Here is a 71,358-nt window from a genome sequence, read left to right on the forward strand (position 1 = left end):
ATATTTTATTGATTTTTTACAGAGAGGAAGGGAGAGGGATAGAGAGTTAGAAACATCAATGAGAGAGAAACATCGATCAGCTGCCTCCTGCATACCCCCCACTGGGGATTTGCCTGCAACCAAGGTACATGCCCTTGACTGGAATCGAACCCAGGACCCTTGAGTCCGCAGGCTGACGCTCTATCCACTGAGCCAAACCAGTCAGGTCAAGACTTCCCTCTTTTTTATAGCTGTGTAGTATACCTGTATAAATGTACCACAGCTTTTTTATCCACTCATCTACTGATGGGCACTTGGGTTATTTCCAGATCTTAGCTATTGTAAAAAACACTGCTATGAACATAGGGGTGCATATATTCTTTCTGATTGGTGTTTCACAATTCTTAGGATCACTGGGTCAAAAGGCAGTTCCTTTTTTTTTTTTTTTGAGGACACTCCATACTGTTTTCCACAGTGGCTGCAGCAGTCTGCATTCCCACTAGCAGTGCACAAAGGTTCCCTTTTCTCCATGTCATTGCCAGTACTTGTTGTTTGCCATTTCCCACTTTAATCAATAAACATTATTCCTCTTAAGAGGAAGTGAAAAATTTTACCTATATTAAAATACTGAAAATAAACATCCTATATAATAAAAGGGTAATATGTAAATTGTCCCCTTGACTGTGAGTTTGACTGGAAGTTTGACCAGGGGGTGGGGCCGGCCGGCCAACCTCCCACATTCCCTCCTCTCGGCCAGGATTGGGGCAGGCTGGCTGACCCCCACCTGTGCATGAATTTGTGCACCGGGCCTCTAGTTGTTAATAAACACCATTAAATGATGAATAATTCAACATCTCTCTAATCTATTTGTTTCATTAGCATTCCAGAGTAAAAATAGTTAAGGCTTCATATTTCTTTGAAACATTAACTAAAATAGGTTTCCCAAATTGGAAACCTACAACTAATGCCATTTGTTTTTGTTTTAATGCTATTTGGTTTTAAACAGAATTGTATCTTAATCAGAAAGCTGAAACATAACAAGAAAATCATGACATTGTCACTTGAAGGTCGTCTCAGTCTACTGTTCATCATGTAATCGGACACCCTTAAATGAACTCCAGCATAAAATCCAAGGAATTCATAGCTCGATCTCCTAAGCACATCCAGGAAAGTGCTAATACCCTGGACATTTAAAAGGCAACGGCAGTAGAACAGCTTATCTAATCGTTTGGTAATAAAACAATATACAAGTGGAAACTCTGGTGAAAAGTTTGTTTTTCCTCTCATTTTGGTAACAAGATCATTAATATGTTATAGTTGTGTGACACCATAAAGTTTAAAAAGTAGAAAGAAGCAAGAGAGCTCCATGATACACTTGGAATGTGAAAACTGTACTATATGTAACATTTACAGGCACAGGGTTCCTTAAATTCTAAGCAAATCTAGTCAACCCGCATTATTCATTTGCACAATTTCAAGTAACTGAAATTGGCCAGCTTACAAATAAGCAATCCACTACAAATAGCTCTTACTACTACCTAGTTCTTAGGATAAACACGGTTATACTTCAGACAGTCACCTGGGTACTATAAACGTGGCAACTGCGTATCACTACTGGGTGAAATTTCTTGCCTTCCTTCATGATTTCTTCAGTCGTTATTCCCCCCAGTGGGCAAAAGACTTTCTAAAAAGTCTGAATCTTGTAAGTACAGCCTATCCGCTGAGCAGTTAATGTGATTGACAGCCACCCATCTTTCCACCCCTTCTAATGCATGAGCCAAACTAAATTTGTGCAAGTCAGAGAGAGGCAACGTTTTCGAGTGTTCTTATTTCATAGAGCTCTGGGGATTCCAACCAAATTTTCTTTGATAAGAAACTTCGGTCCCTTCTGTCGGAGAAGAGCAGGCAGCCCCACCACCAGACGGGCAGCCAGCCCAGGAAGCAGGCCATGTGGAAGCCCCGGCCGCCTGGTGCTGGAGCCAGGCTCCCGGGTGGTGCAGCGCCCACATGTGGGGCGAGGGCTGTCCAGGGCTCACAGGCGCAGGAAGTGGCGCGGGGGCGCAGTGAATGCAGACTTGCCAGGCCATCAGGCCCCGCGGTGGCAGGACAGGGTGGGAGTGGGTGAGGGGCGGGGCCCAGCTCAGTCATGGCGGGCCAGCAGCAGCAGCAGCTCCGGTGCCAAACAACCTGTTTAGAACCTTTTTGCTAAGCGAACTTGGATGAGGTTGCAGAAAGACCTAGGGATGCGAGGGCGAGGGAGGGGAGCAGAGGCCCTATGAAGAGCTGGGACGAACCAGTGTCTTCTCTCTGCTTGGCCTTCCGCAGGCCAGGCTAGAACGCACAGGAACTCAGAAGTCCTGCTGTGGTTGCTGAGATGCTGAATATCCTCCCAACAAACCCCATGATTTAAGGCTTCCCGTGCTCTCTCCCTTTCATCTCCAAGAGCCCTCCAATAGCACTGAGTATGAAAAAATGCAATAATTTCAGAGATAAAGCATTATTTTGAAGTATTTTAGGGTTGCCCATAGAAACAGAAACTGTACTCTTACATTAACCTTTATTAGAGGTCCTCACCCCACCCTTGCCCCCTCCATAATGAACTTTTTTTTTTTTTTTTGCTTAAAGACCTACATCTTCATAAGTGCTTAGGGGTGGAAGGGAGATAAGAATTCCCCAAGTCCCCATCAGTGCAAGAATTGGCATAACCCCATCTCCAGCCTCTCCTGGGGGGAACACTACTCCTGGAGAGCATCTTCTCCATTGGCGATCCCTGCTTTTAAGGAGTTTTCTTTGTGTTCAGTCAAAATTTGTTTTTCTGTGGGTTCCACCCATCAGTTCTTACTGTGACCTCTGAGATAACATATGCCCCTGGTATAGCCCTTAAGCCCTTTAGATACTTGAAAACAAAGATCACTGTGTTGTTGCTCCCTCTCCCCCAACCCCAGGTTAGAATTCTCAGGTCCTTCACTCTCCTCTTGGGGTGACATGATTGTAGGCCCCTCCCCAATAAGGTCTGTCCCCTGCAGGTGTCTGGTTGGCACTTTCCTTTTTAAGGAGTGGCCCCAGATTGGAGCATCATACCGCCCTCCGGCTCAACCACTGCATCTGTGACTCTGGATGGAGCCCAGGCAGCCTCACTTAACTTTGTGGTAAGCTACATTTCCATGTCTTTTTTCAAGGGAAATTGTTTCTCCATCTCCTGCATTTTATCAGTTCTTCCAAGCAACTCATAATGATGTTCCAGTTTGTTCCTGTTAAATTTCCTCTTACGATATTAATCCTGGGAGGCAGCCTGGTTGAAACTGGAGAAAGACAAACCTGGATTCAAGTTTGTATCCAGTATATGAGTTGTATGATGTTGGGACAAATGTTTTTCTCCGAACCTCAAGTTCTCGAACAGTAAAATGAAAGAAAACATTCACAACTGACCTGTCCCTTTCCTACCTTCACTGTAGATTGGAAAAACTAGATGTGTTCTCAGCCTCCCCTATCGTTCTGAGTGCCCATGTGACAGACTGGGGCCAATGTTCCACAAATGGAAGTTGGCTTTTGTTGGAGGAAGCTTTTGCATTTTAGCTAAAAGGGGCAGGAGCCTTAGTGAGCATTTGTCCTTCTCCCTCACTTCCTGCTGTGAAGTAGAGATGGTTGGAGCTGCAGCAGCTGCTTTGTAACCATGGGGGACAAGCTAAGAGAATCAGAGATGCATCTTTGACAGTAACTAGCTGCCAAGTCAATACCAGTGGTTGTCTTCAGACTTAATATGGGGGAAAAATCCCATTATCTAAACAGCCAAATCTAGCCTAGCTATAAGGATCAGAGACTGTAGATTGCTTGATTTCATTTACTTATTATTTATTCCTATTAAGATACATTATTTGGGTATCATAATCCATCATTCCAGACCCTGAAATCTCTCTTTGAACCATAATTCTGTTACCCAAATTACTGGATATTCCTCAGAGCTTTGTGAAATCTACAATATTTGTTAATATTTCAAGTTACCATTTAAAACATTGACCAGCCCTAGCTGGTTTGGCTCACTGGATAGAGCATCGGCCTGGGGACTGAAGGATCACAGGTTCGATTCTGGTCAAGGGCATGTACCTTGGTTGCAGGCACATCCCCAATGGGGGGTGTGCAGGAGGCAGCTGATTGATGCTTCTCTCTCATCGATGTTTCTAACTCTCTATCCCTCTCCCTTCCTCTCTGTAAAAAAAAAAAAAAAATCAATAAAATATATTTAAAAAAAATATATAAAACATTGACCAGGATAAGGCAAAGGACCCCCTTAGCCCATCAATAGAGACCTTTCCCCTTGTATGGGGGGTCTGCCTCATTATGCTATAAGTCCTCCCATACTTTTCCATCTTTGCCCATGAAGCTCATGAGATGCCCTCACCTAACTTTTAGTGAAACAAAAATTGCCTGAACTCCTGGAGTGTCTTAATGCACTAGTCCAGTGGTCGGCAAACTGCGGCTCGCGAGCCACATGCGGCTCTTTGGCCCCTTGAGTGTGTCTCTTCCACAAAATACCGACTTCTGTGCATGGGCCACGAAGTTTCAATCGCACTGTACATGCGCACCCGCACGTGGTATTTTGGGGAAGAGCTACACTCAAGGGGCCAAAGAGCCGCATGTGGTTCGTGAGCCGCAATTTGCCGACCACGGCACTAGTCAAACCCCCTTCCCAAGGAAGCGCCAGCAAGCAGCACCAGTGCTGGGATGCGTGGGGTCTTGGATCCACCCTTGCGCCATTCTGCTGTAGGACGTGGGATGTGGAGATGGGCCCTTGTGAGGAGACTGCCAGTTTAGAGATTTTAAAGCACTTTCAGTTCTGAAGGGCACAGGGTGAAGTCATAACCTCTTACTATCCAGCTGTGTTTATTCAAATGTGTTGCCCTGGGCTGCTTTTAACAGTTGAACCAGAGGCCAACATACTCAGCGGTGCATTCCTCTTTTGCTTAAAGTGATTCTTTCTGGGCCCAAAGCTCTTGTTGTTATTGGCAGAGTCTATTGCCTTTTTGTGACCTAAAGCTTCCTAAAGGCCTTTGCTCTGTAAGACCTTTGGGTCCTGAGGGCTATGTAGCAGCTTCGTTTTGCCTTAACTCTAGACCAGCGGTTCTCAACCTGTGGGTCGCGACCCCTTTGGCGGTCGAACGACCCCTTCACAGCGGGTGCCTAAGACCATCCTGCATATCACATATTTACATTACGATTCATAACAGTAGCAACATGATAGTTACAAAGTAGCAACGAAATAATTTTATGGTTGGGTCACAATATGAGGAACTGCATTTAAAGGGCCAGAAGGTTGAGAACCACTGCTCTAGAGCATCACCTGGACCTGTGGGCCAGGAGTCAGGCAAAACTTGTTTCACTGGATCGATGGCAGGGTGGAGGGTCCTGGGTCCCGTCTACAGGTCAGAGCATGGCCCTGTCTTTACTACATGCACCCCTCCCCCCTCACTGCCAGCTGACCAGACAGGGATAGATATTTGACTAAAACTGGCTCAGATGTTTTCTCCTAAAGCTTCAAATGGGGCTAATGGAGGTTTTCTCTGTAAGCTTGGGAGTTGAGGCCCAGCCCTTTCCCACCTGATGTGGACAGAGTAGCAGAAACAATTAGTCTCTTTGGAGAGCACACAGCACACAAGCGGAGAGCTGCAGTTCCTCGTCCACGGGTCCAGGATCTTCCTATGGCTCAACTGTTTCTATTCTTAGGTTCCATAAGACACCACCTGTGCTCTTAATACATTGTTTGCTTTTGCTTAAGCTAGCCCATTGGTCTGCTATTTCCAACAAACTAAAAATACAGGGGGTATAACACCGAGGTAGCCCTCAATTTAAATAGTGGCAATCTGTTATACTGACTCCAGCCACCTGCAGCAAAGAGGCAGGATGGAAGTGTGTATATGGGACTTGCTTTTCCTAGAGGGAGCTGGCAAACAGTGGGTATTGGAATTAAGCAGGGTACGTGATGCCATATGTCAACGTAGTCTCATTCACTCGTACATAAAACCAATGGTTAACTTACTATTTCCACAAATAGTAGTAAGACTTCAAATGCTTAAATAAGGGACCTGGGGCCATAGAACAGCAATGAAACCCAGGATGCCAACCCAGCCGATTTTTTTTTTTTTAATGTGGCAAATATAACATAAAATTTACCGTTTTAACCATTTTTAAGTGTACACTTCAGTGGCACTGAGTACATTCACAATGTAACCATACCACTATTTCCAGAAAAATTTCATCATCCTAAACAGAAACTCTGTGCTCATTAAAGTAATAGCTCCCTATTCTCCCCACCCCTAGGCCCTGGTTATCCTTAATCTACTTTCTATCTCTATGAATTTATTTATTCTAGGCACCTCATATAATTGGAATCATATAGCATTTTTTTCTTTTGTTTCTGGCTTATTTCACTTAACATAATATCTTCAGGCTTCATCTGTGTTGTATGTAGAATGTGTATTAATGCATCATTTCTTTTTAGTATGAAATAATATTCCATTGTATGGATATACCACGTTTTGTTTATCCATTCATTTGTTGATGGATAGTTGGGTTGTTGCCACCTTTTGGTTATTGTGAATAATGCTGCTAGGAACATTGGTGTGCTGGTTTTTTTTTTTTTTTAAACACTAAGAAAGAACCCAAACTGAATCAAGGGGTGGAGAATAAAAACAGGTTTCGTATGCCTCTGTACTTATCCTCTCACAGTGTTTATCTCCCTCTGTAGTAATTGCCTGCCTAACTTTGAATTGCCCGCTGGATTGCAGACATTCTGAGTAGAGCCACGTCTCCCACACTGGTGGCTCAGTGAATGTTCAACCTAGTTAAGCTGAACTACACTTCCCAGCATGCCCCTCCTGAATGGTTCTGGTTAGAGTGGAGCAGGAGGAGACCCAGAAGATCCTTGTGGGAGGTCTGGAGGAGGGAAATAAAGCAGCAGCCATTTTGTAGCTCAAATTGTTGCTTTTTTGCTGGCTCACTTCAGCTTGTCCAACTCCTGGCCAATGTCTCTGTAGGACCCATACCACCAACATCAGAGGAACAAGAGCCCATACAGATTTGTCTGTCTCTGTGGGCTTATGCTTGCGAGTTCTAGCTTGTTCTTGCCTTCCCATCCCCAATTCACGTCCTTCCTGTCTGCCCCGTGGGCTTCAGGCTCCAGCATCAGATGCAAAGATGTCTTACAGAGACTGCTTAGCCAGCTCCAAAGTCTCTTTCTCTCTCCATAATATTTAATATCCTGCTTCTTGGATCAAACCCTAATGGGTACGTACTCATTTATCAACCAACAAATGTTAACGGATAATAAATACTGAGCAGCTACTACGTACCAGACACTAGGTTCTAAGTGCTGGGGGCACAGCAGTGAATAAAACAAAGTCCCTGCCACCAGGGATCTCACATTTACTGCGGTACCCCCAAGACACAACACACTGCAAGAGAGGGGTTCTAGTGTTGACCTGTTAGCAGTTGTGTGACCTTGGGTCAGAATCCCTTCATCTCTTCACACTTTGATTTTTTTTTCATTAGTAAAGTAGGAAGACCAACCTTCCAACCTACTTTTCATGTAAATGCAGTTAAAGCAGATAGAAGTTGAAAGACATCTGAGAAATACATAGCTCTAAAAAAAGATAAAGGAAGCCATGAAACCCCAAAACCAATCCAGGATATTGTCATAATCTTTTATTATGTATCAAATTGTCTTCAACATAAGTTACAATCTGATTAAATTTGATAGACATTTTTTAAAATCTATTTAAAGAAAAAAAAATCTCTTTATGTACAATATCTTTTGTCTAGAGTCTAGCAAATATAGTACCTTTCATTGCAGGATTTCTGCCTAACATAATAAGCAAAAACAAACCAAAAATTATAAACCAAAGCAGAATAAGTCCCTCAATCTCTCAACTATCCATATGAATAAAGCATTAAAAAAGATAAACATAGAACAACTTTTTTCCTTGTTTATAAATGCAGAATGAATACTAAAAGTTAGTGGCAAAAAAGAAAAAAAAAAAGAAAAAAAAAAAAAAGAAACAACAACAACAAAACTATAACAACAAAAATAAAACCCCAGGAAAATAACCAACGATCTTCAGGGGTAAACTTTCCTGCTCAGGAGTGCACGCTGACTCTAGACCATCTCTCGGCTTCTGCGGATAGCACAGCACAGGATCATACTGAAGATCATGCCAAAGATCTGGAAGACAGGGAGGAATAGGAGGAACAAAGTGGCTTTGCTGAGGGAAAGACATGAGTCATTCAGGCCAAGACAAAGGACTATGAGAATCAGAGGCCAAATGAATTAAATATCAAAGCAGGGGCGTGTAGGCTAGATAATGGGAGGGATCACTGACAGGTGGGATTCTGAGAGTCTGCAGCCACTTGCTAATGCAAGTAACTTCCCTGGAGAACTTTCAGGGTGAGACAAATACACTCAGAGCTAAATTAAATGCTCAAATTCAGATGTTTCCATAGTCCACACAGGCTGGAACTTTCACTTCCACCTTTATGTTTTTGTGAGTTTTATATTCTACTTTAAAAAGTATGGGTATCTCTTTTACTGAAAGCTGTGCCAAGGTCTTCTAGATGCAGATGAGTGGTACAAATAACCACTTAGGAAGCAATTCTCTCTTCTGGGGTAGTCTTGTGAGGGGCAGACGAGGGCTGTGCCCCTTGAAGAGTTCTCATAACCCCCTCCTGGGGGAAGAAGGGGAAACCCTAGGGAACCTCGTCAACCCTTGATGGTTCCTGGGAGCTGATTACTAGAGAGTAGATTATATGACGCTTTGGGCTGTCCACTCTGGATGCCTTTCAGACTATAGAGGGAGATGAAACAATTCACATCCATGTAGCTTTCATTGAACTATTTTTTTTGGGGAAAAAGAAGAGCAGGTGCATGATGAAAACATGTTTCGAAGATCATTCCAGGATAACTAACAGGTCTGGGGTGATCCAGACCCTTGCATGGTCTGTGGACCAGCAGCAGTGGCTTCACCTTACACTTACCCCTGAACCTTAATGGTTAAGAGAATGGATTTGAACACTGAGTTCAAATCCCAGAAGCTTCACTCATGAGCTCAGAGACTTTGATCAACTTACTCAACCTCTCTGTCTCTCCGTTCCCTAGTCTCTAAAATGGGAATGCTAAGAGTTCCACCTCATAGGTATGGTGAGGATTCAATCAGCTGATAAATGTGTAGCACTTAAGATAGTGCCTGGCCAGAGCATACCCTTAATCAATGTTAACTACTAAGAGGACCCCCTCCTACCCCCCACGCCGCTGTCCAGGACACTCACCATCACCACGGCGATCCCGATGCCCACGGCGCCAATGATGTGGAACTTGTTGTGGAAGACCTCTTTGATGGCCTCAGGGCAGGGCTTAGAGGGGCAAACCAAGACCCTGGTCACACACGATCCCTGCTCATACCTCCTTCCTCCCACAATACCCGTTTCACACCCAGAGCATTGGTGGTTCCAGGGAAAGGGAAGGGGACAGGAGGATTCAGGTGTCTTGCTTGGTGCATAGAAAGGAGAACCAAGAGAGGAAGAGGAGGTGGGTCCCACATATTTGGATAAGAAATCATAGAAGAAAGAGGGGTAAGCCCCTGCTTTGGGTCTATTTCTTATCTGGGTTACATCTTATCATTCTGCAGTTTGGACATTAGCTCTAGTTTACAATCTTGAGCCATTTACAAGTCTACAAAGCCAATGTCCTTGACTCAGAGCACACCTGTCCCTGATGCCTTGAGTGCTGGGGGAGGCAGAACATGGGGCAGCACTGGGCAGTTCCAGCTGCCAAATCATTGCAGGCAGCTAGAAGCGCTTTGCTATTTCCCTGGTCTGGTCTTTGTTTTGCTGCCTTTGGGGACACAGAAGGCGCCAAGGCAGTGGAGAAATGAGGTGGCCACCCTGGGATGTTGCAGGTGGAAGACCTATTTGTGAAGCACTTAGATGCCTGTCCTCCCAGAACGAGAGGGCAAACTTCACTTCTACCCTTATGGGATTTGCCCAGAGCAAGTGGGCAGGGGCACTTGCGCTTCAGGTTTACCTTCACTGTGATGCTTGTGAGTATATCCTTTTTGGGGCAGATGTCCGAGATGAATTGTTCCACTCCCCCTACTATACCACAGCAATCCAACTGCAGAGAGAAGAGCAGGGACGGGGTGAGAGAAACAAACACAAAAGTGACTGAAATAGAGACGCACTGGTCTGGGCAGCAAGTGCCGTGTGCACATGCTCTGAGGATGCAAAGGCGACATACCGCATAGTGGATGGCTTTCAGCGTTTCCCGCTGGGGCTCGTCCTTGTTTTTCAGCTTGAGGTAGGTGTCCGTGTAAAATTCCTGGAGTTCCTTAATCACCTGTGATGGACCAACAGATGAGAGAGCAGCAGAACAAATGAACAAATGTCACCTGTTCCGTCTTCTTCACACTCAGCCAACAAATTCCCGTGCTCGGGAAATGTTACCGAGCAGACTGCCCCCGTCCCCACGCCCCCACTTCCCCTCAGCCATCTCTGGGACCCCTCGCTCTCCTCCCACATCCTCTAGGAACTCTGCCCCCGTCATTCCCCCTTCTCCTGCACCTATGGTTGGTCCCTTCGGTCCCACGTGGCTCCTTCCCTTCTATCTATGAACAAAATGTTATCTCCTCAACTTAAATTAAAAACAAAACAGAACTCCTGATCTGGCTAGCTCCTCGGGCTTCCGTCTTCCTGTTTTCTTCACTCAGAGGCTGTGTGACTTTTGGCAAATTAACCAAGCCCCTCAGAACCTCACTTTCTGCATCTTTGGGATGGAAAGTATATTAATCCCTACCCGAGAGATTACTGTGAAAATTTCAATGTGACATTACATGTTAAGCTCTTAGCACAGTGTCTGGTACAAAGTAAATTTGGGGAATAAGTATTACCTATTATGAAAGAAAGGAGATGTTACCATCCTCCCGTAATTGGGTTTGTTCCAACTTAATGGATGCCTGTCTCTTGGTCCCCCAACACCCACAATATCAATAAGCTGACCAACGTCCAGCCTTCCTCCTTCAGTATTTTTCATCGTTATCCCTTCCTATTTCCATGACTGTGGCTTCTATCATCTGAATAATGAAATCATTTTTTTTTTTTTAAAACAGGGTTCCCGCATCTAGTGTCTCTCTGCTTTCTTCCCTCCTGCTCAACATGACAACACAGTCCTTCCTAAAAAATTGTTCTGACGTGGCCATCCTGGCCCATAATGCATTGGTCTCCCCATGGAGCCCAAGCTCAGCTGTTTTCAGGCCCTTTCTTTGCGGGAAAGTACCCTATCTCCCACCAACGTTCCTCCTGAAATCTCTCTCACTCAAGGTTTAGGCCAATGCTCTCTTCTCCAGGAAGCCAGAGAGTCCCCTTTCCTACCCCACGGGGCTTCTGGATATTACTGACTTCTGTGACACTTACCAAATGCATGTCTGTCTGCCACACTAGGTGGCAAAGGTCCTTAAGATGAGAGCAACAGTTTGTGCATCACTTGGCTCATATTTATAGACTGGGTAAAGGAGCAAGGGCGTCCATCCCAGAAGGCGTGGTTCCCTAGGCCAGTGGTTCTCAACCTTCTGGCCCTTTAAATACAATTCCTCATGTTGTGACCCAACCATAAAATTATTTTCGTTGCTACTTCATAACTGTAATGTTGCTACTGTTATGAATGGTAATGTAAATATCTGATATGCAGGATGGTCTTAGGCAACCCCTGTGAAAGGGTCTTTTGACCGCCAAAGGGGTCGCGACCCACAGGTTGAGAACCGCTGCCCTAAGCTGTCTTTTCCAGAAGAACGGGGGAAAGGCTGCCGAGGTGTGAGACACATGCGCAGATACGCTAGCCCAATGACTATTTCCTGAACATCTACTCTGTGCCAACACCGTTTGGGGAACTGGAAGCAGTGGTTGGCACAGTACCACCCAGGGTAGTATAACACTCACATTCCCTGCCCTGGGGAAGCTCACGTTCTGAGGGCATGTGGGAACGTGGTGGAATAAGAGGCGTGATGAACGCTGACCAAGCTGGGCAGCCAGGACACCCGCCCGCATCACCCCTCATCTGCAAACTCCCAAACCCAAATCACCGGAGGCCCCGAGATCTTACAGAAAGCACCTACCTCATCTTTGTGCGAATATCCCCAGACGGCCGCAGCTATTTCAAGGGCAAATATCACCAAGAGGAACATAAAGAACTAGAAGGTAAAAAGGGGGGTGGGGTGAGGAACAATCTTAGCCAACCAGAAAAGTAAAGGGTATCCTGGCAAACAAGGAGGAATAGCAATTCCCTGGGACCGGGCACCTGGGGACACAAATGGAGCCGTTCCCAGAAGTGGGGGAGCTGAGAGAGCTAAGCCCGGCGAGGAGCGAAAGCCGCAGCAGGGAAGGCCTGGGTACAGGGGCCCCCAGCATTGGTATTTCTAAGGAGTTAATTAGGAGCCAGTCAATAATAAAATACCACTGCTCACTCACAAAACCACAGAGATTTGAGGAAATAAAGTGAGAACCCTCTGGAGTTTGAGGAAAACTGAAACAAGTTTTTGAAAAAAGAGAAGGCACAGGTACCTGTGGATTCAGGGAAAGAAAGCAAACGTGGCCCTCGAAAAAAGGAAAAACAAAGTCCTGGCATTTAGTCACCTGAGGGAAAGTGATAAGATAGAGACCCCAGAGAGGAAGAGAGGGAGGCATCACCACAGGGGAGAGGACAAGACAGCTGCCTGGCCAGGAGGCTGGGGTAGGGCCCTGAGTGGAGGGACCCTGGGGGTGCCAAGGACAGCTCATGCCCTTGGGGTATCCTATTCACCCTCCCCTCTCTCACCCCCTCTACCCCCCTTCCCCAGCACCACCCTGCCCCGCCCCGCCCCGCCCCACCCCACCCCACCCCATCTGTTCTATGGGATCTCGGGGGCAGGGGGTGGGGTGGGTGTGGGGAACACAGAAAGGATACTCACCAATCCCAGCATGCACTGGGACTCTTGCACAGCCCCACAGCAGCCCAGGAAACCCACCAGCATCATGAGGGCGCCGGCTCCAATCAGAATATAAACTCCTGAGGAGAGAGGATAGAGGACAGGACATGGAGGTATTAGCGTGGAGGCCCAGCTGTTTCCTGCAATTCCGTTTTCCCTTGATATGACTGTGCTCCCTCCATCTCTCTGTCTCCCTCCACCTTTGCTCCCAAGCCTCCTTCCCACCAGTCTCTCTTCTAGGATCCCATGGCATCAAGTCCTCACTCCTATCTTACCCTTAGTCTTCCTGGAGGATGCCTATTCCCCTTAACTGGGACAAAGAATATCCCTGGGAGCCCCAGATTCTACGAAGGACACAAACTGGCCTAGTCTGTCACCTGTTTCCAGGTAGGTGAATCCACTTACGCTAATGAAAACAGACCCCCCAAACTCAGGGTAAATTCCTGGGACTCTGATGAGCCCCCTGCCAGCCTCTACCTGGCAGAAGAAGCTGTCAGGGCAAGCTTCCAGCAGCAAGGGGCTGTGCACACTGGGGCAGCCTGCCCTGCCATGGGTGGCAGCGAGGCACGCAGTTAGTGACACCCAAGGGCACATGTTGGCAAAGGTAGAGCAGCTTGCTCTAGTGCAGAGAAGATAGGCCTGGTGTCAGGAGACCCTTGACTGGGTCCTAACTCTGCTACTAAGTTCTGTGTAATCATGGGTAAGACATGTTCCCTTTCTTGGTCTCAACTTCCTTATCAGTAACATGAGAGGTTGGCTGCTAGAAAATTTAAAAAAGATCCTGCCCTTAGAGCACACTACAGAGACCTTGCGGTTGCAATTCGGTCACTCTATGTCAAGGGTGAAAAGGCTCTATCCTCTTGTTAAAGGGGGGTGTGAGTGACACGTTCTAAGCCTTCAATTTTAGTGACCAATGGAGAGGGGGTGATGAGAAGGGCAGTGCCTTTTACAATTTCTGACTATGCCCAACAAAAGGCATAGTCCTGGGATGGGGACCCGGTGGAGCATACTAGCCCTAGTCACCCCCCGGGAATGCCCAGAGGGGCCCAGGTTGCAGTTATATTCTGGAGAAGTCACAGCGGTTCTTCAGGGACTACCCTACCCCCCTCACGCAGGCCCCATGGGGCATTTCTACCCCGGAAGACTGGGTTTGAAATCCAGCTCTGTGACCCTGGGAATGCCACCTAATCTCTCTGAGCATCACTTCTCTATCTGCAAAGCGGGGATGGTAATGTCCACCACGAGGTGGTTATGAAGATTAAGTGACATGTCATCAAGATGTGCACAACAAATTCAAGCTACTGTGAATCTTAAGAATACAAAGGATGGGTGACAATTATGAATCATAATGATGAATTTTTATATACTTGCTGATCCCTCCCTGCTAACTGGGACCAGGTCAACTTTCTTGAAATAGGGGCTGAAAGGGAGAGAATCTATGATACTTCCACACAATACACAACAGGACACTGAAGTGATAACCCTGGGCAGGTGTCTGTGACTTCACTGGTCCACATCTGGACCCCTAGTACGGGGCTGAGGCTTTGCAGGCCACAAACCGTGCAGTCTGCCTGCAGCTGAAGCTCACGGGCAGCACCGAGCAGAATGCACACAAGGGAGCGTTTGTGTCTTTGCCCCCTTTGCCCCACATCTGTCGTGATGTCAAGTCACGTGGGTTTACTGGCAAACTTCTATGCTGTATGAATATGGGTATTGTTCCTGTGCATGCCTGGCTCAGACTGGGCAAGGGGACAAATGCAGCTTGTCCTTGAGTCAAGTCCCATCCTCCCGGGCAGTTCCATACTGCGGGGCCCAAGCCCCAGGAGCTGCGGAGGAGGGCTCTGACATGAGGACACCCGTGCGTGCGTCCGTCCATCCGTAGAGGCAGTGACACGGCCTCAGCTTCTCCCCCTCTTATCGGGAAGACAATGAGGATGAGTCACTCCTCTGAGCTCCATAGCAGGGACTGAGTAAATAGGGGTTATTAAGAGATCTAAAGGATTTACAAACACACGAAATCCGTTGAGTGGGAATGAACAAACAGGCATGTTTTCTCTAAGTCCAGATCCCAGTTAGTAGGCCTGGAGACCCTGGCAGAAGTCATGGAGTTGGGTGAGTAGCATTAGGGATCTGTGATAGGGAAAAGCATTTCCAGTGCAGATAGATAGATAGCTAGCTAGAGAGAAAGAAAGAAAGAATAGTCTCCTAATGGGCCTCCGTTAATAAGAAATATTCATTCTTGGGCTTAGCGGACGAAGACTTTAGGACAAAGGCTGCTGTTGGCTTTAAATCTTGCTCAAGCAGCTGCAGATCTGGGGTGTCTTGGCTTCACCCTCTCCAGTTCCCTGGCAGCTGTTTATGGGGATTTTTAGCAGCAGCTGTAAGATGGCTCATCTGCAAGCGCCCCCCTTGCAAGTCAGGGGAGTGGGCTGCTGTTAAAAGGGCCATCCCTGCAGGGATCCTCCTTGCTAAGCTCCTCTTAGCTTTCACCCCAGCTCGTTAGCAAGGGCTGGCCATCCAGATAACAAAGCGTTCTCCTTTATAAAACAAGTGAATGTGGGCTTTCCATCTGACTCATGGAAAAAGTTATTTGTCACAGAGCCTTCTCTAGGATTACTGTGTAGTTTGCTCAAGGGTTGTTTATTCTGCTTTTTTTTTTCAGGCTGACATTATAGCTGCTAGTGTTTAAAAAAGCCCTTGGTGTAGCAGTGGCAGATGCTAGGGTGTCCTTTCACCTGTTTATCAGGGCTCGGCGCTGGCTGGACAGAGGACACACCAGCCTCCTGTCACCACCTCAACGCCATCTTGCAAAAAGCACTCACCATACCTGTTTGTGTGGAGAACAAAACCCAGCAGAGCTCCTGGCCTCCACTTGCTTAGAACAGTTGATTATCTCCAATTAACATAATCAGGGTTCCCAGGAACCCCAACAGCTCTCTCCGTCCCTCTCCATCCCACTGTTTTCATTAATGAGCACCACTGCGAACCCCCTTTGCCAAGCACAGAGTTCTCTGCCTCCCAGAGGTGTGGGTGTGTACACTCTGCCAGTTTTAGGACAGGAAGACACAGAGCAACAAAACAAGCTGCCCCAAGTCATAAGCTGGGAACAGGGAAGTCAGCTGACGCAGGCGATGCGTCAGGTACCCTGTCACAAAAGGGGAACGTTCCTTGAGAGTGTGGATGCCCATGGTCTCTGGTTCACCAACCGCCCCCCCCCCCCCCACCACCATGCCCTCATTCAGTGGCTATGCTCTGGGAGGACACCAAGGAGTTAAGAAGGGCTGCTGGCCCGAGACCAAGAAAATGAAGTTCCCCAGCATGTTTGCAGCCTGGGATCACGAATACTGCTGACGGGCTGACTCTCCCAGGGCCTGAACAGCAGACAAGGCCCTTATAAGGCCGTCTGTCAGCTGTTCTGCTTCACTACAGCCTGTTTTGAATGTTGGAACATTTCTTTTTCACTTGCTTCTCTGCCTGGCTATCCATTCTTTCTCTACTTTCAAAGCTGTGGTCCTTCAGGTTTCCTGATGGGCCAGCTATATGGTCAGGCTGGCCTGTGGATTGCCCTGCAGATGGTCAGTGCCCCTGGGCAAGGGATGGTCACCTCCTGATGCTGGGAATAGCAGCTGGGGTAGAGCTGGCACGCTGCTGGAAGAGGGCAATGGGTCAATACCAAGGCTGGTGTCACAGTCCAAGTGGAAGGGGACACAGTGTATGAAGCCTCCTTAGCTCTTTGCCCATGGACCATAATGATTGAATTTCAGAAAGCATTCAGGGAAGGGCACGGCCAGGTTAGACCCAAGTGGCCATCCCAGCTGACTGATGCTCTGGTGTCACTTGCATCACCCTTTGCTCCCTGAGCTTCTGCAAGCTGAGCTCTTTCCCAGGCAGGGGGTCCAGCTGCAAAGGGTCCATTTCCTCTGTTAGAGCTTAAGGCTGTGTTAATGCAAAAATAACCCCCACATGCATTGTGTCTCTTTGGGATTGTGCCTTCCAATCCCTATCCTAGTCACTGAAGGTAGGACCAGTGGCCATGGGGGGGGTGGGAGGTGGGGAGGGCCTTCAATGACCTGTGAGGTTCCCAGAAGCAGGTCCTGGCTCCCTCAGACAGTGTGCTCATCACTCTCCTGACACTCTACACGACTTTCCCACCTGTCATCTGCTGGCTGGGGCCACCGATACTGCGGTTTCCCCCCTCCAACTACAATTCGGGCGAAATCAAAGGCCCAAAGAGCCCCCATTCTGCCCCCACCCCTGGGTAACATCCGGTCAGCATAGATATTTTCCATTCCTACATAGGGGAGTCCTCCCCACAATCCAGTACAGGTCATACAAGAAGCAACTTTCACAGGACGGGGTTCAAATCCTAGCCCTGCCTTTTGAGGGTATGGCGCTCGGACAGGTTATTAACTCCCGGGGCCTCGGTTTCTTCATCAGTGAGATGGGGATCACTCCATGTACGGTAAAGAGTTCCCGTGATTCACTACATAACCACACGTGAGACAGTGAAGGGCACGCAGAGAAGGGTTAGTGGGAGAGCGTGGGAGCTAGGCCCCTGCAGAGAGCTATGGGAGGCGCCTGGGGGCTCTCCTCAGGAGGACCTGCTGGAATGGCTGCTCCCGCCTCCCCATTCCTCCAGCAAATCTGCTCTCCCCTCTCCCTGCAGAGGGTTCCCAGCAGCCTGGTGTGACATGACATGACATGACAGGAAATGGAGTGCTCCTGGTCCCCGCCCCCCCCAGCACCCCGCCCCCGCCCCTCTAGTTCTGTAGGCGGCATTCCAGGGCTGCCACAAACTCACAGAAAGCAAGCTGTTGCTAAAACAAGTCGGGGCACTATGGAGACCTGCTCCCTGAAAACTGCGCAGTTTAAAAACGCACACATGCATTTTGCTTTTCTCCCCCTCACTTTTTTCTCACAGTAGGGAGGCACACCCTAAAAAACCCAACTAACGACAACAACAAGAAAGAATAAGAGCCTGGAAACCATCCCCAGAGCCCGGGGCCCTGGAACCATGTGGCTGGCCTCTGGGAGGCGGGAAGGAGGTCTGCAGGCTGGCAGCCAACCACGCTCTTCCTGAAGGCCTGGGCGATAAGTTTCTTCAGACTGTTTTCTTCATCCTTTTTTTTTTTTTTTTTCTTAAATAACTTCTTTTGTGGGTGGGAAGCAAGTGACCAAACTTATACTTTGAGCCTGATGATGTGACAACACCATCCTAAAAATAGGGGAAGTGGGGGCTGCTTTTGTTTCTCGCAAATGAAATGTTTCCTATTCTGAAACTGGGCAGAAAGTAGAGTAGCAGAGCCTGTGTCGTCCCAGAAACTGGGCAATTGTGTCTGACAGGCTCCCTCCATGCTCCCACTCATTTTAGAGAGGCGTTTACGCGGCGATACGGCTGTGAAAAGCGACAGAATGATGCTAGGAAAAATGCCACGGAGCCTGTGGGTACAAAGAAACCCGTTAAGTCAATTCTTTTTTTTTTTTTTTTAATATATTTTTATTGATTTCAGAGAGGAAGGGAGAGGGAGAGAGAAACAGAAACATCAACGATGAGAGAGAATCATTGATTGCTGCCTCCCATACGTCCCCCACTGGGGATCGAGCCCACAACCGGGGCATGTGCCCCTGCCTGGAATTGAACCTGGGACCCTTCAGTCCGCAGGCTGACGCACCGTCCACTGAGCCAAACCAGCCAGGGCATGTTAAATCAATTCTTGCTTAAGTTGGAAACCTTTTCCCTAAAGCAGGAGTGCTTGGCCTTTACTCCAGCACCAGGGGTCCAGAGGGCTAGCGTCTCTGCTAGTCTCTCTTACTAATTTTGACTGTTATTATCCAGGAGGCAGGTCTTTGGGGTCTCAGAGCCCCTATCTGAACAATTGGGGAGGAGTCACCTCTCCTTTGCCTGGCACTGTGGATGCCGCAGGACAAAGCTTTTTGAATTGAGGAGATGATTAAGCCAGAGAAGACATGAAACGAAGAGGGGATCAGGATCCAGGACAGAGGTTCTTTCTTTTTTTGTGTGTGTTAATCCTCACTTGAGGACATTTTTTCCATTGATTTTCAGAGAGAGTGGAAGGGAGTCGGGGAGAGAAACATCAATGTGAGAGAGACACATTGATTGTTTGCCTCCCACACATGCCCTGACCTGAAAATCAAAACCACAATCCTACAGTGCTCAGGTCGATGCTCTAACCAGTTAGCCACACTGGCAAGGGCAGGACAGAGGTTTTTAAATCCCCAAGAGTGGCAGCAACTTTGGTGGAGCCAACTTCACATCAGAGAATAGTCGAAACTCCAGACTGAGTCAGCATGAAAAAAGAAACCACATCAGTCAAATGCAAATTCATGGGCATAACTACACAAAAGCAAAGCTTGAAAGGAACATGACTGACCAACGTGGCCAGAGCAAACGTCTTTCCCAAGGCCAAGTCCCGGGATCAACAAGGCATCTCCGCATGCTCACCTGTGTAGAAGCTGGAATGACTATTTTCTTGCTCGAAGATGCTCTTCGTCTGAGAGTCGAATCGGAGCCATAGTCCAATGGCAAGGACTGCAATCCCAGCAAGCTGCAAGAAATACACGGTGTTGGCATTAATTCTGGCTGCCAGGGAGAGCACGGTCTCTGAGTGCTGAAGGTGAGACCACACTTGGTTTCTGCCCCTCACCCATGTACCTGTAGTAGCAGCAGCCCGTGTAGGATTGGGAGTAGGGGATCAATCCATTTGCTAAAAATATCAGTGAGCTGGGAATACTTGTAAATAATTACCTACTAGCAGTACAGCAAAATGGTTACTTTATGAACAAGGGAATACTATACAGCCGAGAAAATGAACAACGATAGCAATATGCAATCCTATAGTGCATCTCACCATGTTAAACAAATGAAGAACCCCAAGAATACATTCAATATATTCCATATAGTTAAATATTACTCTACTGTTTAGGGGTATGTAGATGACAAAGGGAAGAAAGTGAAGTGATTATTATAAAGTCGAGTGGTGCCCTGGGTGGTTTGGCTCAGTGGATAGAGCATCAGCCTGTGGACTGAAAGGCCCCGGGTTCGATTCCAGTCAAGGGCACATGCCCGGGTTGTGGGCTTGATCCCAGGATGGGGGTGTGCAAGAGGCAGCCGATCAATGATTCTCTCTCATTGTTGATGTTTCTATCTCCCTCTCCCTCTCTGAAATCAATATATATTTATATTAAAAAATAAATAAATAAAATAAAGTCGAGTGGTGGTGACCTGTAGTAGGAGGGAGGAGTTCTCATCAGGGAAGAGCACTTGGGGGCAGGGTCTGGGGCACTGGCAATATTCCAGCTTTTGACTTGGGTGGTGGTGACATGGACATTCACTTCATAGTTATTCCTTAAGCCATTCATGTTTTATGCTCTGCTCTGTGTATATACCATACAATAAAACAAGAAATAAGCTGGCCAAAGGGCACACCCATGTGCCAATGAGGGCAGTTGTGATTCCTATCAGACCTCAGAGTCCCCCCCAGGGCGTCCACATTTGCTCCTTTCTCTTTCCACACAGGGAAAACTTACAAGCTGACCTGCCCAGTTCCAGGTTAGGTACTTGCTTTCTTACCAGTGACCCTTACAAACATCAGATGAGAAACCTCCAAGTGATCTTCCAATCTTATGGAAATCCCATTTCATAGGTGGGCAAGTGGAGATACTGGACTGTAATGGGCAGACTTTCCCAATAAAGAACCAAACTAAGGTGCCAAATCCTGGCCTGGCATTATTGAACTAGATGCCTGTGGAGGTGGCCTCCTGCCAAGCCCTCTCCCCACCCTCAGGGCCAGCTGAGTTCCGTCTCTCATGCTCGTACCAGGACTTGCTGGGGAGTGACTCAGGCTGCAGTGTAGTGGCCAGCTGGATGCCTGAGGGGGTGGGCTCCGGGCCAACGCCCAGGCACCAGGTTTCACTGGCCCACCCTTCTCAACAGAGATGCCCTATGCCAGAGCCCTGCTCTTCAGGAACCTTGGTTCTCTGCCCCCGGAGAGCTGAGACAGCCCAGGGGTGTGGACAGGCCTCTCTTTCCTTCCTTTTTGGCTCCCCTCCTTTTCCCCATGACTTGGCAGTTCGGTGGAAGAGGAGAGACAGCAACAGTGGGAAGGGTGACCCAAGACCTCCGAGTGCAGTAGTGAAAACCTTGCTGAGACCCCAGTGGTGTACACTGCCCTGGGTGTGTTCCCCAGGGACGGGCTGGAATTCCCGCTCAGAGTTCTACTCTTCAGTCTCTCACCTGTAAAACAGGAAGGTGGCCCTTTCTTGCCTTTTAAGTATGTCTACAAATAAAGGAGACTATATATTACAAGTGATTGTGAGAACAACTTTGTCAGCATCTAGGTCACCACAACGACACTCCTACCCCCTTGGACAGTCACTCAGCATCTTCCCAAACCTCCCAGTCCCCACCTTAGGGAAGGCAACACCAAACAGCAGTAAAAATGGCACACCACCGATGGTCCATGGTCGGGCAGTACAGAGAAGAAAAACTCATGGGTGCCAGACTTGAAAGAGCAGGACTTTTAGAGTTAAAACCAACCAGAAAGCTTTAGGTTCAAGCAAATGTGGCAGGTCTTCCATCTTATTAAGACAAGACATGCAGGTGAGCGAGGATCTCCTGGCTTAGGCCAAAGACAATGGACATGGCTCTGTGAGTCTCTCTCCCATTCCCAGTCTGGACACTCTGGTTCAGACTGAGTTGTCCTGATCCATTAGAGCAGGGACATGCCGTTAGGTGGGGCCCAGCTAGGACTCCCCATATACGGGGTACTGGATAAGCATGCACTTGACTTCATGGTGGGCAGGCCCTGGCCTAGCTCCCCCTGGGTCCCAGAGAGTTAAAAAGAAAGAAGGCGCCGAAACCGGTTTGGCTCAGTGGATAGAGCGTCGGCCTGCGGACTGAAGGGTCCTAGGTTCGATTCCGGTCAAGGGCATGTACCTGGGTTGCGGGCACATCCCCAGTAGGGGATGTGCAGGAGGCAGCTGATCGATGTTTCTCTCTGATCGATGTTTCTAACTATCTATCTCTCTCCCTTCCTCTCTGTGAAAAATCAATAAAATATATTAAAAAAAAAAAAGAAAGAAAAAAAAGAAAGAAGGCGATGCTTTTCCCACTCCCCCACCCGAACACGCGGAGGCCCAATCAGACCCTTGGAAAATGGGAGACAGGCTGCTGGCCTTGCAGACACACAAGCATCAACCTGAGAACCCTGTAGGCTGGAGCTTCACACACAGCCGGAGGCTGCTCCAGGTTTTGGTTAGCGCTTAGCCACAGACCTTCTCCTCAGTCCTCCCTCTCGCCCTCATCTCGGTGCTGCTGTTGCTGAGAGGCAGTGTCCTTTCTGGTCCTTTCTGTTCTAGGCTTGTGCTTATCAAAGAATTATCTTCAAGTCATCTCATTCTTCCAGTGGGTAACGTTACTCAACCGCCCCACCCCTTCCTCTGCCTGCAAAGTTCTTAAGTCAGTCACCATGAAAAGAGTAAAAACAATCCCACCCAAAGGAACGAAGCTACAAAAGGTGATGGAAGGCTGCACTGTGCACAGAAGCTTCTCATGGGCAGGAGCTGGGTCTCTTTGGGAGCAATGCATGCTTGATAACGATGGGGCTCGCTCCAAAACCTCCACCGGTTAAGCCTCTCCCATTTCATAATTTCAAGGATCCCAAGTCAATCTGTAGAAGGCCGGTCAGTTCTCCGGTCTACACGCACAGGTGGCAATAAGGACATTTCCCAGAGGACTGAAACGAGCAGGGGGAAGACTTCAGTTCTCACCCAGTGAAAGACAAGGCCAGATACAGGAACACAGCTCCTGCATGTCTGGACCCCATCCCGAACACTTTGCGGAATGGGGGAAGAAGCAGCTGGTTCTGGAGAAACGGAAGAAGCGGCAATAGGTGGCAGTCTCATACCTAAAGCCTCACCGTAAGAGACGGGGAAGGGAGGTCAGGGGCAGGACCGGGAGCACTTGGTTCACCAGAGGAATGGGCCCTGCTGATTTTTTTGGTTGGATCACTGAGCTCATTGGCCTGAGGAGATGCTGTGTAAGCCATTAGCGGCCCCATTTTCTGTAATGCTACTGGAGAAACTGCTTCATTTGGCTGGGTCACAAGGCCATGAAATGAGTATAATTGTCGCCACCTAGTAATGGCGTAAATGGTTGTGGGGGCAGCACTATCTAAGGGGTGCAGAGTATTCTGGGGAGCACTCACTTCAATGATTCTCTCTTATCATTGATGTTTCTATCTCTCCTTCTCTCTTCCTCTCTGGAATCAATAAAGAAATATATTTAAAAAAAATTCTTTTTCTTCACAGAGGATGGGCCATGAGAAAAACAAGACACACACCCAACTGAGGGCATTCTACAAAAGACTTGACCAGAACTTCTCAACACAGTCAAGGTCATGAAAAACAAGGAAAGACAGAAACTGGCTTAGACTAGAGTAGATGAGAGGCGATGGAGACGGACAACTGTCCCGTGCATTGTGGAGGGGATCCTGGGACTACACGTGCGTGTATCTAATATAAAGAAGATGGGCCTCTCTCAAGGCGTCCCATCTCCTTCAAGAACCTGTTCCATTAGTCCACCTCTTTCCTGCCTCTGCACTCTGTCTCTGCCACTGTCTCATCCTTTGCCAACACACATGGGCAGGTGTATCTATCCTGAAACACCAAACAGAAAACAAAACCTCTCTTCCTTCGATCTCACTCCGAAAGGCTGCAGACAGCTTAGGTCGGTCACCAACTTTTAAGGCTTTTTGTTCTGTCTTCACATTGTTTGATCTCCCAGAAGCATGACAGCGCTCACCTCCACCTCCTCCTCACCTGCTCCGTGCATGGGAGCACTCAACGTTTCCCAAACACGTCTCGTATGCTCCTGCCTCTGCTCCTGCAAGTCCCACCTCCTGGAATGTGGTCCTGGCCACCTAGGCCTGCTGTTTCCCCACCAAGATGCCCTCAATCCCTTGAGCTCCACGTTGGCTCTGCAGCACCCTCACACCCTCCCTTCCTCTCATGAGTGTGCTTGTCTGTGTCTCTAACCAGAGCTTAGCTCCTTGAGGGCAGGGCCACTTCTTACTCATCTCCATGGCTCCCCTGCCCCATTCACACTTAGGACAAAACGGTCATTAGTAAATAATTATTCCGCAAATGAAGGATTACTTCAATGAAAGAGAATCTCTGAAACTCACCAGAATTTCCTCCCTGGCCCTCTCCCCTTGGCAAGCCTCCTTTCCCATCTGAGTTTTCATCCAGACCCCACCTTCGAATATCTCACAAGAAAAGTCAGAAATTACAAAGAACAATTACTTGCCCTGAGAAAAACCCACGAGGGTACATCGTGAATGTCACAGTGAGATTTAGGAGCAAGTCCACGTAAAGTCTTTTGAAAATGAGAGTTTATAAAAAGTCCCTGCACTGCTGTTTCACGGCCCCCGCTCGCCCCCCAAAGAATCTAGTTACACACTCTGACATTTTACGAGCACACAACACAGGTAACCCCGTCTCTGGGACTTATGACCATGTCAGGAGCCATGAAACTCAGCACTTCCCCAAGCCCGGGCCCACAGGGAGCAGCTTCCTCGTCTCCTCTCTTGCCACCGTAAACACTGTGCTGAAACACCCACGCGAAGACCAGGATCTCTGTGAGTCACACCAGTCTCGCTACAGGGACAGGCCCAGAAATCTTACACTGAAACGCACACCTGGAGTCCAAGGAACCAGCTCCAGTTCCAAAGGAGGCTGAAAGCAAATCAGAGTAATGCCGCTTAGGGGCACCTGGCTGTTCTGGGCCCCACGCCCGAGTCTGCAAAATGAGTTCCAGTTAGAACCTGAGGAGCTGTTTCTGAAGAGGCCGCCCTATTGACGGAAACACTTAAAGAGAATGTGGAGAAAGATGAGGAGGTGACAGGAAGGAAAAGAGCAATTGGCTAATGATGAGGATGTTTCTGTGTGTGTGTGTGTGTGTGTGTGTGTGTGTGTGTGTGTGTGTGGAGTTTGTGGAGGGTGATCCTGTATCCCAACTCTCAGGTGGAAAGAAACATATCTGCCTGTGGGACAAATCCCACTTCAGTGAGAATTCCTCTGGTGGCAAATGAACTGGGTGGTCTTGGTGACAACCCCACCCTTTCCTCTAGGTCCCTTCTTTTTTCTGTAATATGACCTGACTGGTCAGTTTTTTTAAAAAGGACAAAATACTCCTTTCGTTTTCTATGTCCAGCTGTCTTCAGAAAAGCCAGAACGCGGAGAGCAGCTCATTCTCCACAGTGGTTTCTCGGTGAGGCCCACCTCAGACTTGTGGTCACAGCTGCTACTTTGGGAGGGGTTGGAGGGGGCAGTGGCAACAGGAAGGGGTCTGGGAAGATGGGAGCACTTTCTTTTTTATGTCCCATTGTCTTCCTGCGACAGCCAGGACTATTTGGTGACTTGGGTTAGGCTGTGGTCAAAGAGATGCTGCAAAAGTTTTCGTAAGGGGCAGGTGACCTTGACTCTGCTACCTACCTGTCACTTGCATGCCTGTGTCACCCAGGGCCTGGCTTACATAGGCTTTCTGTCAGAATCACCTGGGGAATTCTAAACATGCACCTGCCTCACCTTCATCCCAGGGGAGTCTGTGTTCCTAGGTAATTCAGGTGACTTCGCTGCACAACCCTGTCGAGAGGGCCTGGATGAGTCAAAGGGTGTGGACTTGAGTCTGATTCTGGCACTGCCACTAGGAGCCGTGTGACACTAAACAATTTCCTTAGCTTCTTTGAACCCTAGTGTCCTCATTTGTTTAAAAAAATTTGTATGAGGACAGGAATAGATCCAGAGACAAATGGTAGCGAGGGAGGGCGGTTAGAGAGCAACCAAAGGACTTGTATGCATTCATATTAGCATAACCAATGGACACAGACACTGGGGTGGTGGGGGCTTGGCCAGGATGGGAATGGCGGGGGGGGGGGGGAGGGGAGGGGGGTTTCAGTGGGGGGAAAAACTTTAGACAATAATAATAATAATAAACTGTATATTTGTCCTGCCTTTGACCTAGGCTGACAGTGAGGATTAAATAAGGCGATACATACAAAACAGTCTGAAAACTGAAGTGCTGTAGCCAGGCAGATTCTGTAGGGGGGGCGGGGAATGATAATGACAACAATCACAATGACCCTTGAGAAAGACATGAGACGACAGTGGGGCAATTCATGGCACTTGGCGGACGTCAGTTGCGTGTCCTCCTGTGATCTGAGGAGGTGGCTGGGCGGGAGCAAGGTAATTAGGACACTGGGGTTCTATTTTCTGGTTTCTGTGAGAGCTTGTGAGTGTGGTGTGGTGGGGAGGTGGATAAATTTACCTTCTTCACACCCATACTTGGTCTCTGGAGCTCTGCTGGGATCAGATGGGAACGGCCAAAGAAAAGTGGGGAAGGAAGGTTAAAGGGAGATTGTTGGCTCAGACTGGAGGCCTCTGTCCTTCCTTGGATCACAGACTGCTTCTGTGGGTGAATTAACGCTGCAGCAAGGAGTTATTAAAGGAGCAGATCACAGAGAGGGAGGGATTTTACCTCTTTACTTCCTCCCTTCAGAAAGATAGGTATCAGCCCTGGGTTTGTTTGTTTGTTTGTTTTTTAATGTCCTGGACTTAGGAGACCCCTGGCATGGTTGCCCCTGGCGCCCAGAAGTTAGCAAGAGACTGAATATCGAGGATACAAGTTTCCCCTACCAGCCTATTCCGGGCCCAAAATACCAGTCATGCTTTAAGGCCTCGGCAGGGGGATGAGGGCCTCTATGTCCACACAGGCTTCAACAGTTAAAAACAAGTCAGGCCACCCAGACCTGCGGGCTCCGGGCCTCACCCATCTCCATGGTAACCCTGGCTCACCACTGAATGCCAAGCCTGGATGGGCTGATTCACTGTCAGGAGGCTGGGCCCAGCACTGCCAGCAAGAACAAACAGGCGCCTGAGCCCCAGCCCCACCACCTCTTCTAATCCTCGCCTGTATCCTCCTCCCCCAACTCCAAGTGAAGGCGGGAGCTGTTGTCTTTGCAAGGGCAAAGCCACTCGGGCAGGAACAGAGGTCTCAGAGTCCTCCCTCATGCGGTCCCACCACACAGTAAAGCAACCACAGAAACCAAGCTCCACTCCATGCAGCAGCAAAACTTGCCATGATTTGCTTTCATTAAGGATCACAAGTAAACTGTTAATTCATGGCAAAGTTTGAAGATATCAACCAGGAACATCACTAACGTTAGTTTTACTGAGTTGGAAAGCCCCAGAAATCACCATTCTGGAGAACAAGCTCCCCCACCACCCCCCGCCCGCCAACTCTCCTCCCCCGCCCCCCAAGTATGATCCTCCTGGGCCATTTCGTCCCTCTAGGCAACTTCTGCTCTTGGGGCTTCTACTGAGCTCCCCATCTTAGAGCAGCGCGCAAATCTGCAGAAGCTGGTATCCTCGAAGGCCACTGGAAACTTTTTCTTAGGCCAATGGTCCTCCGCGTGGTCTCCAGCTGCAGCAGCAGTAGCATCTGGGGAGCTTGTTAGACATGCAAATTCGCTGTCCCCATCCCAGACTCATTCAGTGAGAAAGTTGAGTGGGGTGGGGCCCAGCAATCTGTGTTTTAACAAGTGCCCCCAGATGATTCCGACGCTTGCTCAAGTTTGACAACCACCACTCCAGGCCTTCATATAAAATGCTGAACAATCGGGTAGACATGGAAAAGCTCTCTCTGGGGGTTCTGAACGCAGAGGCCAGTGAGGAAGGGCAGGCAGCCCTGGAGCAGGCTGTGAGCTTTCTCTGGGCTCCCGGTTCCTGTGTCAGTGAGAGCTCACAGGCTCAGCTCAGCAGGGAGCAGAATCCCTCATTCCACATTACACTGTGGAATCTGGAGTGTGGCTCAGATGCCCTCCTAGCACTGTCAAGCCATGGGACTCAGCCTCAGGACCCCCTGAACTGCTGCCCGGTGACAGTTAAGCAGGGAGGAAGCATACAGATATTGGCTGGACAACTCCACCTTAAACCCACTGGGCCTGGGAATTCATCGTAAATGGTTCAAGTCAGAACCTGCATTTGGCTTCCAAAAGTGCATGCAGCACACAGGTTCAGTCCTGTGAACGCTCCTCCGCAAGATGCCAAGATGACTCCTGCGGTGTCTGAAGCAGGACACCCTTGGTAGAAACTTCGCCCTGACTTCTGCAGCCTGCATTCTCCCTAGGCCAGGCTAGGCCTGGGAGGGGCCTCTTCCTCAAACCACCCAACATTCTACAAAAAAGAGAAAAATTTAAGAAATGCAATGACGGTGTAGGTTATTTCACTTTAGTGTTAATCGGACTTCTGGCAAGCTTTTCTGTCCATTAACAACCCCTCCAGAGGCTAGGGAAAGGGAAATAAACAACATAATAATAGTAGCAATTATCATCTGTGTGTCTCACGTAATAGGAGGTGATTTACATATATTATCTCATGTAATCCTCTCGTCACTCTTATTTTCTAGATGAAACAGGCTCTGAGAGGTTAGGCAACAATTCGCTGAAAAAGACCCAGCCAGCAGGAGGCAGAGGTCACAGTGGGCCACGGGACAACTCGTGGGACAACTCGGAGCAGCATTCCTCTATACAACCCCCCCACCCCCCTCCCGGCACTGTGCCACCTGGTGAGGGGAAGAATGGGAATTCCTAAGAACTTTTCTTGAGAAAAAAAGAGGGTGGTCTGGACATGCTGAATTTGGCATGTGACCTAAACCTTAATCTGCCGCTGCAGCGAGGTGATTCAGGTTCAGGGCATCCATCCAGCTGAGGGGAAGCCAAGAGGCAGGGAGGGCACCGACCATGAACTTTTCCATTGGGTTTCTCTCTCTCCTGCTGTTGAGACTGGGAGGAGGTCTCAAGCCCACAATCATTGGGTCCCAGGGACAACGCACCAGTTAGAGCCAGCTCACCCTTCCTCTCTTTTTTCCCATTGGTGTCCACACAGAAGCAATGGTGACTGGCTCTGTCCCTTCTCTAGGACCTGCTTCAGGTTGTCAAGAAAGTTCCAGATAAGTGAACAGAAGGAAAGGTGCCGAGACCACATTTCTTGGTTTGCAAGCAGATTAGATTTCTTCTTTTGACTCCTATTGTTCAGTTCCAAAGGGGAGCCTCTACCCACTGGGCGGTCTTATGGGGACATTTCCAGCAAAGTGCAAACTTGATACCTCTCCTCACCCATCGTTCCCAGACTGGGGCAATCTCTGAAATGGGCATTTTGTAGACAGACAGAAAGACAAGTCCTCTAGTTCATCTTCTTTTTGTTTGTTAATTCTCACTGGAGGATATTTCTCCATTGATTTATTTTAGAGAGAGTGGAAGAGAGGGGCGGAGAGAGGCAGAGGGAGAGGGAGAGAGGGAGAGAGGGAGAGAGGGAGAGAGAGAGAGAGAGAGAGAGAGAGAGAGAGAGAGAGAGAGAGAGAGAAATATCATTGTGAGAGAGACACATGACACATGGACAGGTTGCCTCCTGCACATGCCCTGACAAGGGAGTAAGGGGGATTGATCTTGCAACCCAGGTGCAAGCCCTTGACCAGGAATTGGACCGGTGACCCTTTGGTGCGTGGCTTGATGCTCTAACCAGCTGGGGCTCTAATTCATCTTCTGAAAGGGATGAAGCCCAGTTGTAAAGTTTCAGCAATCCTGTGCGATGCAGCTTTACAGAACTGAAGCAATAAGCTATGGGTGAGAATGAACGTTTAGGACAACCTCAATCTCTGAAAAATGTGAGAGGTATTAGTAACTCCATAACAGCTGCAGAAGCTGACATATGGGCTCTTGCTCATATGTCGGCTTCTGCATTAAATACCCCATTATTCCTCCTGATGGACCCTAAGACTTTGGTTGTATTATTATTTTCATTGTACAATGAGGACAGTGAGGCTTAAAGAGTCACCACTTTGCTGCCAGGAATCTTCATTTCTAACAAGTCAACTTCCCCTTCCCCAACAATCACCATGTGAGTATGTGAGTGAGTGAGTGAGTGAGTGAGTGTGTGTGTGTGTGTCTGTGGTACCACATGTTGCTCTTTTACACACCATGGCAGGCTGGGAAGTGGACAATAAAAAAAATCCAACCATCCCCAAGAAGCCAGAAGCCAGGTCCCTTGGGGAAGCCAACTTCTGCCTTTTGTGGCCAGATTAATGCCCTGGACTCTGAGAAGATTATGGCACCTACCCTACCACCTAGATAAATCAACATTAAAAAAATAAAATAAAATTAGTATATAGAAGTTCAATAGTGCTTACATGCCCCACAATTCCTTGGGCTTGCTTGCCTGCATTGCTGGCATCCTAAGCATAGTCAGCCTGTCCCTGGCCCTGCAACCTCCCTTTCTGGGGATTCTAGTGCACTTGGGGGCTCCCTGGGGAGGAGGGGTGACGGTGGCTCAATAGCCACACTGTGGGTGCCATCCTCTCGCTATGCCTTGCTCTTTTGGGCAATTGTGTTTGAATGTTTAAGCCTGGGCTCAGGCTAGTACAGGGATAATAGGCACATTCCCTGTAGGAGCAAGTGAGAGAGTTCCCAGGGAGAAGAGGAATATCAGAAGACAAGTTCTACGGTAAGTCTGTGACCACCCCTTTGGAACCTAAAAGTGCTGGTGGGACAGCCTGACACCCTTCAAGGCAGTTCTGATCATCCCAGTGTGAGATGAGGAAAATGGGCTCAGAGAGGTAAAGTAACTTGCCCAGGGACACAGAGCAGGTCTGGGGTGACTTAGCTGTCAGCGCTCTCCTTCTGTCATGCATGAGTCTCATCCCTGGTGAAAGGGAGGTAGCTTGGTCTCCTCTGGGGTGTGGCAGAGGATGAAGAGCCTTGTAAACTTTTTCTCAGCACACTTTATGGAAATTAGGGAGCGACCTGGTCTGAACAAGTTCAAGTGTTGAGAAATCCTCCATTCCAAGAACAAAGTGAGCCTCATTTAAAAACCAGAGCTCCTATTCTTCCTAAGAGAGGAGAAAAACTTCAGCTAATATGATGTGCTGGTGTTAAGCAGCTTGGGGCTGAGGGGTTGGGAGGGAAGGCCTGTGCCCAAGGTAACCTCTTTCTAAACAAGAAATCTCATTTCAAGTTTCCACTGCCTGCTTGCCAGACGTGTAGTATATACTAGCCAGCCCCTAAATCCATTTTCTGCTGAAAGCAGGCATTCTGATCTTAACCAAAATTATCTGATGTAGGGGAGTGTTTGGGAGAAGTTTTGCTTTAAATTCCAGAACACCACTCATTTGTTCTCCAATGCACTCGCTTCACTAAGATGTCTGGCGATCACACACACACACACACTCCTGCTTATGTACTTTAGCCATATGGACCAGCCAGCTTTCATTCCATCCCTGGTACCGGTTACGCTGCTTGCATGGCCCTGGGTAGTGGAAGATGCCCCTTCTTTTACACACTCCAAGCAATGCCACATGGTGCATGGATCGGCAGTGTTGGCAAATGGCCCTCCCTCCCCATCATAGGACATTCTGAGTAGCAAGCCAGCAAGGGGACAAGAGTCAAGGTTCCCAAACTACTGTGTCTAATCTATTACCTGCCTATTCCTCTGCCATGATCCCTGCCTTCATTTTAGGCCTCCTAATTATTAGATAGCAAGCATCCCACTATTTGCTATGTCCCATATACCACTCAAATCACTTCTTGTATTATTTAATTTCCACAACAGACTCACCAGGTAGGTAATATTAACTTCCACTTTTTAAATGAGAAAACTTGAACACATAAGAAGCTTGTCTGAGATCACATGGCAAATAAGTGGCTGAGTTAGAACTTGAACCCCAAATAGTCTGAGTGCAAAGCCAAAATTTTCAATCATTTTGGTAAATTGTTTGTCTTTTTAAAAGTGTATTCTTTATTGTGGATAGTATTACAGATATCTCTCATTTCCCTGTTTGTCTTTTTGAATTATTTGGTGAATTTTAAGAGCGAGATTTTTTTCACTTTTGCCCTTTCTCCCTCATAGCCACCCTTTCTCCCTCACAGCCACATCTGATCTCTTATCAAAAGCGCCATCTTCGATCCTTAAAGGTCCCTAGACAGCCCACCTACAAGAGCAGAGGGCTCTACTTTCTCACCGACAGAAGGCACCTGCAAAGGCCATGTGGCCTGCAGGTGCCATCTGAGCCTGGGGGAGCCACAGGTGACAGGATCTCGAGAGCGAGCCTGCACTTTCTGTTGCTGGCCTCTGGCCCAAGCGCTTCGCCACACCCGTGCTGCGCTGGCCAGAATGTCAGCGTGGACACAAGCACTGGTCTGGGCAACAGCTTCTCTGGAATAACTTGGCACATTTTCTTCTTATCCTTGCTTCACTACCACTGCAGGCCCAGCAAGTGCAGACGCTGTCGCAGTGCCCACTGGCCACCATGTTCACAGATGAGGCTGTGGTCCATCAAGTGGCCACTGCCCGGTATCCTCTGTAGGAATGACCCCCAAAGTGGGACCCCGAGCCTCTGCCCTTTCCACAAAGCACCATTTTGCTGGCAAAGGGAATGAGATGGCATCACTGCAGGTCAGTGCCCGGCATCTTGGCAGAATCTACAACACACGGACAATGCCAGCTTCCTATATATAAGACTCAGGGTCCATCCCCAAATCACTTCTAATAATTTATCTCTAAAACATTAGAGATAATTTAATTTCTATTTGGAATGAGTTTTCTGGGCTGTGGGAGACCAGAGGTTCTCTGGTCTAGAGTCGGGGCCATAATTTGATTAGAGGGGGAAGGTAAGTATACAGAGTAGATGTCCCCAGCTTGTAGAAAAGAAGCTGTAAAAGGTGTGAGTGGAACATTAAAATCCACGAGGAAATCGCGTCACGAGGAAATTGTTTCCATTGCATTGGGGTGAGCAGGAGGAAGACACTCAGTGGGAAGGGTTTCCTGCCTGTGGAGTACACATTCTTCTCTAGGAGGTCAGCGCTTCTCAGAGCAGGGCTGCCAGGGGGTGGGGGGTGGGGGAGGGTTGCCACCAACCAGAGGGGGGACTGACATGAGGTGCCCGTGAAAACTGGCACATTGTGAATGCTCACCTAGAAGGGAAGATGTGATTTTGATTTGAACCTGTAGATAACTCTGTGTTGGTCCATTAGGGCTGCTATAACAAAGTACCATACACTGGGTGGCTTACAAATGATAATTTATTTTCCATAGTTCTAGAGGCTGGGATGCCCAAGATCAAGGTGCTAGCAGGCTTGGTGTCTGGTTAGGAATTGCTACCTGGTTCATAGAGGGCTGTCCTCTTGCTATAATCACACATGGCGGAAGGAAAGAAGGCACTCGTTGGGGCCTCTTCTTTTAAGTGCCTATCGTATTCGTGAGGGTTCCATCCTCAAGGCTTAATCACCTCCCCAAGCCCCGCTTCCAAACACCATCACACTGGGCTTTAGCATTTAACATGCATTTTGGGGCTATACATTCAGTCTATAGAAAACTATCTTTTACTGGTAAAAACATCAAATTTCTATTGACTTGAAGAGCAATGAGTTCACAACTAAGTATGGTTTTGCTGATCTTTTCATTTAAAGTGTTAGTAAATCAATCTCATCACCTTTCATGCTGCTGATTCAATCAATGTAGGTTTAAAGATGAATTAACACTAAAATGCTATAGGAATGTGTTTTGAATTCAAGATAACGGTCTGACTTACTTTATCATACTTTTAACCCGCCATCAAGGATTTTCTGCTGTGGTCCACGTGTTGTGTTTCTGCACCTGGACTCTGACATGCAGCTGAGACTGGAAGACAAGCAAGGGGCTGCCTCCTGAGCAGTTTGGAGGCAGGGACTTGGTAGAAGTCACGGGCCATCGGCCTGGGCCTGAGGGGTTCACTGGAACCGTGATGTACGCTGGGTAAGCTTTGCAGGGTTACTTTCCTAACAGAGCCATCAAGAGACAGTTTCTACTCCCCTGTACAATGCTTGTCAAGATTGAACAAGAGGGACCCTAAAAGCCCAGATTTCGGACTTTCTCAAAGGCAACAGTCCTCCAACCTCCCTGGAATCAAATAAATCTGGCCCCTGTCATCTCCTCAGGGGTCCAAGTCCCCAAACGACCCCCTGGAGACACTTCTTCCTTCCCAAAGTCCTCAGGGGCAAGGCCAGGGAAGACTTCTGTCTCTATTTGGTGGGAAGGAGGAGGAGGGAAAGAGAGCTCCACTCCTCCCGAACAAAACAAATCACCCACGCTATGGGAAACCATAACCCAAGAAGCAAAACTTGGCTGGAAGCTCATAAAGTCGGGTTCTTCTTGTGGACTAGAAATGCAAAACACTCGTTAAATTAATCGAGAGTCGAAGCCACTCCTTGGGCAATGATTAAGCTGAGAGTCAGAGCAAGGATGGGTGGGGAGGCCTTGATCAACCAGGGGCACTTAGGACTCTGAATGCCTTTCTCAGAGTCCTCCCAGTAGGCCCCCATGCAATCCCCAGGAAGCAGGGAGGCAACCCGCTTCTCATGGCAGAAACGGGATTCAAGACAGAGCTGGGGTTGTCTGGAAACCAAGGGAGCAAACCCAATACAGAGGGTTCATAATCTGAGGTGAATGAGCCTCCAGAGAAAAAGCAAATAAAATAAAGTAAAATAAAATAACAATGGACATAACATGTTTCTGGAGGCAGGCCCCATCAATTGCATGGAACTCCCTAAAAAGGTTAAGATTCACTAGTGTAGATGACGGCATATAGTACTTAGCAACTATCCAGAACAAAGTAATTTTTGGGGTGAGGAGAGGAATTACCGGATGGATGTAATTATTATAAAATTACCTCATCTGGAGACAGGATGCTGCTTTCCACAGCTGCATGCCATCACTCGGTGGAAAATGAAAATGTCCCTGGACCGGCATTACTTTTTCCACAGAATGAAACAGGCAAGTGATCTGCAGTCAGACTTCAAAACCATAAACTTAAAACGCGTCTTAAGATTAGCCCTTTTGGTCTTCTGGGTTCCCTCGGTTGCAAAGGACAGCTCTGGGTAGTTGAGGACATGGGCCCAATAGGTTCTTACCCAGATTTCCAAACCCCAAAACAGTAGTCATTGCTCTTCTGTGAGAGGTAAAGACCGTTTCTGCAGGACTTTAGTTGAAAAGACCTGTGGCAGGTCCACATAAAGCCCCATTGACCCCAATCTCGGGGGGAGGAGGAACACAGAACATAAATATAGGGTGCCCCCCCCAAAAATGTATACACACACTTTGAATAATTATAAAGGCAGTGTTTATTAAAACACATTTCATTTTCAAAATTGAGCTGTCAGCTGTTAAAGAGTGTATGGGGGCGGGGGTGGTGGTGGTGGTGGTGGTGGTGGTGGTGGTGGATACACCCTGTATGTATCTTCCTGAAACTGTTCTGCTCGCCAAGTCAACACAAGCAGATCTAGAACACGCAGCCACCAAGCAGGCAACAGGACCGCAGAAGCCATGGGAGCCATGATCCCAGGTCCCTTAGCCTCACAGTCGACACACCTGAGAAAGGCTGTCAAGGTTTGTGTTCTTTAGAAAAAAAGGTGCTTTTGTAAGTCTAAGGTATTATTAAGTTCCAGACTGTGCAACCAATTCCAAAAGCCACGCCTCCTTATGAAACGGAATCGAACGGGAAAACAAAGAGACAAATCTAACCTGGACACACAGCTTTGTGTATAAGAGGGAAGACTCACAATCCACACACAGGAGGACGTGAGAAGCCTGATCTGTGGTCTGTGACCGCAGAGGAGTCCACTGCAGATAGGTGCTCTGGCAAGGGTGGCCCTCAACAGGGCTGCTCTCAAAGCAGCTCCAAATTCGGGTCTTAAATAGCGGCCGCCTCCTTTGAGTACAAAAGAGTAAGGTCTGGAACGGTGCCCGTGGGCCACTTGGGAAAGAAAGGGGTAGAGTGTGTATGTGTAGAGGAATCCTCCCCACTGACCCCCTAAAAATCAGGAGTCAGATTCTTTTGCTGTTCACAAGCATTGTGAACAAGTGGGGGAAGCCATCAAGATCCTGGGCTGGGCAGAAGTCTGATTTTCTTTAGCAGATGCAGACACCTGGCCTCACCTCACCTCTCCCCAAAGCTGCCAGCCTCAGTACAAACACAGCCGGCTTTCCCAGAGCTGGGCTGTCTGGGTGCCAAACTCAGGAAGCCATTTCACTTCACCGCCCCGGCAGCTGGTTCAGCCCAACAACGAAGGCAACAGTTTCTGGGAAAAGCGGCAGGTTGGTTGGGAGGGGCTTTGCCACCCCCGAGCCCACTAGTCCACACCCTGCCCAGACCCAGAGTCTCTGCCTCTGGTTTTATTTTCAGAAGTGGGGCACCCCCACCCTTCTCAAACGCATAGCCACACATGAAATGGAGTCGGCGCCCAATCCAGAGCGGGCAGAAGTGTGCTCCGGGCTAACCTGTGGTCTGCTCTTCCACACTTTTTAGGAAATTGCTCCCACCTTCCGCATCGCCTCAATCTACTTTCCACTGTGAGCAACAATAGCTACAGGAAGTTTACTCTGCCTCGAGTGCTAAGAGCATCACACACATTCTCTTATTTCACCCTTCCCCCATGGGGCAGGCTCCAGCTCCATCTGGGGATGGGTAAATCCAATCCAGAGCTGGTGCTCCGACCGCTAGCCTGTACTACCACAATGGCTGAGGGCGACGGAAACAGAGAACCCCAAACAGAGAGACCCCAGGCAGGGGGAGCAGAGAGAACTGCGGGGTTAACAGGAAAGACACGTAAGAAGCAGGCCCCAGAGGTAAAGGCCCCCGGCTCTGAGGACAAGCCACAGTACTCACAGTACCTCCCACTGCCTGACTCCACTTGGGGTTGTGTGGGAAAGTCCTCTTGCTTTAGGCAGCAGGGAAGGGGGTGGTTTCACAGACTGAGGTTGAGACCATTTGCTCCAAACCACCGGTTTTACAGATGAGGAAACTGAGGCCTGAAGCACAAAAATGACCTGCCCAAGACTTCAAAGCGTGTGGGGGACACAGCTGGACTAACGCCCAATCTCTGAATTTCCACCCGGGTCTCTCTCCTGCTTCTAAGAAGCCTCTGTTAGGTCCAAGGCAGCACCATTTCTTGGGAAAGACAAGTCCCTGGCTAGTCCCATCAGGGAGGGTGGGTAAGAGGTGAAAGGCAGTGAATAAAGGGGCAGAGGGAGGTGTGGGGTGGGTACTGAGCCCTCTAAATGCAGGCTTAGGATTTGGGGGGAGCGGCGGGGAATAGACCAGGAAGACAGGTTCCTGGCCTGACCCTAGCCTTGGTTCCCCCCTTACAGCTTGAGAGTTCACCACTCTCACAGTAACACGTTTTCCCTTGCAACCTTTTTTGGGGGATGGGTAGACAGGGAGGTCTGAAGGAAATGGAGAAACAACTGGAATAGAGCTGGGAAGTTAGGGTTCCGGGGGCATTGGAAGAACAGACCGATTGCTGCTTGGGCTGTAGGCCCCGCTTGGGGGAGGGCTGGCAGCGCAGGCAGTCACTGAGGGTCCCACAGGGATGAAAGTGGGGGCCAGGGAAGAGGCACTCCCACATGCCTACCCCGCCCCGATCATCCCACTGCCACTGAGGTGGGCTTCTTCTCTCTGGACCCCTGCTAGACCACCTTCCTCAGCATCCTCTGTTCAGGAGGTGCTGGTGGCACCCTGGCCTCAACTCCCGCTTTCCAAGGCCCACATCAGGTTCCCAATTCCACGTTTATAAATTCCTTCGCTCAAGAGAGAAAGGAAAGTGCTGACATCATAACAATCCAAGCAGTTCCCTTATACCACAGGTTCCCTTAAAAGATGTCTAAGAGCTTGTTGCCACCCTTCTTCCATTCCCACTTGGTTGGGTATGGAAGGTTGGGATGGCAAATGCATTGGACCTGAAGCCAATCAGATCTGCTTTCAAACTGCGTTCTGACACTATCCTGCCCATGACCCTGGATAAGTCACTTAACCTCTCTGGGGGCCAGTTCCTGCCCATCAGCCCATCAGTAAAATGGGGATAATGCTTCCTGCTCCAGCTGTACAAGGACGGCTGGAACTTGCAGACTACAAAGTGCTTCACAAGTGCATCGCAGTGTTCCTTTGTTCCATCAGCTCCTAGGGGATGAGGACTTCATCTCTACAGGGACCTCGATACTACTAAACAATAAATTCAGAAAAACACAGCTAATCCTGAACCCGCCCCCTCCCTCCCCACCAGCCTATTACCAGGTCCCCCTCGTTGGCTTTGTGATGGAGACGGAAGGACTAGCAGAGGCTCTCAACCTGTGGGTCGCAACCCCTTTGGTCGTTGAACGACCCTTTCACAGGGGTCGCCTAAGACCATCCTGCATATCAGATATTTACATTACAATTCATAACAGTAGCAACATTACAGTTATGAAGTAGCAACGAAAATTCACAACATGAGGAACTGTATTTAAAGGGCCAGAAGATTGAGAACCACTGGACTAGAGGGAGGGGCCCAGGGATTATAGTATTGGTTGTCTCTGTGGTCCTGGGCAAATCACCCCCTCTCGGGTTCCCTGCTTTCTCACTGTGAATAAGAGGGCTGGTCTGGATAATCTCTAAAGTTATTCCTAATTCTAAACCCACACATTACCAGAGTGAGTCATTTCTGTTTCAGAGGACATAGCTGCCCAGGCAGGGGCAGCTCTGAATATGGGTGGGGTGGCAGGCTGGAGACAGAAAGAGGCTGAGCAGATACAAGTGGCCCTGGGAGCCCCCCATCCGGCTCCTGTATGTGCACAGGGGGTGCGGAGGCACACGTAGTCAGTGGTTCCCCACAACCCCACACCCTGATGCAGCCTAGGCAGGTGGCTGAGGACGAACCAGCGGACTGGAAGGGGAGTGACTGTGCTAGGGAGCGGAGAGGAAAACTCCCTAAAGGACAAGGGTGGGGCAGGGCCAGCCCGCCTTCTGACATTCTTTTTTGGTGCCAGGAGTTGGTGAGAGGAGGGAGCCAAGCCTGGCAGCTAGCAGGCTGGCTGCTGGGAACACCAAGAAGGGGAGGTGCCCACCGCAAGAGGGTCTCCTTGACGGCCAAGGTTGGCAGGGGCACACCTATGTGCCATCCACACTAGGGCATGTGTTGGATGTGGTGACTTGAAAATACATTTTTATTGATTTCAGAGAGGAAGGGCGAGGGAGAGAGAGACAGAAACAACAATGATGAGAGAGAATCATTCATTGGCTGCCTCCTGCACGCCCCCTACTGGGGATCCGAACTCCCAACCCCCGGGGCATGTGCCCTGCCGGGGAATGGAACTGAGACCTCCTGGTTCAAAGGTTGGGCAGATGTGGTGACTCTTGCAAGGACAGTTCAGTCTCTTATCTGGTCAGCTCCACAGAGAGGATTAAATCTCAGGAGATTTGCCCGGGTTCATGGGGACCCCGGTGGCCAGCTCCAGGGGAGTAAGTACATGTTGTTTTGCGACAAGCCTCGAGTGGCACGCCCCTGTATTCACAGACATCTCTCTTGAGAGTGGCGCTGGAAACTCCTGGCGGCAGAGGAGCAAATACTGTCCATCTGTGTGCAGGGGATGTGGCCCTCAGAACCTATTCTCCACCCCCCCCCCCTTAGGTCTCTGGGTGGTCCCTTGATCCCCCCCAAGGAGAGGTGTGGAGGGGACACTCCCCTTTTCCGTTGCCTCCCTCAGGCTTCCCCGAGGGCAGCCCGCGCAGGAGTCATGGAGCGGACAGTCCAGGTGGAGGTGCGCTCCCGGAGGCTCCACCTGGCCGCCCAGGGGCCTGGGGAGGGGAGAACGGGGTGGGGGGTGGGGACACAAGGCGGAGACCCTGGGGCCAGCACCTGATCTCTCCCGGAAATGGAGATACTCAAGACTCAACAGAGGCTCATCCCACTAAAAGCGCCCGAGGGCCTCTGCCCCACCCCTCCCCAACTCTCCCAGAATTCTCCCCAGTCAGATACTTATCAAACCTTTGAAAAAAAAAAAAAAAATCAAGACAAGCTAGTCTTTCAGGTAGTTTCGAGGGAGCCTGGCCTTTCTCACGGCGGCTCAGAACCAAAGTTTGAGAATGGTTGTGTGTGTGTGTGTGGGGGGGGGGCGGGGGGAGTGGAGGGCGGAGTGCGGCCGAAGGTTCCTCTTCCGAGGGTGGAGGGGGTGGTCCGGACTCCAACTTTGGGACGGGGTCCCGGCCACCGACGGCCGCGCGCCCCTCCTCCCGCGGGTAGAAGTGCCCACAGCCCTCGGCGGAGCGTCCGGCGCCACCTGAGACCCTTGAGCGCCCGCGTCCTCCCCGCTCGCGGCTCTGCGACTTGTGAGACCCCCACCCCGGGCGCGAACTGCGCTGCCCGCCCAGGTCTTCTTTGGCCCCGGTCTTGAGTTCCCAGGAAAGGGGTGCTCTGTTTCTCCCCACCCCCTGCACTCGGAGGGGCAGACACACACCCCAGCCCACGCCCTTGGCGAAGGAGAGGCCCAGCTCACCGGGGCCCCCGCGTCCCCTCGCCTGCCCGGCTTCGGAGAGCCCCCAACGAACGCGACCGCCCCGCCCGTCTCCGGACTCCGCCGAGCAGCCAGCTGGTGGCCGCAGGACCCTTTCTCCTCTGCCTCGAGCCTACCCGACGGGCAGTGCCAGTTACCGACACCCTCGACCACGGAGGGGATCTGGGGGGCAGACAGATACCCCCGGAGAGGCGCGCGCGGCTGTCCCGCTCACTCACCCAGAAGACGAAATTAAAGCCGAAGAGCAGGTATTTGATGCACTTGGTGCCTCCTTTGACCGGCATGGCGAGGGCTGCACGGGCCTGGGCTGCACTGGTCTGGGACGGGGGCGCGCGGCCGGAACGAGCAGGACCAGGTCCGGAGCGAAGAGCTGGCGGCTGCGGGCTGGCCTGCGGGCTGCACTTTTAAAAAGTACCACTCCTTACAGCGCGCGGCGGCCGCGGTGCGCATGTGCCGTGGACCCCGCCCCGCCCGGCCCGGCCCGGCCCCACCTGCCCCGCCCCCGCCCCAAGGCCCGCCCCCGCCCAGGTTCCGGGGATGCGGGCTCCAACAGTCCCCCAGACCCGCCCTTCCCTCTTTCCCGCATGGGCTCCGGCTCGGCCCGCTCCCCGCTCCTCCCTCCCACCTCCCTGGACCCCCAGGCCCTGCTGCTTCTACCTGAGTTATGTGGGAGCCTCACCTCGCCTTGTAGAGTCCGGCCTGCCTTCCCCCGGTCAGGTCGTCGGGGTAGAGTCCCGTCCCCCGAGGCCGGCTGTCCGCACGGTGAGGGCACTGCTGGTTTCGGCCTCGGTTTGAAGGGGGAGCTGCCAGGCGTTATGTCTCCTTGAAAACCTTCCCTCGTTGAGCACACTCGTATTTGGCACCTCTTGTGGAGCAGGAGGACTTAGAAGCGCTGTCGTCCAGGTGGGAAGATAGGTCGGCGGTTTATGGGAGTAATTCTCAAATGCCCGTCACCGAAGAGTAGTAAGGCAGCGAGAGGACCGGGCAGTCCGGAGGCGCTTCCTGGACTTGCGGTTTGGTTCCCCCAGAGGGGAAGGGAGAGTTGTAGCTGGGCTTCTGCTCTGGCCTCCACTCCACAGCACCCTCGCCCTTGCCCTTAGGACTTTGCCCAGTGCTAGCCCTTTACTGCTCCGGATGCGGAGTGCGGAGCATGTTTCTCCTCTGCTCAGAAGCTGTCTGCCTCCCTCCATTCAATGATGGAAGTTGAAATTTCTCATCTTGCATCTGTAAAGGAACATTCTGCGCCACCTGGCACCCACACCTGCACCCAGCTCTGCGTGCGCCTTCGGGCAGGCGGTTCCTCCCCTCTTCACTTGTAGAAAGTCCATGGCTTCTTAAACATTTCTTTCTAGTTTCTAACCCAAAAGAGGAGATTCCTCCTTCTTTTGAAGTCTTCAATCCTCAAACCCCTTGTTATTTTTTTTTTTTTATCAAAATGAAGTTCCCTTTAGTGTTCTTTTTTTTTTTTTTTAGTATTGCAAAAGCAAGACCCACTCATTACTGAAACATCAGACAATATCAACAAGCAAACAATTCACCCGCCAGGAAAAGCCAGTGTTAGCATTTCGTAACTCTTATTTAGTTGTTTATTTTCACTGCAAGTTAGTCTCATTGACTTATTCATTCAAAACACTTTTCACTCCCTACTTATGAGGGCCTGTTATTAGGAACAGGAAGGAGCTGGTCCTGTTTTTGACCTCCAGGAGCTCTGAGTCCACTTGGGGAGGGATTCAGGCAGCCGGACAAGGGGATCAGAGTGCTGAGAGAGAGAGAGAGAGAGAGAGATGGGGGGGGGGGGGGGATGTTAAAAGGAGGGGCCTCTCACCCAGACTTGAAAGCAGTGCTCCAGAACCACAAGTAAAGTTATTGCAGACCCAGAGAATCTTGGGTAAAGCCTGGGGCTGGAGCTCACAGTGTGGGAGTGTAAGGGGAGGTGAAGGTGGGGACCTAGCAAGGAGTAGGGTGCAGAGGAGCCACCTGGCTCTGGACTTTGCATTTTGAGGTGAGGGGGCCACTAAAGGGTTTAAGGGGCTGTGTGATTTAGTTCAATCCCTACCTGTACCTTAGGTAGTGGGTGGAGGAGGGCAGGAGAGGCAGGCAGTTGTCCCATTGAGGGTAAGGACCATTGTTTGTATGTTCAGGACTCGGCTCAGAGCTTTGGTGAATTAGACTGAAAGTTGAGATGTGGCACTTGGTGACCAACAATGTGGTGATGGGAGAGAAGCAGCAGGAGATGAAAGGGGAGCTGAGGACTGTGTGGAGATCCGTTAGGAGGCCATTGACTGGTGAGAAACATAGAGAAATGAGCTAAAGTGGGGAAATGGGGTGAGACCAGAGAGAATGCAGCAAAACCAGAAGAGGGGACAAGGGATATCGCAGTTGGGGTAGCAGGAAGCAGATTGTGAACATTGTTTATTTTTGCTTACTCTAACGCAGTGGTTCTCAACCTTGGCTGCACATTAGAATCACCTGGGAATCTTTTTAAAATCCTGATTTCTGGGCCTCATCCTCCGGAAATTCTGTTTCTTTGTTACTAATGCGGTGGCCCCACCCCATAACAAAGAAACAGAATTTCCGGAGGATGAGGTCCAGAAATCAGGATTTTAAAAAGATTCCCAGGTGATTCTCATGTGCAGCCAAGGTTGAGAACCACTGCTCTAACGTGTCTTGAACACCTGCTATGTTTCACATGCCGTGCGGTATGCTGAGATGAAACGACCTCTAACCTTCATGTGTAGCCCATGGAATCTTTGCTCCAGGTGATGTTGCCCAGGTACAGGTGGAGGCACAGGTTGTGTCCCCAACTCAGCCTGAGTCTGGAGAGAGGCTTCCCGGTGCAGGGGACATGCAGCAACTGACTCTGGAGAGCAAGTCAGCGGATAAGCCCAGGAGGGAATTCAAGGCAGAAGGAACCTGCGTAAAGGCACAGAGCATGAAAGCACAGGCCGCTGGCTGTGCCTGGGAACTACCAATAGTGGGTGAGCCTGAAAACAAAGGAGAAGGAGGAAGGAGCTGAGAAAACGGGGCTGCCCAATGCCAAGAGCAGCGAAGCAGAGGAATTTTGGTTATGCATTACCCAAGCCAGTGTTCATGAGGATGGTTGGGACATGGAAATATGTGAGGCACGTGGGTGGCAGAAAAGCAGACAATGATCCATTGTGCTGGACATCAGAGTTCATCCATCTTGGGAGAACAGGTCTAAGGAAAGAAAATATTTTGTCATTTTATATTCTACTAGAGGCCCGGTGCACAAAAATTTGTGCACTTGGGGGGGGGGGGGAAGAGGGGTCCCTCAGCCTGGCCTGTGCCCTCTCATAGTCTGGGACCCCTCGGGAGATAACGACCTGCTGGCTTAGGCCTGCTCCCGGGTGGCAGAGGGCAGGCCCAATCCCTAGGTGCAGCCCCTGGTCGGGCTCAGAGCAGGGCCGATTGGGGGGTTGGGGCACCGCCCCCTGTCACACTCAAGGCAGGGTTGATGGGGAGGTTGTGGCGCCACCCCCTGTCACGCACAGAGCAGGGCCCATCAGGGGGTTGGGGAGCTCCCCCCTGTCACACACAGAGCAGAGTGGATCAGGGGGTTGGGGCACTGCCCTCTATCATCCACAGAGCAGGGCCGATCAGGAGGTTGGGGCGCCGCCACTGTCACACTCAGGGCAGGGCCAATGGGGAGGTTATGGCTCTACCCCATCACACACAGAGCAGGGCCCGTGGAGGGGGGGTTGGGGCGCCGCCCTCTATCACCCACAGAGCAGGGCCAATCAGGGGGTTGGGGAGCTCCCCCCTATCAGGCACAGAGCAGGGCTGATCAGGGGGTTGGGGCGCCTTCCCCTGTCACAAACAGAGCAGGGCGGATAGGGAAGCTGTGGCCCTGCCCCCTGCCACACACAGAGTCGCAGAGCGATCAGGGGGTTTGGGCGCTGCCCCCTGTCACGCTGATCCCGGTGCTGGGAGGCATATTACCCTTTTACTATAAAGGATAGAGGCCCGGTGCACGGGTGGGGGCCGGCTGGTTTGCCCTGAAGGGTGTCCTGGATCAGGGTGGGGGTCCCCACTGGGGTGCCTGGCCAGCCTGGGTGAGGGGCTGATGGCTGTTTGCAGCTGGTCACACACCCTTCAGGGTGGGGGTCCCCACTGGGGTGCCTGGCCAGCCTGGGTGAGGGGCTGAGGGCTGTTTTCAGGCTGGCGAGTGACTGAAGCTCCCAACTGCTCCTTTTTTTTCTTTTCTTTTTATTCTGGGCCAGCTTTAGCTCTGGCTCCAGCTCTGAGGCCTCTGCTGCTGAAAGCAGGTATCTGGTTTGTTTGGGTTCTATAATCGAAACACTGTATCAACTCCAGCTCTGAGATCCCGGCTGGCTGAAAGCAGGTTTCTGGGGTTTTGTTTAGCTTCTATATTTGTAACAATGTTTCAAACTAGAAGCTCAGAGGCCAGCAAGGCAGGCAGGGAACGTTGGTTTCCTCCGTCACTGAGGCAAGCAAGCCTCATGTTAGCTTCAAGCTGCCTGGCTGCCGGCTGCCATCTTAGCTGGCAGTTAATTTGCATATCTTGCTGGTTAGCCAATGGGAAGGGTAGCGGACATACGCTAATTACCATGTTTCTCTTTTATTAGATAGGATTTGCCTCTCTCCTCCATTAACAAGCACAGTTGGGAGGAATTTAGTAAATGTTTAAGCATATAATAGAAATGACGTCTTAGGGCAGTGGTCGGCAAACTGCAGCTGGGCAAACCGCGGCTCACGAGCCACATGCAGCTCTTTGGCCCCTTAGTGTGGCTCTTCCACAAAATACCGACTTCTGCACATGGGCCACGAAGTTTCCATCGCACTGTATGTGCGCGCCCGCACGTGGTATTTTGTGGAAGAGCCACACTGAAGGGGCCAAAGAGCCGCGGTTTGCCGACCATGGTCTTAGGGTACTTGTGAGTATTGAATAAGGTAATCCACAGCTGGGCTTAATAAAGTGCCTGCCCCAGAAATGCTCAATATTGGCTGTTGTTACTGTTACTATTATTATTTACACTCAAGAAACAATGGGGCGGGGGTGAAAGACCAAATTTCGTACTCTCAAAGGGGTCCTTATAGTGTGAGTGAGGAATCTGAGCTCTGTTCTTGATCAGACCCTTTTATTTATTTGGACAAGTCACTTGCTCTCTCTGGGCCTCAGTCTCCTCACCTGTACCAGGAGCACTTTGGGTTAGATATTCTCTCCATTCTGATATTCTACAGTGCAATAGCCTTGGGGCCCAAGTGTGTTTGTGACAGGCTGTTTAGTTCTACAGGCAACCAGGAAAAGGAGAGAATGGAAAAATATGGTTTGCTTTAGCTGGAAGGGGAAAATCTGGGTAATCCCCTGAGTCAGAGATCACATGGAGACGTGAGGCCTTCCAGGCTTTGTGGTGCTGGGATGGGGTAAACCCTCCCCCTTTCCTCAGGGCATCCTGTTTCTGGAAAAAACCCTGGTTCAGGATGAGGGTCTACTTTGGCTCTTGTACCCCCCCTGGTGGTAAGATTTGAACATTCAGGGGCCTGGTGAGCTAATGATCCCTCAACCCCCATATCCCTGCTCATCCCTGCGGCTGTGGGAGGCCAACAGGCAGGACTCACACCCTCACAGGCCATTAAGGTGCGCCAGTGGCCATATGGAGGCTTCTTTCCTCCTCGATGCTGCTGTAGCTTTGAATCCTGCTGACCACCCCTTCTTTCCAGACACTTCTCCCTCAGTGTCTCTGGGGCACTCCCTTGGTTCACTCCCTTTACTTCTAGAAACTTCTTTACTGCTCCTCTTACTTAGGTCAAAATGCCACCACTTCATGAAAGCTATTCTTCATACAAGTCTTTTCATCCATATCTTGTTGACTCTATCATGCATGACTCATTGACCTCCATCATGTTCTTTGTGTGTGCACAGTTTGGTGGTGAGCTCCTCTAGAGTTCATTTGCATTTGAGTCATTTCTTTTTTTTTTAAACTTTATTTATTTGAGAGAGAAGAAGGAAGGAAGGGAGAGAAACATCAATTTGTTCCACTTATTTATGCATTCATTGGTTGATTTTTGTATGTGCCCTGACCAGGCAGGGATTCAACCTGCAACCTTGGCATATCGAGACAATGCTCTAACCAACTGAGCTACCCAGCCAGGGCTGAATTTGATTCATTTCTGAGTTCACCATAGCACCCAGTTCCTTGCTGGCCCAGAGTAGGTCCTTTATAAACATGTGTGGAAAAACTGCAGGAGTGTGGGCCTTTCTCAGGCTCTAGTCCTCTGCCCTTTGTGCCCCCTCTCAGCTCTCTCACTGAGCGCCCATCCCCTCTTCTTCCTCTCATCATTTCTTTTTTGAGCTGACCTCTCCCTAGACTTGTCATGATATCCGAGGGCCTGTTGGTATTTCCGTTTTAATGCCTTCCCCTAAATATGCCCACATCCTAATCCCCCAAACCTGTAAAGGTGTTACCTTACACAGTAAATGGGATTTTGTACATGGGATCAAGTGAAGGATCTTGAGATGGGCTGTTATCTTGGATCATTCTTGTGGGCCCAATGTCATCACAAGAGTCCTTATAAGAAGAGGCAGGAGGGTCAGAGCCCGAGAAGGAGATGTGAGGGTGGAATCAGAGATGGAGTGACGTGAGGCAACATACCAAGGAACACAGGCAACTTTCAGAAACTGGGAACAGCAAGGAGATGGATTCTCCCTATAGCTGCCAGAAGGAACAAACGTATCCTGATGACTCATTGTAGACTCCTGACCCTCAGAACTGTAAAATAATGTTATTTTAAGCCACTAAATTTGTGGTAATTTGTTACAGAAGCAATAGAGAACTAATATATTTCTCTCAAAATAAACATCAAGATCAGAATTCGTCATCTCCGAGGGCCTCCCTATGCCATAAGCTGACTTCCTTTCTTTTAAGCCACTTCTCTTATTAGCACCGAAACCTCACGTCAGACTCCTCTTCCAGATCCCACACCTGCTTAGAGAATGTGGTTCTTGCTTCCTCATAGCTCTCCTATCTGCTGGGAGTGTCCACAGAGGCTGTCCAATTTGAAGATAAGGAGGCAGGAGAGAGTGATTTAGTGGCAAAGATCAGATCTCAGGTCTTCTGATTCCAGACCCCTGCTGGGTTCTCAGCTTTCATTCCTCCTGCCTCCACCCAGGATGGGGACCATGTCTTTGAAACTCTTCCTCAGCTCAAACAACTGTCCTGCCCTCCCTCTGATTTCCCTGTGGTTCACCTGTCCAATCTGCACACACCACACGATTGACTGTCTCCATGGCATTGGACTTGGGCTGCTCTACTCTCGCCCACCCTTCTTTTCATTGCATTCGTAGGGGAGCTCTACAAGTATTGCAATATGTCTCCAGCGTAAAGGTGTCTGGGGAATGTTGGACTCTCTCTTTAACCTCCCGTGACTGTTGAACTCTCTGGAGGCTCAAGTTTGGCTGACTAACCAAAAAGCCAGAATACCACCCAAAGATAAATGCCAGGCCCTGGAGAGGAGGTTAATGAATGTATAGAGTGTGGGTAACTGCCTGCTATTATTGGTTAACTTAGAAATGTGTGTTTCTTTCTGGTGGTCTGTGTGACTACCCACCATATGCTTTTACTATTAACTCCCTATAAAATAGAGACCTTGTTTTGGGAGGGTTCTTCCGCGGCCGCCACCGCTGAGAACAAACAAGCAGCTGCTTCACCCGTGTATGTAAATTTCTCCTATTTAAGTTCTTATGAATTTGAATAAGGCCATGTGTCAGCTCTTTGGAATTGACCCTGAATTTAGACTTTTGGGGCTTCAGCACTCAACATACATAGATAGTCAACGTGGAGACCACCGATGTTTAGTGTGGAGTTTATGAAGATTTCATGGAGAGGTGGATGAGGCCTGACAGGTCCCATGCCAGAGAACACCATCCCTTTTTGGATATCTCTCTTTTGTAGCTTCTATTCGGTGGCAGTCACTCTTGCCTTGTCCCCTGCCCCCAGCCCAGCCTCTACCAGCCTCCTGGTCCCTGCTCTCCTGTCCATGTGGAGCAATGTAGCCCTCACTAGGCATTTCCAGTTTATAGCCTTCACCCCCTACTGCCTCAGCTTAGCAAAACAAATCAGAGTTCTCTCAGGATCTGTTTTCCTTAGGAGACTGGGGCCAGGGAGGTGTTGTAAGTAACTAATATTTAATATTGTTGATGTGAGGAACGTCCAGAATTTTTATAAAAATTTAAGCCAAAAAGAGGATACACACCTGGAAGCAAGATCACAACAGACTGAGATACAAGCTTCCTTGAATAATAGTTTGCAGCTTCTTTTATGCATTTGAAATTAAAGAGGGACTGTAAGGAAGGTTACAGGGAGATGGGAAAAAGCAAGGATGGAAATGGATTACAGGAGAGTTAAAAAGATTTTGTGTTTTTTTTGAGGATGGTTATTTCAAAGGTGTGTTAACCCAGATGCATAGAAACAATGGACAGGACTTGCTTAAGACAAAGATAAACCTCTTGCTAAAGAAGTTATATGCCCAGGGTGTGAATATCAACCATGCCCTGCCCAGTTAGAAATTTATGATCAGATCACCCTGCGAGGTTATTTTCCAGAGAAACCCCCCCCCCCTTTTTCCATCCACAATATTACTCCTTTGTCATAACTCCTAAAGCGTTTCTACTCATTTTACCTGCTCATAATCCTCCCAGCTCTCTTTACTTTCAGTTGTTTTCCATAGCACTTACCATTTTCTAACAGAGTGGAGAATTTTCTTAGGAGTTTATCATCTGCCCGAAGTGCCTTGAGCAGTGCCCTATGCACAGCAGGCACTAGTATGCAAGTGCTCATTTAATGTATGAAAAGCCAACATCCTAATTCTGAGATCATCATAAAGGTCCTCTGCTCTCTTGTCTTAACCTATCCAGTTGGCCCTTGAACAACGTGGGTTTGAACTGCTCAGTGACATTTATATGTGGACTTTTTTTTAATCCAGTAAATATACAGTTGGCCTTCTGTTTCCTTGGGTTTTGCATCATTGGATTCAACCAACTGTGGATAAAAAACAGTATTTTCAGTTCGTGGTTGGGAGTCCACAGACGTGGAAAGCCGACTGTATGCATTATACAAAATGGCTTTTGTATAAGCGATGTTAGCCTAAAATTAAAAAGGTCCAAGGGGTGGGTTTGGAGAGAGGGGGACTATTCCCTGCAGGTAGATGAAGTCTGCACCCTGTCATGGCACCAGAGGTCCCTAGTAATCTGGCCTCTGCTGACATCTGTCACCCATTTCCCCCTTCTGGCACCTTAAATGCTGTAGCCATTTTGCACTATTTTTCTTTTTTTTCTTCTCTCTCTTTCTTAATAACTTCTTTATTTTGGAATAATTTTAGTTTTACAGAAAAGTTGCAAGGACAGTACGTCTTACCCCTCATGTTAACATCTTACATAACCATGGCTTCTTTGTCAAAACCGAGACCTTAATACTCTTACAGTACTATTATCTAAGCTGCAGATTGTATTCAGATTTCACCAGTTTCCCCACTAATGTCCTTTTCCTGTTCCAGAATCCAATCTAAGATCCCCCTTTGTGTTCCTTTTAATTCTCTAAGCTCATTCACTGGGCTTGTTCCTGTCTCTCCGCCTTTGACCCTGCCACTCTCTTTGTCTACAGTAACTTTCCTGTTCCCAGCAAACTCCTATTCAGCCTGCAGCAAACTGCAGGGATGATGTGGGGAACTTGGCAGGAGCGGGGTTTTGGGGGTCTGGCTGTCAGCCATATTAAGTGGGGAGGATTGTCACTTCCCCTTCCATACTCAGGAGCTCATTGCACTGTCATTAAAAATATATATATATTTGTATTGATTTCAGAGAGGAAGGGAGAGGGAGAGAGAGATAGAAACATCAGTGATGAGAGAGAAGCATTGATTGGCTGCCTCCTGCACGCCCCACACTGGGGATCGAGTCCACAACCCGGGCATATGCCCTGACCAGGAATTGAACCATGACCTCCTGGTTCATAGGTCGATGCTCAACCACTGAGCCATGCCGGCTGGTCAACATTTGTTTTTTTATGTACCCTTCTTTATGCAAATAAATCCAAGCAAATACTGACATCTATTATCACCCCCTACCCCCAAGCTATAGTTACTTAAGTGAATGAGTCTACAGGTGACTTTCATGGGGGCAGTACAGGTGGCTGGTGGCAGAGTCAGAACCAGAACTCCAGTCTCCTGACTTCCCATGCCATCGGCTCCTTCTGTCCTTGGTGGGTTACCTGTCCCTCCTGTCTTCTCTTGCTCAGTGTGGGTGTGCTTTGGTGTAACATGTGGCTCTGTTTGGTGGGTGGTGGGTTTCCTGTGGTTTCTTATCACCTTGCACATTTAGGATGATAACATCATCCTTGGCTTTGGGTACTTTCCTCAGGCTGCCCCAGGCTAGATGGTCACTGGTGTCACCACCACCTTTCACCCACCTCTGCCATGTGGGCCAGGAAACCCCCAACAGTGCCAGCCCTGGGCTCCCCAACTCTGTCCACCTCCTGGAACTTGGTGGGGCCCTCCACCACCACCACCGTCCTCTCTGCCCCGAGTCCCCACTGCGTGGGGCGCTGTCCCTCACCCCCATCCTTTGGGGCCCTTGGAAAGGCTAACTCTCCATGTATTTTCCTCTAAGTTAAATTTTTATGTAGACCACTCATTTACATGATTGAAAATAAAGATATAAAAGAATAGAGAGGGAAACTTTCCCTCCTGGAAATTGTTATAGATTAAGAGAGATTTAAGAGACCTATCGACCAAGTGCAATGTGTCGGCCTTGTTTGGGTCCTGATTCAAATAGACCAATCATTAAAAAAAGGTTTTGTAGGCAATTAGGGAAATTTAAATATGGGCTAAGTATTAGATGATGTTAAGGAAATATTGCTAATTTTATTAGGTGTGATGATGGCATTGTGGTATATTTTTTTGAAAAAAACAAACAAAAAACAAAAAACAAAAACCAAAAAACAAACACTATCTCTTAGAGATACATAGTGATTTTTTTTTTTTTTAATGGCTAGAATGGTATGATGTCTGGGATTTGTTTTACATTTTTTCAGCCACTTCCCAAAAAGTGAGGAGATAAAACTAGCACGACAAAATGATGGTAATTGTTGATGCTGGATAATAGGTATAGGGATCATTATACTATTTTCTCTACTTTTGTGTGTGTGAACACTTCTATAACAACAAAAATCTCCATTTAACCTGTCCCTGTCAGTCTAGTTCTCCAATAATCACCACTATTTCCTCCTTTATGAAAATACTAATGTATGTTATTACTCACTTCTCCCTCTCCTCCCTTTTTTAGCGCCTTTTCACTGGTGCACTTGCTTTTGCCGCTTTATTTTATGTGGTTGGCAGAATAACTCCTCCCTCCCCCAAATGTCCACCCCCTAATCCCCGGCACCTGTGAATTTGTTACTTTCTGTGGCAAAAGGGACTTTGCGGATGTGATTAAAGCTAAGGACGTAAGATGGGGAGATTACCCTGAATTACCCAGGTGGATCCAGTCTCATCATGTGGACCCTTAAAATCGGAGAATCTTACCTGGCTGTGGTCAGAGGGCCTGTGACCAAAGGTTGGAGAGACAAGACAATATACTGGCTTTGAAGCTGAAGGAAGAGGTCACCACCCAAGGCACAAGGACAGCTTCTAGAAGCTGAAAAAGGCAAGGACACCCACTTCCCCCGGAGCCTCCAGAAAGGTGGGCAGTCTTGTTGACACATTGATTGTAGCCCATTGAGACTCACATGTCAGACCTCTGACCTATAGAAATGTAATATAATAAGGGTGTGTCCAAGCTCATGGTCCTTTGTTACAGCAGCAATGGAGACCGACTACGTTCTATGTTGGAGATATTTCTGTATCAGGCCAGAGAGTCCTGGCTCTGCCACATATTAGCTGTGCAATTTTGGGCCAGTTATGTTACCTCTCTGAGCCTGTCTCCTTGTCTGTAAAAAGTCATTAAGAGTACCTGACTCATAGGGTTGCTCTGAGGATTAAACCATATAATGAACGCAATATACTTGAGCACAGTTCCTGGCATATAGTGAATGCAAAAAAAAAAAAAAAAAAAGACAGCTGTTAATACTACCACTATCATTATTATTGTAACAAGGAGTGCTCCCTGGGTTCTCCAGGTGTCAACAGCTCCCCTCAGCCCTTATTTCTGCAGCAAACAACCCTTCTCATCTTTTGAGTTTGTTTCCTTTTGTGTTCGAGCCCCACTTCCCTGGACAGTGGTCAGCAGAGTGAGGGCAGGGCTGCTGCTCAGATGTCTCTGGTCTCTGTGCTGGGTGTTTAGGATGGCATACCGCCCACCTGAGGAATTGGTTCATCAATAGGCAGCTCCCGAGGGACTGCTCTCTCACTCTTTCCAAAGTTGAGGTTCCCTTCTTGCTGTGCTGAGGGCTTGTCAAGGGTACAGTTGGACCGTGGCAGGCTCCTTGCTGCTCCCACACAGCATAGCCTCTCAGAGTAATGGGGCCTCCAGGATCTCCTTAATGTCCCCAACAGCCAGCTTTGCATCAGCTCACCCCCTCCTAAGGCCAGACACTCTATTATTGGATAGTTTTGGTTATTAGGAAGGTTTTGCCCCAGCCAACCCCTGTCTTTGTTCTGTCCTCTGGGGCCACATGGTATGAGTCTGTGTTCCCTTCCTAGTGGCAGCCCTTCTGCCTTTTAGATGAGTGTGTGTGTGTGTGTGTGTGTGTGTGTGTGTGTGTGTGTGTGTGGCAGGAGTGCAGACTTGAAGGACAGAGGTGTGAGGCCCAGTCCCAGCTCTGAGACTCACTTGGCTGGGTGGCCCTACATCAAGTAAATCTTTTTGAATCCTATTTTCAAAATATGTAAAGAAGGAATGAAGACATCTGCCTTTCAGGATTGTTGTGGGACCCTGGGGAAAGCATCCCACATGTGGTGAACACTCAATACATCCATCCCCCATCCCTTCCCTCTGCTCCCAGCCTCACCTTCTGACATCTGTCCTTAACGGCGTCTTGGGAGGAGTTTTGAAGGCTGTCCCTGCCCCCTCCCTTACTCTGGGAGTACTGGTCACTCTTCAGTCCTTCCCTGCTCAACTTCAGGCCTTCTTTCCACTTTGACTTCCCAGGTGGGACACCCTCTCTCCTCTGTGGGGGAAGAACTATCCTCTCTCATCGCTGAAGACCAAGACACAGCCGTTGCCTCCCTGCCCCTCTGGCCTCACTGTGCCTGGTGGTGGGCTGGGACTCTGCTCACACAAACCCACAGATGCTAATGCTTTTGCTGCTCATAGAAACACTGCCTTATTTTTAGCTCTGGCTCCATCTATCACACTGCACCCCTCTCCGCGTGAACTTGTCCAGATCTGCTAGTTGTTTCCTCAGATCTCAGAGCCACAGAAATGGCGCAGCTCACATTTACATGGGCTCTGCCCACATCTCCACCCCTCCCTACCTAGTTTGCTTGTACACACATGTTTCTGCCACAGACACTCTCCAAAGGGCCCATTATGATTCTAAAAGGTAGGCATTCTCATTACTTTTTTTACAAGCTGGTACTTGCTGTTCCCATCTCCTGTACCCACCCCCTGTCCTTCCCTCCAGCAGAGAGGAAGGGTCCCAGGAAAACCAACAGCTGGAGGGGGTAAGGGAAGATGGTGGGAGGGAGACATTATTGGCTTCTTCGACTGCAAGGCCAAGAGGGTGTCTTTATGCACCTCTGTGAACATGCACAACACACACACACACACACACACACACACACACACTCACACACTCACACTGTATCCTCCCTCTGTGGCATGGGGTTGGCTGTAGCTGGATCAGCCTGTTATCTGAGACTAAAGTGGTTAATCAAGAGATTCCTACACTTTCCCTTTTAATTTAGATTTAAGATAACTCCTTTTGGGACAAAAAATCTTACCAGTAAACCAACACTGACACAGAAGCCCAGGCTTCTAAACTGAGATCTGCACAGTTTCCCCGGGCCTGGCAGTGTAAGTACATTTATTTCTCATGAGGTCAGCTGGGTTGCAAGCACCTTTAGCATGAATTCCATTGATAGCTCCTTCTGGGAACTGCTCTACTTCTAAGCCTAGATTAGAAGTTCCTTGAGGGCAAGGGACATTTTGTTCTCTTTCCTTTTTTATCCCCAGTTCCTCAGGATAAAACTCAGATCCTTTAGTGCAGCGATCGCCAACCTTTTGGACCTCACGGACCACCAGTGGTCTGCAGACCACCGGTTGGCGACCGCTGCTTTAGGGCCTACCATATAAGGCACTCTGTGCCTCCTCCCCAACACACATACCTGGGCTCTTGGATGTTTCTTGAAATCAACAGGCAGATTTTCCCTTTGGCCTGGGTACCTGCTGTTCTCAGCCTGAGTCCCTCTCCCCCAGGATTCATCCTACTTTGGGACCTCTGCTCCAGTGAAAACACCTACCCTCATTGATGGCTTCTTGACTTTACATATAACACAGCCCAGCCCACCGGACGCGTCCCCTAACCCCTCCCCCTGCATTGCTCCCTCCATCACCCTTATCACCACCTAACATGGTGTACGTTGATTTTTTTTGTCTTTGTCTCCTTCCACTTGAATGTACACTTCATGGGGGCAATGGCTGTTCTTTTTGTTTGCTGTTGTATCTCCAGGGCCTATAGCCTGGGCCCACAGTGAGTGTTAATTTTCATTTGTTGAAAGGGAAGTGAGTGCTCATTTGTGTGGACGGATGAATGACTTGCATTGGAAGCTGTCAGCCAGGACAGCTGGGCGCTGGATAAGGGCATTGTCAAGAGAGAGGGGGGGCCCACTCTACCTCCCTCTGAGCGCTGAACCTGCTAGTTAGGCAGGATACACAGAGTGGGGAGGGCTGGTGTGCAGGGGCTCCCCAAGAGGCCATGATAGGCTTAGCTAGAGGTGTGGGGTCCCTGGTTCAGCAGCCAGTCGTTCCTGCCCTTCCCTTCCTGTCCAGTGAGTCATCCTGGCTGGGGAAATGTACCAGAGAAGTGTTCCTGCCAGGAGTACAGCAGGTTTAGGGGTCAACAAAACAAAAACTTGCTCATCCACCCCTCCCACTCTGCCCACCAGAGCTGTCTTTTCTGTATCTCCCATCTCTGTCTTGGTTAATGCATATCTGTTACAGATTGAATTGTATTCCCCAAACTCATAGGTTGAGGTCCTAACATCCCAATACCTCAGAATGTGACTGCAATGAAAAATTGGGTCATTGCAGCCCTGGCCGGTGTTGCTCAGTTGGTTGGGCATCATCCCATGCACCGAAAGTTTGCTGGTTCAATTTGTGGGTAGGGCACATGCCCAGGTTGCAGGCTTGATCCCTGGTAGGGGACATGCAGGAGGCAGCTAATCACATTGATGTTTCTCTCTCTCTCTCTCTCTCTCTCTCTCTCTCTCTCTCTCTCTCTCCCTTCCTCTCTCTCTCAAGTCAATAAAAATATTTTAAAAAATTGAGTCATTGCAGACCTAATTAGTCAAATTAAAATAAGGTCATACTGGAGTAGAGTAGGCCCCTAAAGCAATATGATGGTGTCCTTATAAAAAGAGAGCCATGGGAACATGGCTACATTTTGAAGACATTTGCTTAGTGCAATAAGCCAGTCACAATAGAAAGACTATTGTATGATCCCACTTGTGAGATACTTAGAATAGTCAAATTCATAGAGGTAAAAGCAGAACAGTGGTTACCAGGGGCTAGGAGAGGAGGGGAATTGGGAGTTATTGTTTAATGGGTACAGAGGTTCAGTTTGGGATGATTAAAAAGTTTTGGAGTTGGATAGTGGTGATGATTGCACAGCATTGTAAGTGTGAACTCTATACCTAAAAATGGTTGAAATGGTACTTTTTTGTTATGCATCTTTTAGCACACACATGAATGCCATGTGAAGAGAAATAGACAGGTACAAAGGGAAGACTGTGAATACACAGAGAGAATGCAATCTACAAGCCAAGTTACACCGATGATTGCCAGCAAGCCAGTATAGGCTAGGGCAGTGGTCGGCAAACTCATTAGTCAACAGAGCCAAATATCAACAGTACAACGATTGAAATTTCCTTTGAGAGCCAAATTTTTTAAACTTAAACTATATAGGTAGGTACATTGTTATTAACTTAATTAGGGTACTCCTAAGCTGGCCTTTGCTAAAAACGTCCTCAATCTGATTGAGGTACGTTCGCTGAGGTCGACCCCTTCCAACTCTTGCATCCACACTCTCTTGTATACTTGTTTCGTCTATCTTTTGTCACCCGCGAGCGATTTGCAGACGCGACTAGCACTAACCACTGCACAATGAGACTGCTGACTGGCTCACTCAACTCGTGCATGAATCATGCGCCCCTCCCCCGCGCTGCATATCCCGTGGCCTGACACCTCCCACTTCTTCTAACGCCACTTCTGCAAAATAGACTCGCCCAGGCCGAAAACCAACTTCTGCACATGGGCCATGGAGTTTCAATCGCACTGTACGTGCGCGCCCGCACGTGGTATTTTGTGGAAGAGCCACACTCAAGGGGCCAAAGAGCCGCATGTGGTTCGCGAGCTGCAGTTTGCTGACCACTGGGCTAGAAGAAGGCATGAGACCATTCTCCCTACAGTCTTCAGGAGGAACCAACCCTGCTGACACCTTGACCTCAGAATTCTGATCTCCAAGAACTGTGAGACAATAAATTCCTGTTATTTAAGCCCCCCAGTCTGTGGTACTTTGTTATGGCAGCCCCATGAAATGAATACACTAGTCCCCCTTATCTGTAGGTATACATTTCCAAGACCCCCTGTGGATACCTGGAACCACAGATTGTACCGAACCTTATATATACTATGTTTTTTCCTATGCATGCCTACGATTAAGTTTAATTTATAAATTAGGCACAGTAAGAGATTAATAATAATAACTAATAATAAAATAGAACAATTATAACAATTGTAAATGTTATAAATGTTTTGATGTAAATGTTCTCTCTCTCTCTCTCTCTCTCTCTCTCTCTCGCTCTCGCTCTCGCTATCTTTTTGTACTATGCTCACCCTCCTTGTGATAATGTGAGTTGATATAATGTCTACATGCTGAAATGAAGTGAGTTGAATGACATTGGCACTGAGAGGTAGCAGTAAGCTACTATTGACCTTCTAATGATACATCAGAAGGAGGATCATCTGCTTAGGGTGATCCTGGGTCATTGAGCCATCACAATGTCTGTGTTTGGATGTCAGGAGCAGGTGATGTCGATGGTTGGGGAAATTTAATATGTTTGGACTGTGAGTAACCAAAATGACAGCAAAACTGTGGATAATAAAGGTGGTGGTGGTAGTGACTGTTGTAGAATACCTCTCCTGGCTCATTAATGTGTCCTCTCCAGGTCCTTCGATTTCTGGAATTGAGGCTAGAAGAGGGGAGCTGATTTGTGATGACACTTCTGCTTTGGGTCATTTTTTATTCCCCTTGTTCTCTTGCTTGTACCTTCCCTCCCTTGCCTCCTTCCCCTTCCCTCCTTCTCTATGGTCTCATCACACTATTATTACTTGTTCAGTAGCAAATGCCTTCTGAATGCTCTTGTTGCATCACACGCAGAGATTTAGAGCTGCAAGGCTGCCCTTCTTGCAAGTCCTGCTTGGAAGGTGCAGGGTGTGTAATAAAACTGTGGTGCTTTAGGGCTTACCACCACCTTCACCCACATGATTTCCCCCAGGCTGTGAGATATTTCAGACAGGCACCATTTAGTTGGTTGGGTATCATCCCATGCACCAAAAGGTTGCTGGTTCAATTCCTGATGGAGGAGGAAGCTGAGCCATTGAGAAGTTGACTTGCTCAAGGCCATCCAGCTAATGGGAGACCTTCACAGAACTCATACCCAGGTTTTATGATTTCCAGTTCAGGCCCAGCACAGGCCTCTGCTCCATCTGTCAGGAAAGCAAGTGTACCTCAGGGACTTGCTCACGTGAATGCTGAGGGGAAGCCAGATTGTCAAGGCTGTTGGTATCCTGGCTGCTCTGAGATGGTCTTGCTGTGGCCTGGCTGGTGGGGGCGCTGGAGGCCCAGGCTAGCCAGTAGTTTGTTTGAGAGGTGGTGCGTCCAGCATTCCTGGGGGAGGTAGGGATACTTCAGCAGGAGTTGGTGACTAGCTCTTCTGAGTGGCGAGAGGAGGTGGCAGACGTCTGTTTTGCTGGGCTGTGAATAGCACTTCCAGCCATTGTGCTCGCCAGTGCCCCGGTCATGAGCACAGAGGTCAGGATGCCTTTGTAGTAGTCACAGCGACACCCTGTACTTCCTCCCAGCATTCCAAGGAGGCTCCGAGTAAGGTCTCCAGGCACCCCCTTTCTTTCTCCTCTCGTGGACTCCATCCTTCTCAGGAGGAGGTGGCCATCTCTATGGTATGATTTGAGGGGTGTGGAAAGGCCTCTGACCATGCAGGTCTCCTCATGATGGGCAGCCCCCCTTCCAGATGTTATCTCTTGACCACACAAAATGTGAATATCACAGCGAATACTTTCTGACTTAGGCACTGTTTACTAGTAAGAGCTTTTACACACTGATCTTGTCAATAGTTTCATGAAATAGATGTTATTGTTATCACCCCCATCCCATTAATATGAAGGAAACGGAAGCTTAGAGGAGTCCAGTAATGACCCCAAGTCATTAGCAGTAAGTGGTAGAGCCAGGTTTCAGACCTCATGTATCTGAGGCAGAAGCTTATGTTCTTTTTTTTTTTTTTTTTAAATATATTTTTATGGATTTCAGAGAGAGGGGGAGAGAGATAGAAACATCAATAATGAGAGTCATTGACTGGCTACCTCTTGCATGACCCCCTTCCCCCCACTGGAGATTGAGCCCGAGTAATCTGAGCATGTGCCCTGACCTGAATTTGAACTGTGACCTCTTGATTCATAGGTCGAAGCTCAAACACCAAGCCGCACCCAGCTGGGCCAGAAGCTTACGGTCTTAACCACTCTACCACACTTCCCTCTATGTATTCCTGATACTGTGTGCTTTGGAGGTGGGTAAGGCATGCATTTATGAGTTGGTTTTTAAATAAGTCTTTTATTTTAGAACAATTTTAGATAGGCAGAATTGTTTTGCAGATATAGTACCGAGAATTTTCAAATACACTAGGCTACGTTTCCTCTATTACTGACATCTTACAGTGGTATGGTACATATGACAGTATTAATGAACCAATATCAATATAACATTATTAAGTAAAACCCAAAGTTTATTCAGATTTCTTTCTTTTTCTTCTTCTTCTTTTTAAAAACTGAATGTCCCTTTCTGTTCCAGAATCCCATCCTGGATGCCAGATTACATTTAATTATCATTTCTCCTTAGGCTCCTCTTGGCTGTAACAGTTTCTCTGATTTTCCTCGTGTTTGATGGCCTTGACAATATTGAGGAGCACTGGTCAGTAATTTTGTAAAATGTTCCTTAATTGTGATTTTTCTGGGGATGTTTTTCTCATGATCAGGCTGTGGTTATGGGTTTTGGGGAGGAAAATCACAGAGGTAGAGTGCCATTATCATTACACATCAAGGGTCCATAGAATCAGCATGACCTATGACTGCTGAAGTTGACCTTGATCACCTGGTTGAGGTAGTAAGTTTGTCAAGTTACTCTGCTTTTCTAATACGGTGCTTAAAAGTTAAGTTTTGAGCACCAGGAGGAGAAGAAACTGGTGACTCTCCTGGAAACAGAGAGAGAGGAGAGAGGGCAGAGCAGGGTGATGGCAGGTCTCCTGGAACAAAAGAGAACTTTACACCTGGTTAGGAGAAGCTGGTGGCTTTTGAGGCAAGCTTGATGGAGGAGAAGAGAATCCAGGTCCTGGATTTGGGTAAGAGCAGTGTTCAGCCTGGCCCAGCAGTAGGAAAACCATCTAGGCCAGGCATGTCAAACTCATAGCCTGTGGGCCGCATACCTTGTTTATTTGGCCTGTGTGAGCCTTTGAGTTTGACATGCTTGATCTAGACATTCCCTGGAGAACCAGGCAAAGGAAGCTTCGCCACTCATCTTGGGTCTTGTTTTCATGGATTTAATTTCCCAATAGACTAATGCTGTAATCAGACACAGAGACACACCAACCGAACTGAAAGAAGGCATGTGCTGTTCACCTTTAAACTCCCATCTAGCTCACTGTTGGGCCTCTTTGATTAAAAGTTCAGGAAAAATGAATATACTATATAATAAAGAGATAATATGTAAATTAACCCTCACACCCTCACAAGATGGCTGCCTACGACCAGGCCAACAGGGGGGTTAGTGAGGGATGACCAAATGACTGAACAGCAGGCTGTGTGGGGCAACCAGGCTGGCAGGGGGGCCATGAGGGGCGACCAGGCCAGCAGGGGGGGCAGTTAGGGGTGATCAGGCCAGCAGGGGGTGGGCAGTTAGGGGCAACCAGGCAGGCAGGCAGGTGAGTGATTAGGAGTCAGCGGTCCAGGATTGTAAGAGAGATGTCCCACTGCTGGTTTAGGCCCGATCCCTGGCAGTCGGACATCCCCTGAGGGGTCCCGGATTGGAGAGGGTGCAGGCTGGGCCTAGGGGACCCCCCCCCCACCCCCCCGCCATGCACAAATTTCATGTACCGGGCTTCTAGTTTGTTATAAATCCTGAAATTATTTTGTAGGTTAGCATCATTAGATTGTATTATACTTTGGAGTTGAAAGTATTGATTTTGCAATGTAAATATTTAACATAGACCACAAATTTTGTAACCATATTGGGGCACTTCTTCATTTCACAACATATGTACTGGTGTTTTCAAAAGATGGAGGGGACCCTTTCATGGCCCCCCTGAGAGATCCTGCCTCCTTCAAGCGCCAGGAGGCTAGTGAGGGGTGAACTGGGGGCCTGAGAGGACTCGGAAGGCCAGCTGGCCGAGAGCTGAGCTGGCCAAGTCATGTGCTTAGATTTGCCTGTCTGTTCCAGCACGTGAGCAAAACAGGGGGGACTGAGTTTGGATAGTTGATCTGAGAGGCTTTGGTCCCAGTGTTGGGAGTAACCTGGAAAAATGAAGGAATGCTTTGGTTTGAAGTGGCATCTGCGATTTTCAGCAGCTCCTTGTGCCTGTCACTGTGGCTGACATGAAACAATTAGAGAGAAATACCTTTGGGCATCCAGAGGTCTAGGAGTTACTTGTTAAATGAAAATATCCCTAGGATATGAAATAACTGATACAACAGAGGGGGTGGGGGTTAATCAGCTTTTTGAAAAGAGTGAAGTCCTGTGAAAGAGGGACCTGAGACAGAAGTGTGCAGAAGGTGGAGGGCAGGACTGGAGAGCAGGGAGGGGAGACACGGACAGGGGCCATGGAAGGGAGGCGCCAAGGACCTTCATGAGTCTGTGGGAAGCTGTCCTGGTGACATCCTATTTATAGCTGGGTGACCTCAGATGAGTCACCCCTTGATTCAGTTTCCCTACTTCTCTGTAACATGGGGACTGTCAGCCAGTCAGGATGGGACCTTTTCCATGTCCTTCCACCACACATTTTGTGCTTCTGCTGTCACCACCACAACTACCATCAGTGATCACACTGTCACATGCAGAAACCCCGGGGCTCTATGTTGAGGGCTTGGCATGGATTATACCTGATTTTAATTCTCATGGCCCTGGGACACAGGTACTGTTAGTGCCTCCACCTTACAAATGGGAAATTGAACCTTATAGAGGTTAAATAGCACATGAATGTCACAGGCCAGGGATGGGCGGATGCAGGGCCTCCATATCTAGGTCAGCCTGAGTCAGGGGCTGGCAGACTTTTTCTACAAAAGGTAAATATTTTAGGCTTTGTGGGTGACACGTGGGCTCCTGCCCTCTTCCTCCTCCCTCTCTTTCTTCAACCCTTTAAAAATGTAAAATCCACCTGGCTGGCGTGGCTCAGTGGTTGAGAGTCAATCTATGAGCCAGAAGGTCATGGTTTGATTCTCGGTCAGGGCACATGCCCGGGTTGTGGGCTCAGTCTCCAGTGTGTGGTGTGCAGGAGACAGCCAATCAATGATTCTCTCTCATCATTGATGTTTCTATCTCTCCCTCTCCCTTCTTCTCTGAAATCAATACACAATAAAAATGTGAAAACCATTCTTAGCTTGTGAGCTATATGCAAACAGGCTTGATTTGGCCTGCAGGCTGTGGTTTACTGATCCTTGTAACTTTTAAACAGAAATGCCTACTGCTGTACAATGGCACATCTTCCTAGATTTCAGAGGGGACATAAAACCCCCTCAGAATCCTGGGACTGGAGGTGGGGTGGGGTGACAGAGTTATCGGTCTGGTCCAGGCAGATGCTGGCTCTACTGAAGACCTAGTAAAATGTGGGCACCAGGGCCTCTCTCAGCATCTGTTCTGATGGGCCCTCAGTCATGCCCTCACCCCTGCCCTTCTGTTTGTTCAGCCCACTCTGAGGAGCCCTGTGGGTGCTCACTGGGCTGGGCCTCTCTGTCTCCTCACTGGGCTGGGCATCTCTACCTCCTCCCATCCTTTCTCCTGGGACTTCTGTCCTCAGGTGGGTAAGGCCAGTAGAGATGATCCACAATCAGCTACTTGTACCCACTCCTTTTTGTCAGGCCCCTTGGTGGCTGGTGTGCAGAAGAAGGTGCTGAAGCAGAAGGGGCACAAAAGGATGGGAAGGCTGCCTGCAGAAGGGAGGGAGGCCTGACCTCAGCAGGAAGCTGGGAAACCTTTTGTTGCTAAGGCGTCTCAGATTGAGGAGGTTTGGGAAAGGAAGCTCTTGTGTAAACACAGGGAATGCTGTTTGTGTGTGCGGGGCCTGCCTTGCGTGTGTATCCGACAGCGCCTGTGCGCCTGCGCAGAGGCCCCATGGGGAGAGCAGTGGTCCTGGGTTCTAGGCAGCAGAGAAAACAGTTAAGCCAGGCTGCACCTGGGTTCAAGTCCTGACACCACCACTGACCAGCTCTGTGACCTGGGTCCATTTCTTCAACCTCTCAGACACCCACCTTCCTCATCTAGAAAATGGGAACAGCAAGGCCTGTCTCAGTAGATGTTGTAAAGCTCACAAAGTAACACTGTCGATTGAATGCTTTCCTACATTCCAGGCACCGTTCTAAGGCTCTTCTGCATACAGTTGATCCTCATTACTTGTAGATTTGTATTTGAGAATTTGCCTACTTGCTAAAATTTATTTGTAACCCCAACATCAATGCTTATGGCCCTTGGTGAGCATGTGCAGAGGGCAGAACAATATAGCTGCCTGATGTGCACGACCCCAGCTGAGGTCAGAGGCGATCGCTGCCTTCTTGATTCAGCGCTCGGACTATTCTTTTTATGGTTTATTTGGTGCCATATTTTTCTCATGTTTGGGCTTTTTGTTGGTGATTTCAGTGTTCAAAATGGCCCTTAAGTGCTGATGTACTGTCTAGTGTTCCTAAGTGCAAGAAAGTTGTGCTCTGCCTTAGGGAGGAAACACAAGTGTTAGATAAGTTTCATTCAGGCGTGAATTATAGTGCTATTGGCTATGAGTTGAATATTAATGAATCAAGAATATAATTAAATAAAGTGTCTTTAAACAGAAACTCACATAAAACAAGGTTATGTATTGATTGGTTGATGAAAATGTGATCGTTTGCAAGAACTCATCCTCTTATATTCCCCTAGCAGCAATGGTTCAGTGTTCGCTAAGTCAGTGTTCACAGCGACTTTGTAGAGCGTCACTACCATGAATAACTGTATTAGTTCATTTCATCATCACAATGACCCTACAAGGTAGAGCTCTCATTATCATCTATATTTTACTCATGAGGACTCGTAGACATAGAGAGGTTGCCTAATTTGTTCGAGGCCAAGCTGGGATCAAAGCCAGGTGGTTGCTTCTGAATTAGGTAGAGCAACATGCAGAGAGCCTTAGGCAGTGCAGGGCCACTGTGACCTCAGGATCGAATGGTCTCCAAAGTCCCTTCTGCTTGGATATTCGAAGTGTCTGTGATTTTTGCCAGTTCCTCCAAGCCTGCCACCTGCAGTGGCTGGGTCTGCAGGCTGGGAGGGTGGGGAGCTGTAGCTCCAGGTGTGGATTCGGCATGGACAGACTGTATGACAGGGAGCATGCTGGCGTGAAAGATGCTGGAGGGGCCTGGGGAGAAGTTTGGCTGTCAGCTCTCTTGGTTGTACCACCATCTTTAGAGCTGTCTCCTCACCAGCTGAAGGTGGGTTGGAGGGGCATGAGTGGCTCATTTCTTTTGTAGAAGTAGAACTTGAAGCTCTGAGAGCTTCTCTAAGATGACAGGACACCGTGGGACTGATCAAGAACAGAGCTCATGAGGGGTGATATGAAAAATATTTAAGAACCTTGTGGCACAGACTCCAATCCCAGATTCTGTTGTGGACAAGGAGGCTGGTTGCACTGGGGATATTGGCTGAATCCATCTGGTCCCAGGATCTGTCCTGGCTCCTTGATTCCACCTCCTCTGCCTCTGTGTCACATACACAAGAAGGGATAGGATTTGTCTGTGTTCTACCAAGTGGCACCTATCTGTAGCTACTGTCTTTCCTGGAAAATTCTAGTCGTGGTGGTATTAGCAGTAGGGGTCACCACTCCCTCGCATCACAATAATTATCCATTAAGTGCCCTGATAGTGAGGAACCAGGGCAAGGAATCTGGTGAGAAGGTCTGAGTTCAAATCCTAGATGTTCATCGACCTGTGCATATCCTTCCACCTTTTAAGCCTTTGTTCTCTCATGGGTAAACTCTGATAAAACTACTACACCTCATGGAGTACTGTGAAGATGAAGGTGAACATGCTTCCTATGTTGAAAAAACCTGTGTATGAAATGAAAGGGATTGGGCTGGGCCCTATCCTGAGAGGCTCACCCAGGGAGCAGGAACTTGACATTTGGGTCAGACCAAACTGCTTTGGATACTCACGTGGCAGAACTGTTACTTGTCCCCTGCATTCTCCTTCCCTCTTCCACAGTCATTGGACAACAGCTGGGAACATGACCTCCCAGAACAAAGTCTCTATTTCCCTGGCTCCTTTATAGCCAAGGTGGCCATAGGGCCATGCTCTTGGCAATGGAAGGGTGGGTGCAACTTCTGGGCATGTGCTTAAAGGGCAGAGCTCTTCCCTTAACCGCCACCTCCCCCTTCCTTCCTCCTCCTGGCTGTCCAGAGCATGAATGTGGTGATAAGCTGTCTGAGACCTTGTGATACAGCCAGCCTCCAGGGATGTCAGAGCAAAAATAAATGGTGTCTGATCTCTACCATGTGGAGCTGCTGTAGGAGCCTGAACAACTTATGTAAAGGGTAGTACTTAGGGAGAAATGGCCTCTATTTCATTTAAATCATGGTTATTTGGGTTACCTGTAATAGCAGTCAAATCTATAGCCTAGCCATGTGACTGTGAAGGAAAAGTGGTAAACCAGTTCTCAACAGGCTAGTTGCTAATGTATTGTTTTTGTTTAAGAATGGGAGTTGGGGCTGAGAAGATAGGAGGGCAGGTGGCTATGGGAATTTTCTTTTTTTTAAATATATTTTTTATTGATTAAGATATTACATCTGTGTCCTTATCCCCACATTATCCCCTCCCACCTCCCCCCACTCATGCCCTCACCCCCCCGCTGTTGTCCATGTCCATTGGTTAGGCCTATATGCTTGCATATAAGTCCTTTGGTTGATCTCTCCCCCTTACCCCCACCCTCCCCTACCTTCCCTCCAGGGCCCAACAGTCCAATCAATGCCTCTCCGTCTCTGGATCAGTTCTTGTTCATCAGTTTATGTTGTTCATTATATTCCACAAATTAGTGAGATCATGTGGTATTTATCCCTTAAAGAATATCCTTCAGCATTTCATATAATCCTGGTTTGGTGGTGATGAACTCCTTTAGCTTTTCCTTATCTGTGAAGCTCTTTATCTGACCTTTAATTCTGAATGATAGCTTTGCTGGATAAAGTAATCTTGGTTGTAGGTTCTTGGCATTCACCACTTTGAATGTTTCTTGACACTCCCTTCTGGCCTGCATGGTTTCTGTTGAGAAATCAGCTGACAGTCGTATGGATACTCCCTTGTAGGTAACTAACTGTTTTTCTCATGCTGCTTTTAAGATTCTCTCTTTGTCTTTAGCCCTTGGCATTTTAATTATGATGTGTCTTGGTATGGTTGTCTTTGGATTCCTTTTGTTTGGGGTTCTCTGTGCTTCCTGGACTTGTAAGTCTATTTCTTTCATCAGGTAGGGGAAGTTCTCTGTCATTATTTCTTCAAATAGGCTTTCAGTATCTTGCTCTCTCTCTTCTTCTGGAACCCCGATAATTAGGATGTTGGTACGTTTGAAGTTGTCCCAGAGGCTCCTTACACTATCTTCATATTTTTGGATTCTTTTTTCGTTTTGCTTTTCCGGATAGGTGTTTTTTGCTTCTTCGTATTTCAGATCTTTGACTTGATTCTTGGGATCCTCTTGTCTGCTGTTGGATCTCTGTAAATTATTCTTTATTTCAGTCAGTGTATGTTTAATTTCTGACTGGTCCTTTTCCATTTTTTTGGCATTCTCATTAAGATCCTTGAAGGTCTCACTAAGTTCCTCGGGGGTTCGTGTAAGATTCTTGAGTAACCTTATAACTGTGGTTCTGAACTCTATGTCCTCCATTAGTTTGCTTTCCTCCATTTCTTTCATTTGTGACATGTTTCTTTGTCTTTGCATTTTTGGCTGACTGCGAGGAGCTACTGTCTGTGCTGGAGACAACCTTACGTGTGTGGGTCCACCCAGCAGGGGCTACAGCAATATCAACAGATTTCTCCTCTTTGTTTGGAGTTTGGAAGTTTTGGAGCCCTCTGATTCACTGCAGTTTGTTAGGCTGCAAAAGCGCAGGTGCCTCCTTTGTGCCGCTGAGCACAGCTTGGGAGGGGATGTAGTGGGGCGGGGTCTCAGAGAGTTCCCAGGGCAGGGCAAACAGCAATGGTGTCCTCAGCGACACCGTGACTCCAACTCCGCGACTCCCCGAGTGCCCTGCGCCCCCACAGCCCTGCGAGCAGCTCTGTGAGAAAGTCACCTTCACTTTCTGACCCGCTGCAAGACAGTCCTGTTTCTCTCCGTAGGAGCCTGGGACCCCAGCATCTCGCAGTAAATGAGTTCAGTGCATTCGAGAGCTTATCCCCTTCCTATTGAAAAAAACTGTGCACCCAGGTGCAGCAGCCTCACGTGCGCCCCCATACGTCTGTTCTTGGCGCCTCTCCCCTCCTACTCGGTCTCAATGTGCTTCTTTTTCCCCTTCTAGTTGTAGAACTTCCACTCGATCAGCTTTCCCGTGGTTCTGGATGATAGCTGTTTTGTCTTATAGTTGTGGTTTTAATGTTGTTGTGGGAGGCAGCACATACAGGTTTGTACCTTATGCCGCCATCTTGGTTCCTCCGGGAATTTTCTTGAGAATGGCCCAGCGAACTACCAGTTATCTCTGGGTCAGTCTGAGAAGACTTGAATGGGGGAAGCAGGAGTTTGGGGATATCAGTGGCTTGAGTACTCTCTCCTCCACTTATCCATCCTCTGACTTCCTCTCTCCCATATTGTCGTCTAGGCACTGTACCCACTCTCTATCCCTGGGAGAACAGTGAGGAAGAAGAAGACACAGGCCCCGCCTTCATGGCATGATGTAATACAGATATAAGTCGCAACATCAGGTCATCCTCGACCCTTTTCTACCTCTCACACCTAATGAGGACTCCATCAGCATGTCTTGTCAGATCTACTTTCAAACTATAACCAGAATCCCCCTTCTACTCCTATCCCGGTCTACCATAACCATCTCTTGCCTAAACCTTGCTGCTGGAGGCTGCTGGGGTGCTCGCTGTCCACTTTCAGGCCAGGATATTTGTTTACTTGGCCAGTAGTTTGGCAGCCTTGGGTTTTTCTTGTGGAATAGTTCTTGCTAAACTTCAGAGGAGGAGTTAAGTAAATACTGACTCCCAGATACGGGAACCAGAATCATACAGGAAAGGAGGAAGGGAGCCAGAGGACCAGTCCGGAGCTTCCCCTGCCAGAGACCCCCGGGAGTGCACACCCAACTCATTCATTCCCAGTCCCAGTAGGAAGTGAAGTGAGTCATCCTGTGTTTTCCAGTGGAAACTCTTCTTTTTGTTGTTGTTTTGTTAATCCTTACCTGAGGATATCTTTTCATTGAATTTTTTTTAAAGAGATTGGTAGGGAGAGGGAGAGACAGAAACATCATTGTGAGAGAGACACATTGATTGGTTGCCTCCTGCATGCACCCGACCAGGATTGGGGAACCTGCAACCAGGTTACATGCTCTTGACTGGAATAGAACCCGGGACTCTTCAGTCCACGGCTGATGCTCTATCCACTGAGCCAAACTGGCTAGGGCTCTTGGTTCTTCTTCCCTGCATTCATTTGTTCACATAGCTGGCAAACATTTATGAAGGGCTGCATGCCACTCACAAGCTAGGGATACAGAAAAACTCAGTGTGGCAAAATTTTGCATTCATTTTTCATAGCCTCCCTGTTCTGCACTCTTTCCTCCTTTTGCTCTTAAAATTTTCTCCATATCCATCCCATGCCCTAGACTGGTGCTACGTGCTTGGGAGCAGGGGTGTGCTGGCAATGTGTAACAACTAGCTCGCTGGGAAGAAATCCCTGACCTGTAGCTGATGTCCATGGTGTAAATACTCCCACCATGGCTACACATGGCAACATTTTCATGCTACCAATGTGATGTTCCTGAATGCAAAATTGGGAAGAGTAAGACAGTCACACACCATTATATTGTATTTCCACCACACAGACACAGCAGTCTGTATGCAGAGCCTCAAGAGTATAGATAATAGTAAAATGCAAAAAACAATTAGGAAATGATGAGTGTTGAGTATTTATTATCTGTTTTAAATATAATTGATTTAATTACAAGCAGATATAACTTAATTTTAAATAATGACTATTGTATAACTGATTCACAAGATTCCTGAAAATGTAACAATCAGCTCTTGCAAGCCAGTGCAAGCTGATTCCAGTTTATCATGCCCAGGAGCTTGCCAGAGATGCAAAAACCCCACTCCAGAGTTACTACATCATGATACTTTTAAAACTATACTCAGGTAATTTGTATACACATTAGAGTTTGAGAAATATGGCCCTCGAGGTAACTAGTGCTTATGATTTTGTTTAGGTTTTTAGACCTTTTCATAACACAGATGCATATAAATTTTATGGTGTTTTTCTGGCTTTTTCTTTAAGGAGTTAAAAAAAGGTGTTATTTTTTAAAGAAGTTTTAGGTTCACAGCAAATTTGAGCAGAAGGTACAGAAGTTTCCCATATACCTCTGTCCTCACACATGCACAGCCTCCCCAATATTAATATCCCCAGCAGAGTGGTACATTTTTACAATTGATGGACTTGCACTGACACATCATAATCACCCAGAGCCCTTAATTTACATTAGGACTCGTTCTTGCTAGTGTGTATTCTATGGGTTTGGGCAAATTTATAATGACATGCATCTACCATAATAGTATCATACAGAATAGTTTCACTGCTCTAAATAGATGCACATAATTTTTTGTTTTGCTTTTTTTAAAAAATAAAAAATAGAACCACACTGTGACTGTTTTACATGTTTATTTTTCCACTTAATAATATGTCTGAGAACTTTTTATGTCATCTATAGAGATCTGTTATTTTTAATGTCGCCACAGTATTTTAGGGCATGGATAAATCATGATTAAAAAAAATCATCTCTCTGAATGGACACATATTATTTTATTTTATTTATTTTTTTTGACACATATTATTGACCTATTTTGTTTTAAGACATCTCATAATTATAAAAATTTCCCCTTAAATTTCAATTCCTTTATCAAAATCTATCTTTTAAAAAAAATCCTGGAAATTAAATTACACTAAGGGGTTAGAGGCCGACAATAGTAATTCGAAGTGTCTTCCTTCTTCCCCCGATTTAAAAGTTTAAATTTCATCCATGTTTGCTAAGATATTTATGCTTAAGGTTCTAAGGAAGCTGATAGGTGATCAAAAAGAATTATAGGTGTTCTAAATTAAATTACAGCTACTGGAGAGCGAGAGAGAAGGAGACAGAATTGTTAGTCTGTTATAGGCTGTGGGCCAGCTAAAAAAAACTTTCCACATTTCTGTTGTACCTGTTGGAGTTTCGGATTAATTTCCAGGTGGCTGTTTCCACAGATTATTTTAGCCGGGCACCATCTAACTTCAGGAGCCTCCGGACTATGGGCTTTCTGGACCAATGCCCACAGTCATTCCACAGGAGCGGATGTTTCTTTATATGGATGTTGCTATCCCAGAGCTACTGCACTTCATCTTTTCACAGCCCTTTGCCTAAAGCTCATGTAAATTCTTTTAGACTACCTCTTTCTCCCCCCTCCCTCCACTTGATGTATAAAAACACTTACAAAATTCTGGGATGATGGACATGCTGTCTTTTCTACCTAGTCATGCTGCTGGTGGTTAGGCTCCATGCCCAAGACCGGTCTTTTGCCTAACATTTTTGGCTCAATAAAATCTTACTTAAAAAAGACTTTAGTCGTGGAAGTGAAAGACTTTTGGTTTAACATAGGAAATACTGACTTTAACATACTGACAGCCTAGTAAAGGTAATGGATCTGTGGACATACACAGGAATCATAAAATGAGGGAGAACATACACTGTGATCTGTTTTTATCCACAGAACACTTTGGTCATCAAAAATGTGGGTCTCCCCCCCCCCCTCGCCCCCACAACCAATTCTCTGTCACCAACTGAGTGTCCTACAATTTAATTAAATTCTGTTAGCATCAGATCTCACAGGTTAAAGGGTTCAGCCTCACAAGATTGCCCCTAATTCAGACGCCAACTGCAAGCCCTAGGCCTCCTGTACTTCTGACCGAGGGGCTATAAATTGGAGGCTCCCACAATCTCCCTTCTCTGGTTTGATAACTTGCTAGAATGGCTCACAGAACTCAGGAGAAGACTTTACTTTTACCAATTTATTATAAAAGATACA

The 71,358-nt window shown here is 48.3% G+C and overlaps 1 protein-coding gene across 2 annotated transcripts; it reads right to left on the reverse strand.

Annotated features, from left to right (window-relative positions):
• Positions 1 to 7,657: 7,657 nt before the first annotated feature.
• CD9 (CD9 molecule) lies at positions 7,658 to 41,819 on the reverse strand. 2 transcript variants are annotated; one of them, XM_081084244.1, is made up of 9 exons: positions 41,089 to 41,819; positions 40,628 to 40,810; positions 19,444 to 19,546; positions 12,963 to 13,060; positions 12,132 to 12,206; positions 10,262 to 10,360; positions 10,049 to 10,138; positions 9,295 to 9,378; positions 7,658 to 8,194 (listed from the first exon to the last, which is right to left on the reverse strand). In XM_081084244.1, the coding sequence occupies exons 2-9, from the start codon at positions 40,691 to 40,693 to the stop codon at positions 8,129 to 8,131; spliced, it is 681 nt and encodes a 226-aa protein (XP_080940370.1). In that variant the 5' UTR covers positions 40,694 to 40,810; positions 41,089 to 41,819; the 3' UTR covers positions 7,658 to 8,128. The 2 variants fall into 2 exon arrangements, with proteins under 2 accessions (XP_080940370.1, XP_080940371.1); XM_081084245.1 differs by having other exon boundaries at positions 40,628 to 40,805; positions 41,089 to 41,364.
• Between the last annotated feature and the right edge of the window lie 29,539 nt (positions 41,820 to 71,358).

This window comes from Myotis nattereri, assembly GCF_964212035.1.
Source record: "Myotis nattereri genome assembly, chromosome: 2".
In the NCBI taxonomy this organism is placed as follows: domain Eukaryota; kingdom Metazoa; phylum Chordata; class Mammalia; order Chiroptera; family Vespertilionidae; genus Myotis; species Myotis nattereri.

Bases quoted from the DNA above. Each gene is read 5' to 3' on its own strand.
- CD9 (XM_081084244.1), bottom strand. From the start codon at position 40,693: ATGCCGGTCAAAGGAGGCACCAAGTGCATCAAATACCTGCTCTTCGGC. The intron at 13,061-19,443 runs GTGAGCATGCGG...CTCTCTCCTCAG, and splicing joins TCATTCCAGCTTCTACACAG to GAGTTTATATTCTGATTGGA. The intron at 10,139-10,261 runs GTATGTCGCCTT...TTCTCTCTGCAG, and splicing joins TGAAAGCCATCCACTATGCG to TTGGATTGCTGTGGTATAGT.